The following is a 60,948-nucleotide window of genomic DNA, read 5'->3' as shown; positions in this document are numbered from 1 at the left end:
TAAACTCCAGAGTGTACAAGCCCAGCCGCTCCATTCTCTCAGCATATGACAGTCCCGCCATCCCGGGAATTAACCTTGTAAACCTACGCTGCACTCCCTCAATAGCAAGAATGTCCTTCCTCAAATTAGGGGACCAAAACTGCACACAATACTCCAGGTGTGATCTCACTAGGGCCCTGTACAACTGCAGAAGGACCTCTTTGGTCCTATACTCGACTCCTCTCGTCATGAAGGCCAACATGCCATTCGCTTTCTTCACTGCCTGCTGTACCTGCATGGTTACTTTCATAGACTGATGAACTAGGACCCCCAGATCCCGTTGTACTTCCCCTTTTCCCAACTTGACGCCATTGAGATAGTAATCTGCCTTCCTGTTTTTGCTACCAAAGTGGATAACCTCACATTTAAAGTCGCTAGGACACTGGAGAAGGATTAGCATCGATGCACGCACGCACCTCACCTCTCCGGATGACCACGGTGCGTAGCTGATGATTAACATTTTTACTGCTTGCTTTCCGCGCATGTTGCAACAGATAAGCTCACCTTTTGGAAGACTTTGAATCTTTCCGTTCTCTGACCTCTTGCATCCTGTGAACGCTGCAATTGGTCGGAGGACCCGAGTTCAAAGTGCCCTTGATGAGTTTGGGCGTGAATGCCCAGAGTCCAATTGATGGGAACTGCTCACCATCTCCGCCCGCTTTCACCTGCGAAGCCACTGCTTGCTTGATGCTCTTCCAGCGCTGACCGGCCGACAGCAGAGTGCGGCCAGCGGCCTCTCTACACGTGCAACGCCGGCATGGGGACCTCCGCAGACAGACGGGCGTTCAGCAGGTTCGAGCTCCTGCTCGCCAGCCTGTTCCTCATTCAGCTGGCGGTGTGCGCCGGCCTTATTGCCATCGCATGGCTTGCGATCCACCAGCCCCAATGTAATGGTGAGTCCTCACTAAACCCAGGCGATCTGAGGGTTGGAAGCGCAAGGAAAAGCCGCTGCTAGAATCTTGGGAAAATCACGAGGACATTTTGAGGCGTTGAATCATCCTGAGGGCCGTCACGTTGGCGCAGCGGTAGAGTCGCTGCCTTACAGCGAATGCAGCGCCGGAGACCCGGGTTCGATCCCGACTACGGGCGCTGTCTGTACGGAGTTTGCACGTTCTCCCCGTGACCTGCATGGGTTTTCTCCGAGATCTTCGGTTTCCTCCCACACTCCAAAGACGTGCAGGTTTGTAGGTTAATTGGCTTGGTGTCAATGTAAAAATTGTCCCTAGTGGGTGTAGGATGGTGTTAATGTGCGGGGATCGCTGGTCGGCGCGGACCCGGTGGGCCGACGTGCCTGTTTCCGCGCTGTATCTCTAAACCACCACAACCAGAGAGCTGTTGTGAAATACTATCTACCTCATTGGTGACCCTCGGACTATCCTTGAACGGGCATTGCTGGCTTTACCTTGCACTAAATGTTATTCCCTTATCATGTATCTATACACTGTAAACGCCTCGATTGCAAACATGGTTTGTCTTTCAGCAACAAAAGCTTTTCACTGTACATCGGTACACGTGACAATAGACTAAACTGAAACTGAGGTGCGTGGATAGGAAGGTTCCATGGACGTTACCTGTGTTCGCGAGGATGTTGTCAGGACTCAATAGACAATAGACAATAGACAATAGTTGCAGGAGGAGGCCATTCGGCCCTTCGAGCCAGCACTGCCATTCATTGTGATCATGGCTGATCATCCCCAATCAATAACCCGTGCCTGCCTACTCCCAATATTCCTCCTCTCCCATCTGGTTCTTCTTCATTTTCCCGTTGACTGCTCCCCTGAGTTCTCCTTCTCATCTTCCCCGCTGTTGAGATGGGGAATCCGACTGCCCAGGCAATAATAAGCCTAGACCCAAATGAATTGAATGAGTGGGTTATATATTCATCAGACTTGGTTGCTAGTTAGCCATCACAATGTACTGTATAAAGTCTACTTGGGTCCCTGCCTAAAGGAACGCAAGTGCTGAAGTCAATCATCTTTGGGACGACAGATGGCACAATGGGCTAAGTGTTCGGCTGGCGACTGGAAGGTAGCCGGTTCGAATCCCGCTTGGAGTGCATACTGTCGTTGTGTCCTTGGGCAAGACACTTCACCCACCTTTGCCTGTGTGTGAATGTGTGTGAATGTGTGTGAGTGATTGGTGGTGGTCGGAGGGGCCGTAGGCGCAGAATGGCAGCCATGCTTCCGTCAGTCTGCCCCAGGGCAGCTGTGGCTACAGAAGTAGCTTACCACCAACGAGTGTGACTGAGGAGTGAATGAATAATGCGATGTAAAGCGCCTTGAGTATTAGAAAGGCGCTATATAAATCCCATCCATTATTATTATTATTATCTTTAATGGTTTCAGTGTCTTATTTCCGTAGGTTCATACGTCATAGGAGCAGAGGGTGGCCATTCGGCCCATCATCTACTCCGCCCATCAATCACGGCTGATCTATCTCTACTTCTTCCTAAAGGGCCTGTCCCACTGTACGAGCTAATTCAAGAGTTCTCCCGAGTCTCCTCTGATTCGAACTCGGAGATTTACGGTAATGGCCGCTCGCAGGTACTCGGGGCTCTCGTGGACATTTTTCAACATGTTGAAAAATCTTCACGAGTCTTCACCAGCTTACCCCGTTTCCCGAGTACCTGGCGTTAGCGTTACGAGCCGCTAAGAGACGTCCCCGAGCTCCGACGTACCCGCTACGTACATTCTACGTGCTTACCACGAGTTTGATTTTTTTTTTAAACTCGGGAGAGCTCTTGAATTAGCTGGTACAGTGGGACAGCCCCATTCTCCTGCCTTCTACCCATAACCCCTGACACCCGTACTAATCAAGAATCTGTCAATCTCCGCCTTAAAAATACCTAATGACTTGGCCTCCACAGCCGTCTGTGGCAATGAATCCCGCAGATTTACCACCCTCTGACTAAAAAGATTCCTCCTAATTTCTTTTCTAAAGGTACAACTTTTAATTCTAAGGCGATGGCCTCTGGTCCTAGACTCTCCCACTAGTGGAAACATCCTCCCCGCATCCAATCTATCCAGGCCTTTCACAATTCGGAAAGTTTCAATGAGATGCCCCCTCATGCTTCTAAACTCCAGCGACTACAGACCCAGTGCCGTCAAACGCTCATCGTATGTTAACCCAGACATTCCCACTGTCATTCTCGTACACAATAGACAACAAACAATAAGTGCAGGAGTAGGCCATTCAGCCCTTCGAGCCAGCACCGCCATTCAATGTGATCATGGCTGATCATCCCCAATCAGTATCCCGTTCCTGCCTTCTCCCCATATCCCCTGACTCCGCTATCTTTAAGAGCCCTATCTAGCTCTCTCTTGAAAGTATCCAGAGAACCGGCCTCCACCGCCCTCTGAGGCAGAGAATTCCACAGACTCACAACTCTCTGTGTGAAAAAGTGTTTCCTCGTCTCCGTTCTAAATGGCTCACCCCTTATTCTTAAACTGTGGCCCCTGGTTCTGGACTCCCCCCAACATCGGCAACCTCCTCTGGACCCACTCCAGCGCCGGCACATCCCTCCTCAGATACGGGGCTCAAGGCCGCCCACGATTCTTTATTTTGTGTTATCCTTCTGTTTTGCAGAAAGCCACAACACAACCACGCAGCCCGCCCAGACCTTAAGAGGAGCCTTTACCATAACTCAAGGAGCCTACTATACAGCTCAGCTGCAAAACAAATCATCGCTGCAGTTTAAGGTTCTTGCCTTCGATGTGACCAACTTGGTATGTGTGATATAGCTCTCAGCGTAACACTTTCATTTGTATAGTCGGGTATTGTGGGGGCAGTGGGTGGAGAAGGGAACTTCATCACTCGTTGATCGACTTATTGGTGACCACCGACACAAGGTTAGAGTTTCCAAATGCCGGGTACAAACGTCACATACTAGAGGCCAGAGCTTTGAACTGAGTTTGGTGAAAGATTAAAGGAGATTTAGTTTTTTTTCAGTTTTTAGTTTTGGAGATAGAGCACGGAAACTGGCCCTTCGTCCCCTCCGAGGCCGTGCCGCCCAGCGATCCCCGCACACTAATACTACACGTACTAGGGACAATTTACAATTCTACCCGCAGCGGTAGGGGGGGGGGGGGGGCACAGTGGCCTGGCGGTAGAGTTCCCGCCTTACAGCGCTTGCAGCGCCGAGGACCAGGTTTCGATCCCGACTACGGCTCCTGTCTGTACGGAGTTTGTACGTTCTCCCTGTGACCTGCGTGGGTTCTCTCCGAGATCTTCGCCTTCCTCCCACACTCCAAAGACGTACAGGTTGGCAGTGTGTGTGTGTGTGTGTGTGTGTGTGTGTGTGTGTGTGTGTGTGTGTGTGTGTGTGTGTGTGTGTGTGTGTGTGTGTGTGTGTGTGTGTGCGTGTGTGCGTGCGTGCGTGTGTGTGTCCCCCCCCCCCCCCCAGTGTGTGTAGGATAATAATAATGGATGGGATTTATATAGCGCCTTTCTAATACTCAAGGCGCTTTACATCGCATTATTCATTCACTCCTCAGTCACACTCGGTGGTGGTAAGCTACTTCTGTAGCCACAGCTGCCCTGGGGCAGACTGACGGAAGCGTGGCTGCCAATCTGCGCCTACGGCCCCTCCGACCACCACCAATCACTCACACACATTCACACACATTCACACACAGGCAAAGGTGGGTGAAGTGTCTTGCCCAAGGACACAACGACAGTATGCGCTCCAAGCGGGATTCGAGCCGGCTACCTTCCGGTTACCAGCCGAACACTTAGCCTATTGTGCCATCTGGCGTCCCAAATCGTGTTAGTGTCAGTGTGCGCAGATCACTGGTCGGGCCGGGCCGAAGAGCCTGTATCCGCGATGCATCTCTAAAACTGAGACTAAAACTAGCCCGCCAACTAACCGACAGACCTGCACGCCTTTGGGAGTGCGGGAGGAAACCGGAGATCCCGGAGAAAACCCACGCGGGTCACGGGGAGAACGGACAGACTCCGTGCAGGCAAGCAGCCGTGGTCGGGATGGAACCGCGGTCTCTGGCGCTGTGAGGCAGCAACTCTACCGCTGCGCCACCCAGATGTACTAGGCACGTTTTCTATGCAGAGGGGGTGGGTAAACGGAAAGTGTACCCTGGGTGGGGAGAATGGTAGTGAGAGTGGTACTTAAGAGACTTTTAGTTAGGCACATGGACATGCGGCGATTGGATGGATGTGGATCACGTTCAGGCAGAATAGACGTATTTAATATGACATCATGTTCAGCGCAGACATTATTTAGGTTTAGGTTCAGGTTTAGATTTACATTTACTGTTGCCATGTGCACCAAGGTACGAAAACAAGCTTTGCTCTGCACGCTATGAAAACAGACCAGAATAGTTGAAGGGACTCGACCCGATATTGTCTATTGAAACGTCACCCATTTTCACACAGAGAGTTGTGAGTCTGTGGAATTCTCTGCCTCAGAGGCAGTTTCTCTAGATACTGGATCCTCTGGATACTTTCAAGAGAGAGCTCTTGAAGATAGCGGAGTCAGGGGATATGGGGAGAAGGCAGGAACGGGGTACTGATTGGGGATGGTACACAAAATTGCTGGGGAAACTCAGCGGGTGCAGCAGCATCTATGGAGCGAAGGAAATAGGCGACGTTTCGGGCCGAAACCCTTCTTCAGACTCTGATTGGGGATGATCAGCCATGATCAGTGAATGGTGGTGCTGGCTCGAAGGGTTGAATGGCCTACTCCTGCACCTATTGTCTATTGGTTATTGTCTATTTGTTCTTTCCAGTGATGCTGCCTGTCCCCACTGAGTCACCCCGGCATTTTGTGTCTATCTCCAGAATAGTCTCGTTTAGCTTAGAGATACTGCGCAGAAACAGGCCCTTCGGCCCGCCAGGTCCATGCTGACCCACGATCCCCATACACTCGCACTGTCCTACACACCAGGGACAATTTACAATCATTACTGAAGCCAATCAACCAACAAACCAAGTTGGATCACCCACGATTGGATGGCGCAGTAGACTCGATGGCCCTTAATGGCCCACTGTTGCTCCTATGATTTATTTAAAATCATAATTACAACACAGGCCAACTCAAGTACAATAGATAGAGCAAAGGGGAAGATAAAGGGGGAAGCTGCAGAATGCAGAACATATTTGTCAGCATCCTAGTGCAACAGTTCCACAAACATAGAAACATAGAAACATAGAAATTAGGTGCAGGAGTAGGCCATTCGGCCCTTCGAGCCTGCACCGCCATTCAATATGATCATGGCTGATCATCCAACTCAGTATCCCGTACCTGCCTTCTTTCCATACCCTCTGATCCCCTTAGCCACAAGGGCCACATCTAACTCCCTCTTAAATATAGCCAATGAACTGGCCTCGACTACCCTCTGTGGCAGAGAGTTCCAGAGATTCACCACTCTCTGTGTGAAAAAAGTTCTTCTCATCTCGATTTTAAAGGATTTCCCCCTTATCCTTAAACTGTGACCCCTTGTCCTGGACTTCCCCAACATCGGGAGCAATCTTCCTGCATCTAGCCTGTCCAACCCCTTAAGAATTTTGAAACAAAGTCCAATGTCCACAATGGGGACTAGGTGAATCGGACAGTACCCTAGCTTATAGAGGGACCGTTCAGAAGCCTGATAACAGAGGGGAATAAGTCTTTCCTAATGGGCCTGTCCCACTTACGCGAGTTTTTCGGTGACTGCCGGCACCTGTCCTAGGCTGTTGCAGGTCGCCGAAAATGTTCAACATGTTGAAAATCCAGCGGCGACCAGAAAGACGCTACGACTCTTTGGGCCACTGAGGAGACGACTCACGACCATACAGGCCACACCCTGACGACATGAAGCCTGTAAGTTCGTGAGTAGTCGCCCAAAGAGTCGCACCTTGTTCCGGTCGCTGCTGGATTTTCAACCGGTTGAAATTTTTCGGCGATCTGTAACAACCTATGACGGGTGCCAGCAAGTCGCCGAAAAGGTCGCGTAAGTGGGACAGGCCCGTGAGTCTGATGATGCTCATATCTGTACACGTTTCTGTACCACCTGCCTGAGGGGAGCAGAGAGAAAACTGAATGATCGGGGTTGGAACAAGTCTTTGATTATAGACACAAAATGCTGGAGTAACTCAGCGGGACGAGCTGTACCTCTGGAGAGAAGGAATGGGTGATATTCCGGTTCGAGACCTTTTTCTGACTGGAGACTCAGTCTGAAGAAGGGTGTCGACCCAAAATGTCACCCATTCCTTCTATCCAGAGATGCTGACTGTCCCGCTGAGTTACATTTTGTGTCTATCTAAACTAGCATCTGCTGTCCCTCCCTGCCTAAGCCTTTGATTATGTTGACTATGATAACAACTCTTGGATTATGTTGATTATTATGGGACTATGTATAAATGGGTGTGTTTAGTTTATCTTAGAGGTACAGCAAGGAAACAGGCCCTATGGCCCACCGAGTTCGCACTGGCCAGCGATTCGTGTATACGACCACTATCGGACACACTAGGGACAATTTACAATCTTTACCGAAGCCAATTAACCTACAGATCAAGTGCTCTGGATTTCTCCCATACTCCAAAGACGATGTACAGGTTTGCAGGTTAATTGGCTTTAGTTCAGATTAGTTTGGAGATACAGCGTGGAAGCAGGCCCTTCGGCCCACTGACTCCGCACCGACCAGCGATCCCCGCACATTAACACAATCCTACACACACCAGCGACAATTTACATTTATACCAAGCCAATTAACCTACAAACCTGTACGTCTTTGGAGTGTGGGAGGAAACCAAAGAACTTGGAGAAAACCCACGCAGGTCACAGGGAGAATGTACAAACTCCGCACAGACAGCGCCCGTGGTCGGGATCGAACCCGGAACTCCGGCGCTGCATTCGCTGTAATGCCCCTGTCCCACTTCGGAAACCTGAACGGAAACCTCTGGAGACTTTGCGCCCCACCCAAGGTTTCCGTGCGATTCCCGGAGGTTGCAGGTGGTTGCCAGAGGTTGCAGGTAGTGGAAGCAGGTAGGGAGACTGACAAAAACCTCCGGGAACCTCCGGGAACCACACAGAAACCTTGGGTGGGGTGCAAAGTCTCCAAAGGTTTCCGTTCAGGTTTTCTAAGTGGGACAGGGGCATTAGTCAGCAACGCCACCGTGACTGCCCTTTAGTCTAAAAAAAACTGTACATGGTCCGTGGCGTGTAGGATAATGCTAGTGTACGGGGTGATCGCTGGTCGGCATGGACTCGGTGGGCCGAAGGGCCTGTTTCCACACTGTATCGCCAAAGTCTAAAGACTCAAATGAGTTGGAGCATTAATCTTTGGACATTTTGTACGCGAGGTTTGGGCCACCTTGTACCTGCCATTATTATTTATCAATTGATAAGGACTAATTGTCATAATCAATCAATAATTCCATTGCAGTTGACTCTTGGAGTCATAGAAGCAGATGTGGTGAACTTTGACTTTATTCATCAATAATTCATATTGCCTATCTAGCTGGCGGAGTTGGCAGCTCGCTGGCACAGCTGGCAAAACTGCTGCCCCACTGCACCAGAGACCAGGGTTCAATCCTAATCTTGGGTGTTGCCTCTGGGTGGATCTTGCACCTTCTCCCTGTGACTGAGGGAGTTTTCTCCAGTTTCCTCCCACATCCCAAAGACGTGCGGGTTTGTAGGTTAATTGGCCCTCTGGTGTAGTGGGAGTGGATGTGAAATTGGAATAACATGGAACTAGCGTGAGTGGCTTTAGTTTCGTTTAGTTTGGAGATACAGTGCAGTAACAGGTCCACCGAGTCCTCGCTGACCAGCGATCCCCGCACATTAACACTAATCTACCCGCACCAAGGAGAATTTACAGTTATATACCATGTAAATTAACCTACAAACCTGTACGTCTTTGGAGTGTGGGAGGAAACCGGGGATCGCGGTAAAAACACAGGCAGATCACGGGGAGAACGTACAAACTCTGTGCAGACAGCACCCGTAGCCGGGATCGAACCCGGGCCTCTGGCGTTGTAAGGCAGCAACTATACTGCCACGGTGCCACCCTATGATAAATGCGCTCGATGGGCCAAAGGGCCTGTTTCCATGCTGTACATTTCAATGAATGAATCAATTACTGCGTGGGTTTTCTCCGGATGACCCAGTTTCCTCCCACACTCCGAAGACGTGCAGGTTTTGTAGGTTAATTTGCGTTGGTAAAATTGTAAATTGTCCCCAGTGTGTGTAGGATAGTGTTAAGGGCCTGTCCCACTTAGGCGGGTTATTTTAGGCGACTGCCAGCGACTAGGACAATGGAATTCACCAAAGTCAGCACCTGGCGACAACCTACGTTAACCTGGCGACAACCTACGACAGCCCAAATTGTCGCCACTGCCGCCGAAAAATTTTCAACATGTTGATCATTTTTCGGCATTCGCCTGTAGTCGCCTGATAAATCACCTAAGCAGGACAGGCCCATTAGTGTGTGTAGGGATCGCTAGTCGGCGTGAACATGGTGGGCAAAGGGCCTGTTTCAACAGGCAGTGAAGAAAGCGAATGGTATGTTAGCATTCATAGCAAAATGATTTGAGTATAAGAGCAGGGAGGTTCTACTGCAGTTGTACAGGGTCTTGGTGAGACCACACCTGGAGTATTGCGTACAGTTTTGGTCTCCTAATCTGAGGAAAGACATTCTTGCCATAGAGGGAGTACAGAGAAGGTTCACCAGACTGATTCCTGGGATGGCAGGACTTTCATATGAAGAAAGACTGGATAGACTCGGCTTGTACTCGCTAGAATTTAGAAGATTGAGGGGGGATCTTATACAAACTTACAAAATTCTTAAGGGGTTGGACAGGCTAGATGCAGGAAGATTATTCCCGATGTTGGGGAAGTCCAGAACAAGGGGTCACAGTTTAAGGATAAGAGGGAAGTCTTTTAGGACCGAGATGAGAAAATCATTTTTTACACAGAGAGTGGTGAATCTGTGGAATTCTCTGCCACAGAAGGTAGTTGAGGCCAGTTCATTGGCTATATTTAAGAGGGAGTTAGATGTGGCCCTTGTGGCTAAAGGGATCAGGGGGTATGGAGAGAAGGCAGGGATGGGATACTGAGTTGGATGATCAGCCATGATCATATTGAATGGCGGTGCAGGCTCGAAGGGCCGAATGGCCTACTCCTGCATCTATTTTCTATGTTTCTATGTTTCCATGCTGTATCTCTAAAGTCTAAAGTAATACAGGGACTAAATGCCAGTGAATTGGGTTAATAAAACGATGCTTCAATTCCATAGATACAGAAAATATATGTGTGGGGACAGTACGAAGATCAGTACAAAGGGTGTGAGGTTCTGGAGTTCCGGTGAGTATCTCGTTGCGAATCCAACGAAATAAGCATATCTTCCTATTGAAGCCAAGGTCCAGCACCTCACCTTATCCCTTATCCCCTCTCACCCTTTACTGCCTCAACATTGAGCGCAAAATCGATATCAGAACCGTTGCTCTCATTGTTAGAGTTTCAGTGTCACGATAGTACCTGCCTCAACTACCTTCTCCTGCAGCTCGTTCCATACACCCACCACTCTATGTGAAAAAAATTCCCCTCCTCACCTTAAGCCTATGTTCTCTGGTTCTTGATTCCCCTACTCTGGATAAAAGACTCTGTGCATTTACACTTTCTATTCCCCTCATGATATTCTTAGGCCCCCTTCAGTCGTGGCTGACTATGGGTGTCTCCAGGGTGCTATTCCCTATGTGAAGGATGCCTGTGCGTGACTTAATGTGGGGAGACTGGTGCACAGACAGCCACCCCACGGGCCTTGACAGATCTGGGTCAGGATCCAGTGGCATGGAGTCCAAGACGACCGGAGACCCTTTTCTGCTGCAGCCTTCATCCGCCTTCCCAGCCGTTGTGACGTTAGCTCCACTAAAGTCAGCCATCGTCCTCCGCCTGTTCCACCGTTGAGGTCTTGGTTGGATTGCTCTTTGTCAGAGACCTCCTCCCCCTCGACCTTACTGCCATAGGTGGCCCTACCAGGAGCTTAGGTCCAGACGGCATCGCTCTCAGGATCTCAGGTCCACACAAGCTTCTCCACCACAATCCATGGAGAAATATCCATGATATTATACACCTCTACAAGATCACCCCTCATCCTCCATCTATTCCAAATCAATTCAATCAATGGTCCCCTAATTTGAGGAAGGACATTCTTGCTATTGAGGGAGTGCAGCGTAGGTTTACAAGGTTAATTCCTGGGATGGCGGGATTGTCATATGCTGAGAGAATGGAGCGGCTGGGCTTGTACACTCTGGTTTAGAAGGATGAGAGGATCCTATTGAATCATATGATTATTAAGTGTTTGGACACGCTAGAGGCAGGAAACATGGTCCCGATGTTGGGGGAGTCCAGAACCAGGGGCCACAGTTTAAGAATAAGGGGTAAGCCATTTAGAACAGAGATGAGGAAACACCTTTTCTCACAGAGAGTGGTGAGTCTGTGGAATTCTCTGCTTCAGAGGGCAGTGGAGGCCAGTTCTAAATGGGGTACCGCAAGGCTCAGTGCTGGGACCCCAGCTATTTACAATATATATTAATAGAATAGAATAGAATAGAATAGTTTCTTTATTGTCATTGTAACATGAACCATGTACAACGAAATTGTAAAATGTCAGCCAGTCAGTGAACCATTCAAACATTTCTAAAAGCTAACGATACATACAAGGTAAAATATTTAAAAAAAGATAAACAACTAAAATAATGATATTAGTTTAGAATATTAGTTTAGATATTAGTTTAGATATTAGAAAAAGATAAACAACTAAATTAATGATCTGGATGAGGGAATTGAAGGCAATATCTCCAAGTTTGCGGATGACACTAAGCTGGGGGGCAGTGTTAGCTGTGAGGAGGATGCTAGGAGACTGCAAGGTGACTTGGATAGGCTGGGTGAGTGGGCAAATGTTTGGCAGATGCAGTATAATGTGGATAAATGTGAGGTTATCCATTTTGGTGGCAAAAACAGGAAAGCAGACTATTATCTAAATGGTGGCCGACTAGGAAAAGGGGAGATGCAGCGAGACCTGGGTGTCATGGTACACCAGTCATTGAAAGTGGGCATGCAGGTGCAGCAGGCAGTGAAGAAAGCGAATGGTATGTTAGCTTTCATAGCAAAAGGATTTGAGTATAGGAGCAGGGAGGTTCTACTGCAGTTGTACAGGGTCTTGGTGAGACCACACCTGGAGTATTGCGTACAGTTTTGGTCTCCAAATCTGAGGAAGGACATTATTGCCATAGAGGGAGTGCAGAGAAGGTTCACCAGACTGATTCCTGGGATGTCAGGACTATCTTATGAAGAAAGACTGGATAGACTTGGTTATACTCTCTAGAATTTAGGAGATTGAGAGGGGATCTTATAGAAACTTATAAAATTCTTAAGGGGTTGGACAGGCTAGATGCAGGAAGATTGCTCCCGATATTGGGGAAGTCCAGGACAAGGGGTCACAGCTTAAGGATAAGGGGGAAATCCTTTAAAACCGAGATGAGAAGAACTTTTTTCACACAGAGAGTGGTGAATCTCTGGAACTCTCTGCCACAGAGGGTAGTCGAGGCCAGTTCATTGGCTATATTTAAGAGGGAGTTAGATGTGGCCCTTGTGGATAAGGGGATCAGAGGGTATGGAGAGAAGGCAGGTACGGGATACTGAGTTGGATGATCAGCCATGATCATATTGAATGGCGGTGCAGGCTCGAAGGGCCGAATGGCCTACTCCTGCACCTAATTTCTATGTTTCTATGTTAAATGGATTACTTTCAAGAGAGAGCTGAGATAGGGCTCTTAAAGATAGCGGAGTCAGGGGATATGGGGAGAAGGCAGAAACGAGGTACTGATTGGGGATGATCAGCCCTAATCACATTGAATGGTGGTGCTGGCTCGAAGGGCCGAATGGCCTACTCCTGCACCTATTGTCTATTGTCTAATCAGGTGTTAGAAGTTATGGGGAGAAGGCAGGTGAATGGGGTTCGGAAACAGGCCATTGTTAACTGGTCGAAGTGAAAACAAGTTACAGACAATGAGACTCAACAAGACGGCTTTGAAGCTAGTACACTTGGGCGGGGGAGGGACAGTGTGAGAGGGGATGCAAGGGTTACTTGGAGTTAGAGAAATCAAAATGCTGGCTTGAAGGGCCGAATGGCCTACCCCAGCACCTATTTTCTATGTTTTTATGACCCCTCGTTAATGGCAGGAACGGCAGCGTCATCGCGTTGTTCGAGCTGCGTTTCATCACCGCCGTGGCGAGCGCCGCTGTACGCGACGAGATGGTGACAGCCATCGAACAGAACGAGGGGTCGTTTCTGGGGAACTTTCGAATCGACCTGATCAGTCTCCAGATCTCAGGTGAGGGGACGGACTGAGGAGTAAAAAGGGGAAGTGGGTAGAGAGGAACGGAAGATGCTGGAGGTAGACACAAAAAAGCTGGAGTAACTCAGCAGGGACAGGCAGCTTCTCCGGAGAGAAGGAATGGGTGATGTTTCGGGTCGAGACCCTTCTTCAGACTGAGAATCAGGGGAGAGGAGAACGAGAGATAAAGATGGTGATTTTAGTTTAGTCTTGTTTAGATTAACAGTACGGAAACAGGCCCTTCGGCCCACCGGGTCCGCGCCGACCAGCGACCCCCACACATTAACACTATCCTACACACACTAGGGACAATTTTTACATTTACACCAAGCCAATTGACCAACAAACCCGAACGTCTTTGGAGTGTGGGAGGAAACCGAAGATCTCGGAGAAAACCCGCGCAGGTCACGGGGAGAACGTACAAACTCCGCACAGGCAGCACCCGTAGTCGGGATCCAACCCGGGTCTCCGGCGCTGTGAGGCAGCAACTCTACCGCTGCGCCACCGTGACTGCCCTGATGTCGAGCGATATAGAACAAATGAATGAATGATATGCGAAAACATAACGATGACAAGGGAAACAGGACATTGTTAGCCGTGTTCTAGGTGAAAACGGGTTACAGACAATGAGACGCAACAAGGCGACCTTGAACCCGGTACAATGGCTTGGGTGGGAGACGGGGTCAGTGAGAGAGGGGATCCAAGGGTTACTTGATGTTAGAGAAATCAATATTCATACCACTGGGTTGAAAGCTGCCCAAGCCAAATACGAGGATAGGTTGGAGGATCAGCACCTCATATTTCAATGTTTTTAAGGCACAGATTAGACAATAGACAATAGACAATAGGTGCAGGAGTAGGCCATTTGGCCCTTCGAGCCAGCACCGCCATTCAATGTGATCATGGCTGATCATCCCCAATCATAGATTGACATATTCTTGATTAGTAATGGTGTCAGGGGTTATGCGGAGAAGGCAGGAGAATGGGGTGGAGAGGGAAAGATAGATCAGCCATGATAGAATAGACTTGATGGGACGAATGGCTAAATTCTGCTGCTATCACTTGGATGTAAGGATGGAGGAAGTGATTTGTAGCCGACGTTAGCGCGGCGTTGGGCAGTCACGGTGGCGCAGCGGTGGAGTTGCTGGCTTCCAGCGCTCGCAGGCGCCGGAGACGGGCGTTCGATCCCGACCACGGGTGCCTGTCTGGTACCTTCTCCCCGTGACCTGCATGGGTTTTCTGGTCGGTGCAGACTTGGTGGGTCGAAGGGCCTGTTTCCACGCTGTATCTCTAAACTAAACTGTAGCCCATGGGCAAGTGGTGGCCATGGAACTGTATCCAACACTTGACCAAGTCCAGGAGAAGAAGGGGAGAAAGCCTGAAGTGGTTGGGACAGGGAGTCCAGGCAGGACTTGACTTCAACTGCGACTGAGCCTCTCTCTCTGTTTTCTCTCCTTTCTGCCAAAGAACAATGTCTCAACGGAACCAGGTTGTGCGGCGATAAGAGGACCTGTGTGGATATGAACTTATTCTGCAATGGAGAAACTGATTGCCCTGATGCCCTGGATGAGAGCGAGCAGTATTGTGGTAAGAAGGGTCTCAACCCGAGACGCCACCCATTCCTTCTCTCCAGAGATACAATAGACAATAGACAATAGATGCAGCACCTTCGAGCCAGCACTGCCATTCAATGTGATCATGGCTGATCATCCCCAATCAGTACCCCGTTCCTGCCTTCTCCCCATATCCCCTGACTCCGCTATGTTTAAGAGCCCTATCTAGCTCTCTCTTGAAAGTATCCAGAGAACCTGCCTCCACTGCTCTCTGAGGCAGAGAATTCCACAGACTCACAACTCTCTGTGAGAAAATGTGTTTCCTCGTCTCCATTCTAAATGGCTCACCCCTTATTCTTAAACTGTGTGTGGCCCCTGGTTCTGGACTCCCCCGACACCGGGAACATGTTTCCTGCCGCTAGCGTGTCCAAACCCTTAATAATCTTATATGTGTCAATAAGAATCCCTCTCATCCTTCTAAACTCCAGAGTGTACAAGCCCAGCCGCTCCATTCCCTCAGCATATGACAGTTCCGCCATCCCGGGAATTAACCTTGTAAACCTACGCTGCATTCCCTCAAGAGCAAGAATGTCCTTCCTCAAATTAGGGGACCAAAAAGAAGGGTTTCGGCCCGAAATGTTGACTATTTCCATCGCTCCATAGATGCTGCTGCACCCGCTGAGTTTCTCCAGCACTTTTGTCTACTGAACACAATACTCCAGGAGTGGTCTCATTAGGGCCCTGTACAACTGCAGAAGGACCTCTTTGCTCCTATACTCAATTCCTCTTGTTATGAAGACAAGTCAGTTTCCTCGTGGACCACAAGAGAAAGAGAGCATCTGGAAAACCCCAAACTACCTCTGAACATAGAATGTATGAGTACAGAAGTTGGAATGTAATGTTAAAATTGTACAAGGCATTGGTGAGGCGTATTCTGGAGTATGGTGTACAATTTTGGTCGCCAAATTATAGGAAAGATGTCAACAAAATAGAGAGAGTACAGAGGAGATTTACTAGAATGTTGCTTGGGTTTCAGCACCTAAGTTACAGAAAATGGTTGAACAAGTTAGGTCTTTATTCTTTGGAGCGCAGAAGGTTAAAGGGGGACTTGATAGAGGTCTTTAAAATGATGAGTGGGATAGTCAGAGTTGACGTGGATAAGCTTTTTCCATTGAGAGTAGGGAAGATTCAAACAAGAGGACATGATTTGAGAATTAAGGGACAGAAGTTTAGGAGTAACATGAGGGGGAATTTCTTTACTCAGAGAGTGGTAGCTGTGTGGAATGAGCTTCCAGTGGAAGTGGTGGAGGCAGGTTCGATTTTATCATTTAAAAATAAATTGGATAGGTATATGGACGGGAAAGGAATAGAGGGTTATGGTCTGAGTGCAGATAGATGGGACTAGGGGAGAATAAGTGTTCGGCACGGACTAGAAGGGCCGAGATGGCCTGTTTCCGTGCTGTAATTGTTATATGGTTAAATGGTTATATGGTTATAACCAGTGGCGGACTGGGTCTTAAAATATTGGTTGCCAGGAGACAAAGGGGGCCCACTTCATCAGGGGCCCACTTGCCATCGGGCAAGCTGACACCCTGGCTAGTCCTCCACTGGTTATAACTACAGTACAACACAGAAACAGACCTTTCAGCATTTCATTGTCCTATCTGGGACACATGACAATCAAACTCTCTTGCAATAGTCGTAACGTAATTAACGCTCCATATATTCCCACAGCTACTCCCTGCGATGGGCAATTTCTGCTGACAGGCAACTTTGGTTCATTCCATTCGCTTAATTTCCCCAGGCCCTACGACCAGAACACCTTCTGCAAATGGATCATAAGGTGAGTGTTGACCTTTTGTAGTTCAGTTTAGTTTGGAGATACAGCGCGGAAACAGGCCCTTCGGCCCGTCGAGTCCACGCCGACCAGCGCGCTGGAGGCCTGTTCTCTGGATATACGTTCAAGAGAGAGCTAGATAGGGCTCTTAAAGATAGCAGAGTCAGGGGATATGGGGAGAAGGCAGGAACGGGGTACTGATTGTGGATGATCAGCCATGATCACTTTGAATGGCGGTGCTGGCTCGAAGGGCCGAATGGTCTACTCCTGCACTAGCAATGTTACAAAATTTTGAGATTTTAAAAATCAAGTCTGTAATTTATCCCATCAGATAAAGCATAAAAATAAGTTTAATTTGACACCTAATTCACTTTCATATCTCAAGTATTTAAAAAGTTATGGCCATTTTCATACTGGGAAATGAGCATCTTGTTCCCTATTGATTTTCTATGGACATAACAAAAAAGCTGTGATCGTGAACAGTCAAAAGCCCATAACTTTCTTAAAAATTAAGAGAACTGAATGAAATTTTCAGTTATCATAGATTGAAGCATTCTGAAACAAATATAAAATAATCTTACTTGGATGACCTGAAATTAAAGCATATAATTAGTTAGTTACCTAATTGTAGCTAATTTCAGACTTCAATTACTAGATCTAAACATCTATCCATTTCTTAATAAATGATTAACATTTTTAAATAGCCTAAATGTCCAAATAATATTCACAAATAATTCACAATAAAACATGATTTTTAAATCTCATTTACATTAATTTATAGGCCAAATGGAAGGAATTTAGTGTTCAATTGCTGCAAATTAAAGTCCATTTTAAATCAGCTTTCCAGTGGGTCCCTGTGGAACGCGCTGGTTTAGAACGTTCACATTGCGGTAGATTTGTGCCCCAAATGCCGAGAAAAATACTGCGGGATATAATGGGGCCAAATTGAGCTACTCGCAATATTAAACTTTGTATAAAGGGTTCTTTAAAAGCCCTTTTTAATGTAAAAATATACAACCTAACTTCTGTGGTTTGCTTTATGGGACCCTGCGGTTGCTGGCTGTCGAGGGTTTAAAGATTGATTTTTAAACTACTATAACTATTATTCAAGGCCTTTAAAACTAATAATAGCTTTTGCGACGGGGTCTTCCAGCGATTTTTCGTTAATAATTAACTAGGCTGAACATTTTCGATTGGAACAGCTTAGAGAAAATCGCGTTTTAAACCCGCCCCCTCTAAACGGCGCCAAAATCGCGCACACCCACAACGGCAGATTTTCAACGACGCTTCAGGTAGGCTTTGCAACATACCTACCTGCACCTATTGTCTGAGGTCTATCGTTTAACAATATCCTGCACACACTAGGGACAATTAGACAATAGACAATAGTAGTAGGCAATTCGGCCCTTCGAGCCACCACCGCCATTCAATGTGATATTTGGATATTTTTAAGGAATCGGGTTAGGAGGGAGAGATAGATCATCCATGATTGAATGGCGGAGTAGACTCGATGGGCCAAATTGCCTAATTCTTCTCCTATCACTTATGGCCTTTTGCCCATGAATCCTTGGTTGATACCCAAGAACACTCAAATGGATTGGATGTAGATGACTCACTGGTATGTGTGAGAAGGAACTGCAGATGCTGGATTATACCGAAGATAGACACAAAGTGCTGGAGTCACTCAGCGGGTCAGGCAGCATCTCAGGAGAAAATGGATGGGTGACGTTTCGGGATGGAACACCTTCTTCAGTCTGGCATCCTGTTCGGCACAGACATTGTCGGTTGAAAGGCCTGTTCCTGTGTAGGAAGGAACTGCAGATGCTGGTTTAAACTGAAGATAGACACCAAAAGCTGGATTATCTCAAAGGGACAGGTATGTAGGTTAATTGGCTTGGTAAATGGAAGTAGTTGTAGTTTTAGTTTTAGAGATACAGCGCGGAAACAGGCCCTTTCGGCCCACCGGGTCCACGCTGACCAGCAATCCCCGCACACTAACACTACCCTGTACACACTAGGGGCAAATTTTCCATTTACCAAGCCAATTAACCTACATACCTGTACGTCTTTGGAGTGTGGGAGGAAACCGAAGATCTCGGAGGAAACCCACTCAGGTCACGGGGAGAACGTACAAACTGCGTACGGACAGCACCCGTAGTCAGGATCGAACCCGGGTCTCCGGCGCTGCACTCGCTGTAAGGCAGAAACTCTGCCACTGTGCCACAGTGACACAGTTTAGTTTAGTTTAGTTTATTGTCACATGTACCGAGGTACAGTGAAAATCATTTGTTGCTTGCTAACCAGTCAGCGGAAAGACAACGCATGACTATGATTCTAGGAATGGGGATGGGGCAAAGATTAAAGGACTTTCAAGTTATTGTTCAGATGGGAAACGTATACAGCTGATAAAATATTATTTGTGTGTGTGTGTGTGTGTGCGTGTACACTTGTGCTTACTTGTAGAGTTGAACCAGGCCTTTACATAAAGGTGAATTTCGCTGACTTCCAAACAACTAAAGGGAACGATACCCTTAACTTCTACCAAGGCACCGGCTCCCAGAAAGAATTAGTCGGTGAGAAACAAACTACTTTTTTAAAGATTGTAAACTTATTTTTCTCCGATGCTGTTGTGTTCAAGTTACGAAAGTTGGAAAGAGTGCAGAGGAGATTAACGAGGATGACTATAGATGATAGACAATAGACAATAGATGCAGGAGTAGGCCATTCAGCCCTACGAGCCAGCACCGCCATTCACTGTGATCATGGCTGATCATCCACAATCAGTACCCCGTTCCTGCCTTCTCCCCATATCCCCTGACTCCGCTATCTTTAAGAGCCCTATCTAGCTCTCTCTTGAAAGTATCCACCGCCCTCTGAGGCAGAGAATTCCACAGACTCACAACTCTCTGTGTGAAGAAGTGTTTCCTCGTCTCCATTCTAAATGGCTTACCCCTTATTCTTAAACTGTTAACCCTGGTTCTGGACTCCCCCAACATTGGGAACATGTTTCCTGCCTCTAGCGTGTCCAAACCCTTAATAATCTTATATGTTTCAATAAGATTTCCTCTTATCCTTCTAAATTCCAGAGTATACAAGCCCAGCTGCTCCATTCTCTCAGCATATGACAGTCCCGCCATCCCGGGAATTAACCTTGTAAACCTACGCTGCACTCCCTCAATAGCAAGAATGTCTTTCCTCAAATTAGGGGACCAAAACTGCACACAATACTCCAGGTGTGGTCTCACTAAGGCTCTGTACAACTGCAGAAAGACCTCTTTGCTCCTATATTCGATTCCTCTTGTTATAAAGGCCAACATGCCATTCGTTTTCTAAACTCCAGGTGTACAAACTCCAGCTACTCTCAGCATATGACAGTCCCGCCATCCCGGGAATTAACCTTGTAAACCTACCTCAACTACCTTCTCCAACAGCTCCTTCCATACACTCGCCACCCTCTGTATAAAAATAGGTTACCCCTCAGATTCCTAGTAAATCTTTCACCCCCCTCACCTTAAACCTATGTCCTCTGGTTCTCGATTCCCCGACGCTGGGCAAAATACTCTGCGCATTTACCCGATCGATTCCTCTCATGAGCTTATACACGCAGACTGGATAGCACGCAACAAAAAAGCTTTTCATTGTATCTTGGTACACGTGACAATGAACTAAAGTCAACCATGCTGACATTAGATCTGTGTAAGGGAATAACATGAATCACGTTTAGTGCGAGGTAAAGCCAGCAAGGCCTGATCAATGATAGTCCAAGCTCCCCAATGAGATAGATATTAGCTCAGAACTGTTCTCTAGTTGGTGAGAGGATGGTTCAGTTGCCTGATAACAGCCGGGAGGAAACTGGAGGTGTGCTTTTTCACACTTCTGTTCCTCATGCCTGATGGGAGAGGGGAGAAGAGGGAGTGGCCAGGGTGCGACTGCTCCTTGATGATGCTGCTGGCCTTGCCGAGGCAGCGTGAGGTGTAGATGGAGTCAAGGGAAGGGAGGTCACATTCGTTGCTGATGCTCGTTTGTCCACAGCCATTGTTTCTCTATTCCTTGCGACATAGCTTCTGTTGCTTTGTGTCACCGCATCTTTCATCATTTAATTTTCCTTCCAAACTTTCAGAGTCTTCCTTCTAATCTTTAGACTTTGGACTTTATAGAGATATTTGGAGGGTTTTGATGCTGGTGTTATTGGGTCATTTCATGGTCAGATCAGGGGGGAGTCCCCCCCCCCCCCCCCGCCACGGGTACCATGTAATCCCGTGCTACCTGCTCCATGGTCGGATATTCAGCGACTAAACCCTTCCCCACCTGGTTTGCCAGGCGAGGAGGGGGCTGTGGACCCCCAACAGGACCAAAAACAAGTCCTGTCAAAGGGCGGATGAGCTCCTAGCGAGCCGATGGCCATCCACACTTCAGTAGAAGTTGCGATCACTGTCGTACACGGCATTGTAAGGAACGATGATGAAACACACACACACACACCAAAATCCTGTACTTCCAGCGGCAGAAGTCCGCAGGAACTGGCGGGCGGAGATGTGTGGTGCGTCCGTCACCGTTTCCGTTGGAAACCAGCGCCACTGTGTCGCTAATTTATTTTTATTTCTGGAGTGGTATGTGTGTTTTTTTTTTGTTTTTTTTTTTGTTTTTTTTAATGGATTATGTGCCTTCTGTGTGTCTTTTTAATTTTTAATCTTTAATTTTTAACTTGACTTGACTTGACTCTCTGAATAGCCGCACAAGAGTTCCTATGTGTGTAAGCACAAATGGCAAATAAAGCTTTTGACCTTTGACCTAATGTTATTGCGTAACATCCTAACTCCAATATGGTTTATTCAGCTTCTCTCTCAGGGTCCAATCCCGGATCCGTGTGGATATTTTCCAACCAGGCCACGGCGGAGTTCCGTTCGGATAACTTTCCGTCTCCTGATCGTGGTTTCGACGCCAGCTTTACGGCTCTTACGCCCGGCCCAGTCAGCAGTAAGTATCACGATCGCTGAGCGTAGAGCGCGGCAACAGCACAGGATCAGGCCCTTCGGCCCGCAATGCCCATGCCGAACACGATGCCAAGCCGGGTGAAAGGGCAAAGGGCATGGAAGGGAGGTGGTGATGCCCCCTGGATGAAAGCGAGCAGTATTGTGGCGCAGTCATCAACCCTTTCATGTCATTCAGCGTTTGTCGGCACTGGGCCTGTACTCGCTGGAGTCCAAAAGAATGAGGGGAGGACCTCATTGAAACTTACAGAATAGTGAAAGGCTTGGATACAGTGGATGTGGAGAGGATGTTTCCACTAGTGGGAGAGTCTAGGACCAGAGGTCATAGCCTCAGAATTGAAGGACATTCCTTCAGGAAGGAGACGGGGAGGAATTCCTTTAGTCAGAGGATGGTGAATCTGTGGAATTAATTGCCACAGAAGGCTGTGGGGGCCTAGTGAATGGATGTTTTTAAGGCAGAGAGAGATAGATCCTTGATTAGTACAGGTGTAGGGGTTATGAGGAGAAGAGATTAGATTGGGGTTGAGAAGGAGAGATAGATCAACCATGATTGAATGGAGGAGTAGACTTGATGGGCCGAATGACCTAATTCTGCTCCTATCACTTATGTCCTTATGATGCAATGTTTGTGGGGGGAGATGTTGAAAAAAAATTCAGACGGGTACATGGATAGGATAATAATAATAATAATAATAATAATGGATGGGATTTATATAGCGCCTTTCTAATACTCAAGGCGCTTTACATCGCATTATTCATTCACTCCTCAGTCACACTCGGTGGTGGTAAGCTACTTCTGTAGCCACAGCTGCCCTGGGGCAGACTGACGGAAGCGTGGCTGCCAATCTGCGCCTACGGCCCCTCCGACAACCACCAATCACTCACACACATTCACACACATTCACACACAGGCAAAGGTGGGTGAAGTGTCTTGGCCAAGGACACAAGGATAAGATGGATATGGGCCAAATTCAAGCAAGTGGAACTAGTGTAGCTGGGGCATGTTAGTCGGCGTGGGCAAGATGGGCCGAGGGGCCTGTTTCCACGCTGTGTGACTCGATGACTCCAGGAGTCTAGTGAATTACTCCAGTGCATTCATCTGGACACGTATATTCACGATCTGACACAAATTGCTGGAGTAACTCGTCGGGTCAGGCAGCATCTCTGTAGAACATGAGCAGGTGACGTTTCGGATCGGGACCCTTCTTCAGACTGCCTGACCCGCTGAGTCACTCCAGCGGAAACAAGGAACTGTAGATGCTGGTTTACACGAAGACAGAGAGGTGGCCCTTCAACAGATTGTAGGATGGGGAGGGGAGGGGGGAAAGAAAACTGTAAGAGGGGGCAGGACAAGTCATGGCAGGTAATTAGGCCCATCCAGGTGAGGGGGGGGTTGCAAACGCATGGGTCTCCTCCAAGTGCTCCAGTTTCTTCCCCCATTCCCAAACGATGGGCGGATACATAGTTTAATTGGCCACTGTAAATTCCCCTTAGTGTGTAGGGAGTGGATGAGAAAGTGGGACACCGTAGAGCCAGGTGGCGGCACGGTGGCGCAGCGGTAGCGTTTCTGCCTCGCAGCGCCAGAGATCCGTGTTCGATCCCGACCACGAGTGCTGTCTGTACGGAGTTTGTACGTTCTCTCCCCGTGGCCCGCGTGGGTTTTCTCCGGGATCACCGGTTTCCTCCCACACTCCAAAGACGGCCAGGTTTCTAGGCTATTTGGCTTGGTATAAATGTAAATTGTCCCCGGTGTGGGTGAGATAGTGTCATGCCCCTGTCCCATTTAGGAAACCTGAACGGAAACCTCTGGAGACTTTGCAGCCCACCCAAGGTTTCCGTGCAGTTCCCGGAGGTTGCAGGTGGTTGCCGGAGGTTGCAGGTAGTGGAAGCAGGTAGGGAGACTGACAAAAACCTCCGGGAACCGCACGGAAACCTTGGGTGGGGCACAAAGTCTCCAGAGGTTTCCGTTCAGGTTTCCTAAGTGGGACAGGAGCATTAGTGTGCGGGGATGGCTGGTCGGAGCTGACACGTTGGGCCTGTTTCCGCGCTGTATCTCTAAACTAAACTTGAGGGATACGGGCCAGACGCAGGCAGGTGGGACTAGCGTAGATGGGACATGTTGGTCAATGTGGGCAAGCGATGGGCTGAACGGCCTGTTTCCATGCTGTATGACTCCATTAGGAAGGAACTGTGTGTTATGACTCTTTTAGTAGGAAGGGTGCTGGTTTGCATTGAAGATAGACACAAAATGCTGGGGTAGCTCACCGGGTCAAGCAGCATCTCAGGAGAGAAGGTCTGGGTGACATTTCAGATTGAGACTCTCCTTCAGACTGAGTCGGGGGGGGGGGGGGGGGGGGGGGGGAAGAAACGAGAGATATAGACGGGGATGTAGGGAGATATAGAACAAATGAATGAAAGATATGCAGAAAAGTAACGATTCTAAAGGAATCTTGTCAGCTGTTCGCTAAGTGGGAACGAGAAGCTGTTGGGGGAGTCCAGAACCTGGGGCCACAGTTTAAGAATAAGAGGTAAGCCATTTAGAACAGAGATGAGGAAACATTTTTTCTCACAGAGTTGTGAGTCTGTGGAATTCTCTGCCTCAGAGGGCGGTGGAGGCCGGTTCTCTGGATACTTTCAAGGGAGAGCTAGATAGGGCTCTTAAAGATTGCAGAGTCAGGGGATATGGGGAGAAGGCAGGAACGGGGTACTGATTGGGGATGATCAGCCATGGTCACATTGATTGGCGGTGCTGGCTCGAAGGGCCGAATGGCCTACTCCTCCTGCACCTATTGTCTATTGAGACTTGAGTGGGGGAGGGGTGGAGAGAGAGGGAATGCAGGGGTTACTTGACGTTAGAGAAACCCATATTCATACTAAATCCATGTTCAAAGAGCCACGGTGCATTTGAAACTCTGGTGTGATCTTTCTCCGCAGATAAGGCGAAAATAAATTGCAACTTCCAAGATGGATTTTGCCACTGGAGACAAGATCCTATGAATGTGGCTGACTGGCAGAGGATGAATGGTCCGTCCTATCCTCCATTCACTGGACCAAACGATGACCACACATATGGAAATCAATCAGGTTTGATGAGTAAACTAGTCCGGGCAATCACATTGTACATACCACATTGTTACAGCAGTCAGCCCATGGTCCTTGCTTCATGCTCCATCTATATATTACTAAAACTCTCATCTTGTTTGTTTCTCTGCGTGTATGTGTGCCTGTCTGCCTATGTGATCCCAGAGCTACACCAAAAGTGTACATGATAGCGCTTACTCACAATTGTCCTGTGGTGTATCAAGTTTCATTCAGATTGATGTTATATTTTACAAGTTATTCACATTTTTAACATTACAAAACCCCACTCTGAGAACAATTTCTTCCATCTGCAGTTACAGCTATGACATCACAATGGGATTGTAGCTCTTACCGCCACAATGTTGCAATCCCAGGACACTGAGTCCTGGCAGCCCTAGCAAGTGCAATTGCATTTTTTTAAAAGTTTAAAATGAGGGAGTGTGAATAAGGGGAAATGAGCCGCCCCTGCATAATTGGGGGCTTTGGGTGAGTGGTGGAATATTGCGTTGGGGGACCAGGCATCCCATGTGACAGGGACCCGTCGGGTCCCACTGGGTCTAGTATCTTTCTATTCCTTGTGTCGGAAGGAACTGCAGATGCTGGTTTAAACCGAAGATAGACATAAAATGGGGATATAGGCAGCACGGTGGTGCAGTGGTAGAGTTGAAGCGCCAGAGACCTGGGTTCCATCTCGACTGAAAGTGCTGTCTGTACGGAGTTTGTACGTTCTCCCCATGACCGCGTGGGTTTTCACGTGGTACTCCAGTTTCCTCCCACACTCCAAAGACGTGCAGGTTTCATAGGTTAATTGGTTAGGGTTTGTATACTTGGTAAAAGTGTGAATTGTCCCTAGTGTGTGTAGCCTTGTGTTAATGTGCGGGGATCGCTGGTCGGTGCGGACTCGGTGGGCCGAAGGGCCTGTTTCCGCGTTGTGTCTCCAAACTAAACTGCAGTCTGAAGAAGGGTCTCACCCTTCCATAGCAAGAAGAGGGCGCCTGTCTTACTTGGCGATTTTTTTCGGCGACTGCCGGCGTCATATCGGTGTCGCCGAAAAGATTTTGAACATTTCAATATCCAGCAGCGACAAAAAAAATGTTGCAACACTTGAAAAAACACCGCGCGCCATACATCATCACGTCACCGCCGCGGCAAGCCGCAAATTTTTCGGTGACCTGACACGTCAGTCAATGATGCCGGCAGTCGCCGAAAAAATCGCCAAGTGGGACAGGCCCTTAAGACCCCTGGTTCTTCTCCACAGCCAACAATGGACCATTGTGGGCTCCACCTTTCCCTGGTCATCGGTGCCGGCTCTGATTTGTTCTGTACCTTCTCATACCTCCAGTTTCCCTCTCCCCTGACTCTCAGCCTGAAGAAGGGTCTCGACCCACAACGTCACCCATTCCATTTTCTGTCAGAGATGCTGCCTGACCCGCTGAGTTGCTCCAGCGTTTTGTGTCTATCCTTGATGACAACTCTTTGGTTTCAGGGTATTACATTGTGACGCCCATGAAGATGTCCAATATGATCATTAAGGTCCGTCTCGTCAGCCTTGAATTGTCCGCTGCATCCAAGCCTTCCTGTATCAGCTTCTGGTGGGTAAAGTGCCTCATACATACACCTTTATCGGGGGATGCAGAGAAGGTCTGAACTCTTTAATCTTCAGATGGTGACAGAGTGAAGATCTTGAGAAAGCAATGGGGAATTGAAGACCAATATGGATTGTATTTTTAAGAGCCCTATCTAGCTCTCGCTTGAAAGTATCCATAGAACAGGCCTCCACCACCCTCTGAGGCAGAGTATTCCACAGACTCACAACTCTCTGTGTGAAAAAGTGTTTCCTCGTCTCTGTTCTGCCTGGCTTACCCCTTATTCTTAAACTGTGGCCCCTGGTTCTGGACTCCCCCAACATCAGGAACATGTTTCCTGCCTCTAGCGCGTCTAATCCCTTAATAATCTTATATGTTTCAATAAGATACCCTCTCATCCTTCTAAATTCCAGAGTACACAAGCCCAGCCGCTCCATTCTCTCAGCATATCACAGTCCCGCCATCCCGGGAATTAACGGTGAACCTATGCTGCACTCCCTCAATGAATGTGTCTAGGTCGAACCAACTCCTGTCCAAAGTTGATTGAGTCAATGATATTTCTTTGGATGGCGTGCTGATTGGAGGGTGGCTATAATCACTTCCCTCTGGAAGGCGACTCCGGACTGTCAAAGCCGCCACAGCCAGACATAAAAACAGATTTTATTTTCCACGAGTATTAGCTCTACTCAATAACCAAAAGTCTGTAGCCTCCTTTTGCTTTGGTATTTTATTTAATTCACATGTTTAATCAATAATGTTTTATTATTAATGTTTAATGTTTTATGTTTAATTCCTGACTGTCACTGTATGTCATGTTGTCACTTGCGGGCGGAGCACCAAGGCAAATTCCTTGTATGTGAATACTTGGCCAATAAACGTAAAATTATTCATATCTATTTGCTCAGCACACCGTTTCCTGATGCCTTCTCATTTGCCTCTCCCCCCCCCCCCCCCCCCCCCCCCCGCAGGTACCACATGCACGGAATTAGCTTTTCCCACTTGAATGTTTCCATCGTCAGCGACCAAATGCGGGAGATAATGTTCGCGAAGGAAGGCGATTACGGCGATCAGTGGATCTACGGACAGTTCACGGTGAATGAAACATCAGCAGTCAGGGTCAGTCTCTGCCGGGGGTGTAACGCGAGGTTCTCTGCCCTGTTCCCCTTCACCTGAGTTTGACGCTCAATAACCTCCCGTTGGCGAACAGTCTTTGATATCGGCTGCCTTCTTGTGGCAGAGCCTCCTGTACATCCCTTCGATGGTAGGATAGTCAATACCTTTAGTTTAGTTTAGTTTAGAGATACAGCCCGGAAACAGGCCCTTCGGCCCACCGGGTCCGGGTCGACCAGCGATCCCCGCACATTAACACTGTCCTACACTCACTAGGGACAATTTTTACATTTACCAAGCCAATTAACCTACAAACCTGCACGACTTTGGCGTGTGGGAGGAAACCGAAGATCTCGGAGAAAACCCACGCGGGTCACGGGGAGAACGTGCAAACTCCGTACAGACAGCACCCATAGTCGGGATCGAACCTCGGTCTCCAGCGCTGCATTCGCTGTAAGGCAGCAACTCTACCGCTGCGCCACCGCGACCACCTATGATGGACCAGGCAATGTCCACTACCCTCTGCAACCTTCTTCTTTCCTGACCAATCAAGTTAGTGAAAGAGGCCGTGATGCGACCACTCTGCCACACACCTGTAGATGTTTGATTGAGTATTTAATGACAAGCTAAATCTCCCCAAAACTTCTGAGGAAGTTCATGTTGTATTGCAGGCAGCATGAGAGCCATTTCTACATTTCTCCGGCCACTCCCTCCTCTCCCCTCTCCCATCGGGCAAGAGGAACAGAAGTGTGAAAACGCACACCTCCAGATTCAGGGACAGTTTCTTGCCAACTGTTATCAGGCAACTGAACCATCCTATCATCAGCTGGAGTGTAGTCCAGACCTCCAATTTCTTGATTGGTACGGATGTCAGGGGTTATGGGGAGAAGGCAGAAGAATGGGGTTAGGAGGGAGAGATAGATCAGCCATTATTGAATGGCGGAGTAGACTTGATGGGCTGAATTCTGCTCCTATTCCTTATGACCTTATGACCACCCATCGACCTCACTGGAAAGCTTCTTCTTCTTGTGTATGGCGTACCCAGCCTAAAGTTGCAAGACAACTTGTTCTGTTTGATCTTCTGTTTGTGCACGCCAGGTTGATTGCATTCGTCGAAACAGGGTGGACCAGGTGAAGGTTGCAATCTACCACCCCATTGGAAAGCTTTGAATTACATTCAATTGGACTATAATATTACATCTTTGCTCTAAATGTTGCATCCTTTATCTATCTTTGGCTTGTGGACGGCTCAATTGGAATCATAATGGCAGTTTCTATCCCTTCTCAAAGTCCAACTTCGATAGCCATCACTTCTCGGGTATGTGATGGAGCTGAGGTATATGCACTCACCGCACTCCCATGATGGCAAAAACTAATCCTCCAGACGTTGCGTCTTCATTAATTTGTTTTTATTGAAGTAATACAGAACAAAGAAATAACTCATAACTTTCCGTTCTCCATAGCTGTTCCAATCGTGGCATATAAATCATATTAGTGTCTTCTCATAAGAGTGTGGCGTCTCGTGTGATCGTGAGATCATGTGATCGTGGGATTGCGAGATCGTGTGATCGTGAGATCTTATGATTGCAAGATCGTGAGATCATGTGATCGTGAGATTGTGTGATCGTGAGATCGTGTGATCGTGAGATCGTGTGAACGTGAGATCGTGTGATTGTGAGATCGTGAGATTGCGAGATTGCAAGATTGTGTGATCGTGGGATTGCGAGATCGTGTGATCGTGAGATTGTGAGATCGTGAGATCGTGTGATCGTGAGATTGCGAGATTGCAAGATCGTGTGATCATGAGATCGTGTGATCGTGAGATCGTGAGATTGCGAGATCGTGTGATCGTGAGATTGTGTGATCGTGGTAAAAACTGTTAGCCTTCACCTCCCTCGAGACAAACTAAAACTCAAATCTATGAGTCTGCGCTTGTCTCCTCCACAACAGATCAAATCCCACCTACAAATGTACAGGCAGCTAAAAACTAAAAAAATATTAGACATGGCTGAAGCTTAATGGCTCCTACAGTAATCATGTATTATAGTTTACTGGATAGCACATAAACAAAACCTTTTCACTGTAGTACAGTACACGTGACAAGAATAATAGACTAAACTGAACAACAAAGTCAAAGTCAATTTTATTGGTCACGTGCACCCGAAGGTGCAGTGATATGAATTTACCAGCAGCGATACACTTGAAAAAGAACACACAATACACAATAGAATTTAACACAAACATCCAGGCAACAAAGTTCAGTCAGTCCTCCTCCTTTGTTCACCTGTGGTCAGGGCCAAGAACCCTCCGTAGTCGCTGCTACGGACGGCCGGATGTACAGACTGCTCCACCAGTCTCCATCAGACTGTACTATAGCCCCATCACATTCCTGAGAAGTAATGGCTATCGGAGTTGGACTTTGAGAAGGTATAGAAACTGCCAATGTGAATACAACTGCAATGTGTCGATGACCAGGTCGTGTGATATGATCCTGCAAGTAAGAATGTCATCCTTCCGTTTTGGGACAAATGACAATAAAACACTCGAGACTCTCGTGATACAGCGTGGAAACAGGCCCCTTGGTTCACAGAGACCGCGCCGACCCGCGCACTATCACTATCCTACACGCTGGGGACAATTTACATTTTACATAAACCCCTCCAAACCTGCACCTCTTCCGAGAGTGGGAGGTAACCGGATCACCCGGAGAAAACCCACGCGGTCACGGGGAGAACGATCGATCTCCGTACAGACAGCATCCGCAGTCAGGATCGAACCCAGCGCTGTAAGGCAGCGGCAACTCTGCCGCTCCGCCACCGTGCCTCCCCGACTCTTGACGATGTGTTTTTGGGCTGTTGACCACAGGATTAATATTCTGGCCACTGCCCGTGTGAAGGACGGTGGGGGGGGTGGGGGGGGGTGAGCCGGCCGTGTCGTGGGTTTGTTAATGAGTCTTTCTCTCTGCATGTCCGTCTCCCAGGTTGCCTTCGAAGCTGAGCGAGGTTACGGGACGATGAACGAGGTCGCGCTGGACGATATTTCTCTGACAAACGGCGCTTGCGATGACAACGGATACGTCGAGCCGACAGCCAAGCCGGAGCCCACACCGCCCCCTGCTGGAGCCAGTGAGTACCCGCATTGTACCAGATGGCGGCACGGCGGCAGAGTTGCTGCCTCACAGCGCCAGGCGCCCGGGTTCGATCCTGACTACCGGTGCTGTCTGTACGGAGTTTGCACGTTCTCCCCGTGACCTGCGTGGGTTTTATCCGGGTGCTCCGGTTTCCTCCCACACTCCAAAGACGTCCAGGTTTGTAGGTTAATTGGCTTCTGTAAATGTAAATTGTCCCTAGTGGGTGTAGGATAGTGTGAGTGAAGGGGGATCGCTGGTCAGCGTGGACTCAGTGGGCCGAAGGGCCTGTTTCTGCGCTGTATCTCTAAACTAAACTAAACTGAACTGAACTGAGCTGAGCTGAACTGAGCTGAGCTACGGAGACGAGAAAACATCTCAGTCTGATAAAAAGTAAATGAAATATATTGCCGTAAATCAAGAAGCCATTCGGCCCATCGTATACCAAGAAATGAGGCAGCAGACCTTCCTCCAACCATGTTAGGTTCTCATGTAGAAAGATGGAACTGCAGATGCTGGTTTATACCAAAGATAGACACAAAGTGTTGGAGTAACGTTGCAGGTCAGGAAGCATCTCAACAGAAAAAAGGTTGGGTAATGATTCAGGTTGGGACCCCTCCCCGCCCCGACAATCTAACTCTGATGAAGGGTCCCGACCTGAAATGTCACCTATCCCCGGAGAAAGATCACGCGGCCACAGGGAGAACGTACAAACTCCGTACAGACAGCACCCGTAGTCAGGATCGAACCCGGGTCTCTGGCGCTGTGAGGCAGCAACTCTGCCGCTGCGTAACCGTGCCGCCCTAGTTCGGACTGAGAGTTAAGGGCCTGTCCCACGGTACGAGTTCATTCCAAGAGCTCTCCCGAGTTTAAAAAAAAATCAAACATGTGGTAAGCACGTAGAATGTACGTAGCGGGTACGTCAGAGCTCGGGGACGTCTCTTAGCGGCTCGTAACGCTAACGGCAGGTACTCAGGAAAAGCGGTAGACTCGTGAAGATTTTTCAACACGTTGAAAAATGTCCACGAGGGCCCCCCCCGAGTACCTACGAGCGGCCATTACCGTAAATCTCCGAGTTCGAATCAGGGGAAACTCGGGAGAACTCTTGAATTAGCTCGTACAGTGGGACAGGCCCATAAGGGAAGAGGGAAACTAGAGGTAGGAAAAGGTGCAGAACAAATCAGAGCTGACACCGATGACCAAGGAAAGGTGGAGCCCACAATGGTCCATTGTTGGCTGTGGAAGAGGTGATAACGAAGGGATACGAATAGTAAAACTAGCACGGCGACCAGGGAGGGGGAGGAACAGAGAGAGGAAGGGAGTGCAAGGGTTAATTGAAATTAGAGAAATTAATATTCATATATGCAGCACCCATGGTCAGGATCGAACCCAGGACTCTGGCGCTGTCAGGCAGCAACTCTGGGCATCACTGTTGCGGTCAGGGTCGTTTATATCTCTGTGTGTCGTGGTGCGAGCTGCCTTCAATAAACTGATCCCTCGTCCTACAGCTGACTGTGGAGGCCCGCTGGAACTGAGCGAACCAAACACCACCTTCAGTTCCATCAATTATCCCAGGAACTATGTGAACAACGCATTCTGTAAGACAGCCTTTTCTCCCCGATCTGTCGTGTTTTGGTATTTGCTCAGTGTTACAGGGATAGGAGGACACGTTCACATGTCACAAGTTACAGGGGTAGAATTAATCCCCGGGATGGCGGGGCTGTCATATGCTGAGAGAATGGAGCGGCTTGGCTTGTACACTCTGGAGTTTAGAAGGTAGACAAAATTGCTGGAGAAACTCAGCGGGTGCGGCAGCATCTATGGAGCGAAGGAAATAGGCAACGTTTCGGGCCGAAACCCTTCTTCAGACGTTTAGAAGGATGGAGTTCAGAAGGATAAGAGGGGATCTTATTGGAACAGATAGGATTATTAAGGGTTTGGACACGCTAGAGGCAGGAAACATGTTCCCAATGTTGGGGGGAGTCCAGAACCAGTGGTCACAGATTAAGAATAAGGGGTCGGCCATTTAGAACGGAAGTGAGGAAAAACCTTTTCACACAGAGGGTTGTGAATCTGTGGCATTCTCTGCCTCAGAAGGCAGTGGAGGTCAATTCTCTGGACGCTTACAAGGGAGGGTTAGATAGAGCTCTTAAAGATAGTTGAGTCAGGGGATATGCGGAGAAGGCAGGAACGGGGTACTGATTGGGGATGATCAGTCACGATCACAGTGAATGGCGGTGCTGGCTCGAGGGGCCGAATGGCCAACTCCTGCACCTGTTGTCTATTGTCTGGAAGGAGACAAGTTTAAAGGAGATGTGCGGGGCAAGTGTTTTACACAGAGGGTGGCGGGTGCCTGGAACACGTTGCCAGGGGTGGTGGTGGAGGTAGATACGAGAGGGGCATTTAGATAGGAACATGGATTATGCAGAGAATGGAGGGATATGGATCACATGCAAGAAGAGGAAATTAGTCTATCTTGGCATCACACTAATAACATTTAGTGCAAGGTAAAGCCAGCAAAGTCCAATCAAGGATAGTCGGTGGGTCACCAATGAGGTAGATAGTAGTTCAGGACTGCTCTCTGGTTGTGGTAGGATAGTTCAGTTGCCTGATAACAGCTGGGATGTCCGCGCATCATGTTCTGCAGAGACATTGTGTATAAGGTCGCCAACTTTCTCACTCCCAAATAATGGACAAAAGGTCAAAATACGGGACAAATTCCCAACGGCAATTCGTTGACCGACTCGGCCGTGGCTGGGTGAATGATGAGTTGGCCCGGGTGCTGAACTGCACACAGAGCCCAGCCGGCGGGCCAGCTGAGGAGTTTTGGCCCGGGCCGCGCGACGTCACGCGCAAAGTCCGGCGCCCCGTCCAACTCATGAACCGATGATCAGGAGAAGGAGGGGGGTGGTGGTGTCGGCGGTAAGCGAAGGTCCGAAGGTCGGACAGCTAGCCCCGCTGCCGACCGACGGGGCCACGGGCGAGGCGCTGCTGCTGCACTCCATGGGCTGCACTACGTCGGGACAGGTGAGGCGGGTCCGACCCGACAGACCCCTCGACCCGAGTAGTAGCGGTCAAATACTGGACAAGGGCGGTCCCGTATGGGGCAAAACAATTTAGCCCAATATACGGGATGTCCCGGCTAATACGGGACAGTTGCTAACCCTAATTGTGGGCCGAACGGCCTGATCATGTGCTGTACTGTTCTATGTTCTGTCATCATTTCAGGTACCTGGTATCTCATCGCAGAGAAGGGGGATAATATTCAGCTCCACTTTGAAGACTTCAATGTGGAAGATATTTACGATGTGGTGGAAGTCCGGGATGGAAGTGGAAATGACTCTCTCCTGATGGGTAAGAGGAATCCGACCCGGGAACCCTGGGAATCCAACTTTTACACCCAGAGAGTTGTGAATCTGTGGAATTCTCTGCCACAATAGACAATAATAATAATAATAATACATTTTATTTAATGGGCGCCTTTCAGACATCTCAAGGACACCTTACATAGATAAATAGGAATAAAAACATATAATCAGAATAAAATAAGTAATAAAGACATCACAGAGACACAAATTAAAAACAAAATTCAATCCAAATAAACAGAAAATCAAAAACACAGTGTGAAGAGAGAGCAGCGGCAGCCAAAGCGCGCCAGCGTCCACTCTCTCTTCACGGCAGCCATCTTGGACACAGACTTACAAAATTACATTAGACAAAAAAAATCATCCCCCCACAGTGGATAGCACTGTGGGGGAAGGCACAATGTCCAGTCCCCACCCCAAGTTCACCCCAAAGTCAGGCCTATTGAGGCCACCGCAATTGCCTCTACGGAGGCCCGATGTCCCTGGCCGTTCTCACCGGGTGGTCTTGCCCCGGCGTCGGGAGAGTCCTCTCGGCGGCTGGGCCACCTGGAACGGCTGCTTCCTGGTTGGAGCCCGCGGCTGCCGAAGCCGACAAGGCCGCGCCGGTTTAGAGCTCCCAGGCTCCCGATGATAAAGTCGGCGCGCCTCTCCGCACTGCCGCCTCTCCGCTCCGCCGCCTCTCCGCTCCGCAGACCCGCAGCCCGGAGATGTTGCTCACGGGGGTCCAGCTCACCAGAGCTCCAGCGCGTCGCTCCAGCGCGGCGACCCAGGCAAGGCATCGCCCGCTCCACTCCGCTCCGCGATAGCGCTCCAGCGCTGTGCCGCCACCGAGGCCGAGGTGCTGGGCGGTCCCCGCCAGGAAACGGAGCTCCAAGCCCGCTGGTAGGCCATGAGGACGGGTCGACGGGGCAGCCCGGAGAAAAAGCTGCCTCACCGACCAGGTAGGGACCTAGAAATAAAGTTTACACCTACCCCCCACATTAAAAAGTCCATATCCCCTACAAACAAAAAACAGGACTCACTAAAAACTATAAAAAAAACGAATTAAAACGGACGGCTGCTGGCTAGCAGCCGTTCACCAAGATGGCTCCTCCTCCTCGTGACAGTAGACAATAGGTGCAGGAGTCGGCCCTTCGAGCCAGCACCGCCATTCAATATGATCATGGCTGATCATCCACAATCAGTACCTCGTTCCTGCCTTCTCCCCATATCCTTTTTAAGAGCTCTATCTAACTCTCTCGTGAAAGCATCCAGAGAACTGGCCTCCACTGCCCTCTGAGGCAGCGAATTCCACAGATTCAAAATTCTTTGGATTAAAATGTTTTTCCTCATCTCTATTCTAAATGGCCTACCCCTTATTCTTAAACTGTGACCAGTGGTGGACTGGGCAGGGTGTCAGCTTGCCCGATGGCAAGTGGGCCCCTGATGAAGTGGGCCCCCTTTGTCTCCTGGCAACCAATATTTTTAGACCCAGTCCGCCACTGACTGTGGCCCCTGGTTCTCCCCCAACATGGGGAACATGTTTCCTGCCTCTAGCGTGTCCAAGCCCTTAATAATGTTTCAATAACATGCCCTCTCATTCTTCTAAACGCCAGAGTATACAAGCCCAGTCGCTCCATTCTCTCAGCATATGACAGTGTTCTCCAGAGTTGCTGCCTCAACCACTGAGTTGCTCCAACACTTTGTGTCTTTTTTTGTAAACCAGCATCTGCGGTTCCTTGTTTCTACCTGAAACATGAATTTGTTTTCACTCTCTGCCAGTTCAGTCAGTTGTGTACCGAGGTACAGTGAAAAGCTTTTCGTTGCGTGGTAACCAGTCAGCTGAAAGACAATACATGATTACAAACGAGCCATTTACAGTGTGTAGATACATGATAAGGGAGTTAACGTAAGAAACGCTGCCGAAGGAGTAGAGATTTAAGAGTGCGGAGCGATTGTAATATGTGACTGTAGATCTGCTTCTGTGGCTAGCGCGCAAATAATCGCCTGGGCTGGGCGCCATCTTGGAAGCTTTTACTTGGATGCCACGACTGATAATTTCCAGCATTTGATGTGTTTATTCCAAATTTCATTTAGATGCACGATTTTATAAATCCCGTATCAGTGTATCGGTTTCCTCTGTAAACATGTCATAAGGAATAGGAGTAGAATTAGGCCATTCGGCCCATCAAGTCTACTCCGCCATTCAATAATGGCTAATCTATCTCTTCCTCATAACACCATTCTCCTGCCTTATAGACAATAGACAATAGACATAAGGTGCAGGAGTAGGCCATTTGGCCCTTCGAGCCAGCACCGCCATTCAATGTGATCATGGCAGATCATCCCCAATCAGTACCCCGTTCCTGCCTTCTCCCCGTATCTCCTGACACCCGTACTAATCAAGAGTCTATCTATACTCTGACGAAGGGTTTCGGCCCGAAACGTTGCCTATTTCCTTCGCTCCATAGATGCTGCTGCACCCGCTGAGTTTCCCCAGCATTTTTGTGTACCAAGAATCTATCTATCTCTACCTTAAAAATATCCACTGACTTGGCCTCCAAAGCCGTCTGTGGCAAATAATTCCACAGATTCACCACCGTCTGACTAAAGAAATTCCTCCTCATCTCATTCCTAAAAGAACGTCCTTTAATTCTGAGGCTATGACCTCTAATCCTAGACTCTCCCACTAGTGGAAACATCCTCTCCACATCCACTCTGCCCAAGCCTTTCATTAAAACGTTATGGCGGGCGAATAAGCAAGCCACGCGTGGTGGAAAAAAAAGAGATCTTTATGAACACAGGAAAGAGCTCAGCATGCATGCGGATGGGGGAAGGTTAACCCGGGGTTCTTTATATATACCAGGGCACACCCCGAAACCCCGTGACAACTCCCTAACTCCTGCCCCCGACTGCCGAGGGTTCGCACAGTATGTGGCCTAACCACCAGGTGACCATGAGGTCCCCCTCATTCTTCTAAACTCCAGCGAGTACAGGCCCAGTGCCGACAAACGCTCATCCTGTGTTAACCCACTCATTCCTGGGATCATTCTCCTAAACCTTCTCTGGACCCCCTCCAGAGCCTGCACATCCTTCCTCAGAATTGCTCACAGTATTCCAAATGCGGCCTTACCAGTGTCTTATAAGCCTCAACATTAGATCCCTGTTTTTGTACTCTAGCCAGTGATTCCCAACCTGGGGCCATATGGCAAATTTCGGGGGGGGGGCCACAGAAAAATTTGGGGATTTAGCGGGCCACAGGTTCAATGAAGGGGGCCACAGAGCTCCCACCCTGTTGCCTCCTAAATTTCAGTTCTAATAAATTTAAATCTATGTAGTTGAAATATTTTTGATGTTTGCGGAATAGAATAAAAGAGAATTTATGTGCAATTAATAGACACTGATATTTTTATGGAAGGTATTATAATTTTTTTTTTTTTTTTTCCACTAATGTCTAGGGAGGGCACAGAAAAATGAAAAGATCACAAGAGGGCCATGAGCTAAAAAAGCTGGGAACCACTGCTCTAGCCCTCTTGAGATAAATGCTAGCGTTGTGTTTGCCTTCTTCACTACTGATTGGACTTGCAGATTAACCTGTTGGCCAGCAGATGGCTCTTCAACATAAGATTCAGAAGACAGACACAAAATGCTGGTGTAAATCACAGCGGGTCGGGCAGCATCTCTGGTGAAAAGGAATAGGTGATGTTTCGGGTCGAGACCCTTCTTCAGACCGAGAGTCAGGGGGAAAGGGGAATGAGAGAAACAAGAAACGAGGGTATTTTTCACAGTGGTGATTCCCAGATTCTTGGTTAGTACGGCTGTCGGGGGGCTATGGGGAGAAGGCAGGAGAATGGGGTTGGGAGGGAGAGATAGGTCAGCCACCATTGAAAGGCGGAGTAGATTTGAAGGGCCGAATAGCCTGATGCTGTTCCTATGACTATTATTTATTTCTTTATTTATATAGCACATTTTTAGTCAACTTGCATTGACCCCAAAGTGCTTCACATAATTACATCCACACACACAGGCAAAGGTGGGTGAAGTGTCTTGCCCAAGGACACACACAGGCAAAGGTGGGTGAAGTGTCTTGCCCAAGGACACAACGACAGTATGCACTCCAAGCGGGATTCGAACCAGCTACCTTCCGGTTGCCAGCCGAACACTTAGCCCATTGTGCCATCTGTCGACTATGAACATGATCCAATGAGAAGGCACTGTTGGTAAAAGCTAAAATTGATATTTTTTGCCCATTCATCACAGATGTATTAACGGGCAGAGGGCCATTTGGGGACTTCTACTCCAGCAGGAATGGGATGACAGTCCTTTTCATCTCAGACAAGATGGGAACCAGGAGCGGATTCCAGGCGAATTTCACCACAGGATATCACTTGGGCCAACCAGGTAAACGATTCCTACCCCGTACGCCCGCGTCACTAGGAACGACTGGTGCGGCACGGTGGCGCAGCGGTAGAGTTGCTGCCTCACAGCGGCAGAGACCCGGGTTCGATCCTGACTACGGGTGCCGTCTGTACGGAGTTTTTAACTTTCTCCCTGCGACCTGCGTGGGTTTTCTCTGGCAGCTCCGGTTTTTCCCACCCTCCAAAGACGTACAGGTTTGTAGGCTAATTGGCTTTGATAAAATTGGGCCATTTGGCCCATCAAGTGTACTACGCCATTCAAACATGGCTGATCTACCTCTCCCTCCTAACCGCCTTCTCCTGCCTTCTCCCCATAACCCCTGACACCCGTACTAATCAAGAATCTATCTATCTCTGCCTTTAAAATATTTATTGACTTGGCCTCCACAGCCTTCTGTGGCAACGAATTCCACAGATTCACCACCCTCTGACTAAAGAAATTCCTCCTCAATTTTCTAAAAGGAATGTTTTTTTTAATTCTGAGGCTGTGACCTCTAGTCCTAGACTCTCTCACTAGTGGAAACATCCCACTCTATCCAAGCCATTCACTATTTGGTACGCTTCAATAAGGTCCCCCTCATCCTTCTAAACTCCAGCGAGTAGAGGCCTGTCAAACGCTCATCATATGTTAACCCCCTGACTCCTGGGATCATTCTTGTAAACCTCTTCTGGACCCTCTCCAGGGCCACCAAATCGTTCCTCAGATATGGGGCCCAAAATTGCTCACAGTACTACAAATGCGGCCTGACCAGTTCCTTATAGAGCCTCAGCATTACATCCCTGTTTTTGTATTCTAGCCCTGTTGAAATAAATTCTAGTATTGCAGCTGCTTTCTTCACTACTGGTTCGACTTGCAGATTAGCTCTTTGGGAATCCTGCACCAGCACTCCCAAGTCCCTTTGCACATTAGATAGGGCTCTTAGAGATAGCGGTGTCAGGGGATATGGTGAGAAGGCAGGAACGGGGTACGGAATGTGGATGATCAGCCATGATCACAGTGAATGGCAGTGCTGGCTCAAGGCCGAATGGCCTACTCCTGCACTTAAGGGGTTGGACAGGCTAGATGCAGGAAGGTTGTTCCCGATGTAGGGGAAGTCCAGGACAAGGGGTCACAGTTTAAGGATAAAGGGGAAATCCTTTAGGACCGAGATGAGAAAAACATTTTTCACACATAAGGTAGTTGAGGCCAGTTCATTGGCTATATTTAAGAGGGAGTTAGATGTGGCCCTTGTGGCTAAAGAGATCAGGGGGTATGGAGAGAATGCAGGTACAGGATTCTGAGTTGGATGATCAGCCATGATCATATTGAATGGCGGTGCAGGCTCGAATGGTTGACGTTTTTCGTTTCCCTCTTCCCTTGACTCTCAGTCTGAAGAAGGGTCTTGACCCGAAACGTCACCCATCCTTTTTCTCCAGAGATGCCGCCTGGCCCGCTGTGTTACTCCAGCACTTTTTGTCTGTCTTTGGTATAAACCCGCATCTGCAGTTCTTTGCATCTACAGTTTTCCACAGATGCTGCCTGACCCACTGAGTTTTCTGTCTATCTCCTGGATAAATCTGTCTATCTCTGCGCATTCACCCTATCAATTCACGGCGGTCACGGTGGCGCAGCGGTAGAGTTGCTGCCTTACAGCGAATGCAGCGCCGGAGACCCGGGTTCGATCCCGACTACAGGTGCTGTCTGTACGGAGTTTGTACGTTCTCCCCGTGACCTGCGTGGGTTTTCTCTGAGGTCTTCGGTTTCCTCCCACACTCCAAAGACGTACGGGTTTGTAGGTTAATTGGCTTGTTATAAATGTAAAAATTGTCCCTGGTGGGTGTGGGATAGTGTTAATGTGCGGGGATCGCTGGTCGGCGCGGACCCAGTGGGCTGAAGGGCCTGTTTCCGCGCTGTATCTCTAAACTAAACTAAACTAAATATCCCCTCATGATCTTGTACACTCTTCATCCGCCTAACGTTCCCTCATGTGATATCTCTTCTTTGTCTCTGTAGCTCCATGTTCGCCTGCTGAATACCAGTGTGGAAATGGTCAATGTGTCTCCATGACAAAGCTCTGCGATGGTCAGCTCGACTGTGAAGATGGCTCTGATGAGGAGGACAACTGCGGTAAGATGCTCCAGTCTCCGCCACCCTCACACACCCCCCGAGTCCCACATCATAAAAGCAGGAAGTCACACTAACGAAGCTGATGGAGCCACTGCCTCACAGCGCCAGGGACCCGCCTTCGAACCTGACATCGGGTGCTGCCCGTGTGGAGTTTGCACGTTCTCCCTGTGACTGCGTGGCTTTTGTCCGTGTGCTCCGGTTTCCACGCTGTATACCTAAAGTTGAAAGTAAAGTCTTATGTTTGGAGGGATATGGGCCAAAAGTGGGCAAACTGAGTTAAATCTGGTTTCCTCCCACACTCCAAAGATGTGCAGGTTTGTAGGTTAATTGGCTTTGGTAATTTAGAGGTTGTAAATCCTAGCGTGTGGGATAGTGCTAGTGTACAGGGTGATCGGTGGTGACCAAATAGGTTTCTAGCTCACACCCCATGCGGTATGAACATTGACTTCTCTAACTTCAAGTAACCCTTGTTTTCCCTCTCTCTCCATCCCTCCACCTTCCCAGTTCTCCCACCAGTCTAACTGTTGCCGACTATATTTTATCTCTGTTTGCTTTGTTGTCACCTTCTCCCAGCTAACAATGATCTTTTAGAGATACAGCTCTGAAACAGGCCCTTCGGCCCACCGGGTCCGGGCAGACCAGCGATCCCCGCACATTAACACTATCCTACACCCACTAGGGACAATTTTTTACATTTACCAAGCCAATTAACCTACAAACCTGTACGTCTTTGGAGTGTGGGAGCAAACCGAAGATCTCGGAGAAAACCCACGCAGGTCACGGGGAGAACGTACAAACTCCGTGCAGACAACACCCGTAGTCGGGATCGAACCCGGGTCTCCGACGCTGCATTCGCTGTAAGGCAGCAACTCTACCGCTGCACCACCGTGACTACCCATTCTATTCTACCGATCTATTCTACATTTTCCTTGATCTCCATCCCCCTTTGTCCTGTTTTCACACCTTACACTTCCTTATCTATGTGCCTCACTCTCCCTTGACATCAGTCTGAAGAAGGGTCTCGACCCGAAACGTCACCCCTTCCTTCTCTCCAGAAATGCTGCCTGTCCTGTTGAGTTACTCCAGCATTTTGTGTCTATCTTAGGTTTGTGTGTTAACTGGCCCTCTGTGAAGTGTGTAGGGAGTGGCTGAGGCAAGTGTGACCAGTGTAGATGGGACGTGTTGGTCAGTGTGGGCAAGCTGGGCCCAAGTTATGTTTCCACGTTGTGTATGACTCCACGACTCGAAATGTTAGAGGTGAATAGAAAAAAGAGCTACGCTCATTCCTTCGATGCAGAGATGCTGCCTGCACTTTGTGTATATCTTTGGTGTAGACCAGCAGCTGCAGTTCCTTCCTACACAAAAAGCTACGCTTCCTTATGTTCGAACATCTCATGCGTATTTTTAAAACAATTACCTAACTCTTCAGTTTCACAAGTCTTTTAGTTACACAACTTTCAATTTCGCAACTTTCAAATTCCCCTTGCTTGTATTCAGATATCACCCACACTTGTGACCAGGGTTTGTGAGTTCCACATCATGGTTATTCACTGATTGGAAATCCCTTGACCCCAATCACTGCTACCCTGGTCTCAACTTCTCCGTGGATCATCACCTTGTCGTGGTGGAGAAGCTTGTGTGGTCCTGAGATCCTGAGAGCGATGCCGTCTGGAGCTGTGCTCCTGGTAGGGCCACCCACGGCGGTAAGGTCGAGGGGGAGGAGGTCTCTGACAAAGAGCAATCCAACCAAGACCTCAACGGTGGAACAGGCGGAGGACGATGGCTGACCTTAGTGGCCAACCTGGGAATTAACCTTGTAAACCTACGCTGCACTCCCTCAATAGTAACAAACCATTAAAAACCATTAAAAACCGTAAAACGAAGGACTATAAAAAACACACTAAAAATTAAAGACATTAAAAGCACTAAGAACAGGAGCATTGTCTCAGCCAGTGTCGAAAGCCAAAGAATAAAAATGTGTTTTTAGGGAGGATTTGAAGATGGACAGTGAGGGGGCCTGTCTGATGTGCAACGGCAAGGTGTTCCAGAGTGCCGGAGCAGCAACAGAAAAGGCTCTATCCCCTCTGAGCTTCCGCTTAGACCGTGGTACCTCATGGAGCAGCTGATCAGCTGACCTGAGGCACCGGGCAGGAGCATATAGGTGGAGCAGCTCAGAGAGGTAAGGCGGGGCGAGCCCATTCAACGATTTAAAAACAAATAAAAGAATTTTGAAATGAACTCGAAAGTGCACTGGGAGCCAGTGAAGGGAGGCCAAAATTGGCGTAATGTGCTCCCTCTTTCGAGTTCCAGTCAAAAGGCGAGCGGCAGCATTTTGAACAAGCTGGAATGTCCTTCCTAAAATTAGGTTGCCACTCAGGTTCCTATCAAGAGCCCCCCCCCCCCCCCCCCCTTCCTAATAGATGACGTTATTGACAGGTCCAATTTCTCGTTGCCTACTGCAGTGCGACTGTTCAATGGAACACAAAGCAGTGACGGTGTTGTGCAGTTCAAGGTGAACAACGAATGGTGCTCCATGTGCACAGGTCATTGGTCAGGTGCACTGTCAGAACGCGTCTGCCACCTGTTAGGTTACAGGTAAGTCATGTCTCCCCTTCATTAACACCTGTGTTTTGTTGGTAGATAAAAATGCTGGAGGAACTCAGCGGGTGAGGCAGCATCTATGGAGCGAAGGAATAGGTGACGTTTCGGGTCGAGACCCTTCTTCAGACTGATGTGGAGGGGGGGGGGGGGCGGGAAGAAGAAAGGAAGAGGCGGAGACAGTGGGCGGTGGGGGAGCTGGGAAGGGGAGGGGAAGGAGGGAGAAAGCATGGACTACCTGAAATTGGAGAAGTCAATGTTCATACCGCTGGGGTGTAAACTGCCCAAGCGAAATATGAGGTGCTGCTCCTCCAATGTGCGGTGGGCCTCACTCTGGCCGTGGAGGAGGCCCAGGACAGAAAGGCCGGATTCGGAATGGGAGGGGGAGTTGAAGTGCTGAGCCACTGGGAGATCAGGTTGGTTATTGCGAACCGAGCGGAGGTGTTGGGCAAAGCGATCGCCAAGCCTGCGCTTGGTCTCACCGATGTAGAGAACGACTTTAGACGTCTTCCTAAACGAAAACAAAAGCCTCCTCGAAACAACTCCTTTACACCTAGCGGCACGATAGCGCAGCGGTAGAGATGCTGCCTTTGCAGCGCCAGAGACCCGGGTTTGATCCTGACTCCGGGTGCTGTCTGTACGGAGTTTGTACGTTCTCCCCGTGACCTGCATGGGTTTACCCCAGATGCTCAGGTTTCCTCCCACACTCCAAAGATGTACAGGGTTAATTGGCTTTGGTAAAAATTGTAAATTGGTTCTGGTGTGTGTCGGATAGTGTTAGTGTGCGGGGATCGCTGGTCGGCGCGGACTCAGTGGGCAAAATGGCCTGTTTCCACGCTGTATCTCTAAACTAAATTAAACTAAATGACCTTCAAATAAAACTTGAAGGTTATGCAGTGAGCAAGATCTTGTCCTATGAGAGGACTTTAAGGTCATAAGGGACATCTTACAATCTTAATAGAGATAATACATAGTGCAAATGGGAAGATGCAGAGTGCAGACTATAGTTCTCAGCATTCATTGGGTATATTTAAGAGGGAGTTAGATGTGGCCCTTGTGGCTAAAGGGATCAGGGGGTATGGAGAGAAGGCAGGTACAGGATACTGAGTTGGATGATCAGCCATGATCATATTGAATGGCGGTGCAGGCTCGAAGGGCCGAATGGCCTACTCCTGCACCTATTTTCTATGTTTCTATGTTTCTATGTAACATAGGTTCACGAGGTTAATTCCCGGGATGGCGGGATTGTCATATGATGAAACATAGAAACATAAAACCCCTCCCCCTCCCCCTCCTCTCACCCCCCCCCTCCCCCCCTCCCCTCCCCTCTCCCCCTCTCCCCTCCCCTCTCCCCCTCCCCCTCCACCACCCTAGTTGTCCTCTCAGTTCCACTGTTTGCATCCTTGGATCCCCCTCATTAGCCCACCTTCCCCAGCCCACAATGGCCCATTATGGACCCCACCCTTCCTTGGTCATCTGTTGCCTACCTTGATTTGTTCTGGCCTTTTCTCACCTCCCCTCCCCCGCCACTACTTTCAGTCTGAAGAAAGGTTCCGACCCATAACATCACCGATTATCTTTCCCCAAAGATGCTGCCTGACCCGCTGAGTTACTCCAGTATTTTATGTGTCCAACAACACTTAATAGACATTTGCAAAGATGCCTGAATAGACATAGAAACATAGACAATAGTTGCAGGAGTTGGCCATTCGGCCCTTCGAGCCAGCACCGCCATTCAACATGATCATGGCTGATCATCCTAAATCAGTACCCCGTTCCTGCCTTCTCCCCATATCCCTTGATTCCATTAGCCCTAAGAGCTAAATCTAACTCTCTCCTGAAAACATCCAGTGAATTGGCCTCCACTGCCTTCTGTGGCAGAGAATTCCACAGATTCACAACTCTCTGGGTGAAAAGGTTTTTCCTCATCTCAGTCCTAAATGGCCTACACCTTATTATTAAGGAAATGTTGAAAGGGATATGGGCCAGGGATAAGCAAATAGTTCTGATGGGGCATCTTGGTTGGCATGGATGATTTGGGCCAAAGGGCCTGTTTCAGTGCTGTTTGAATCTATGACTCTTAAAGAAATATGAAGTGTACATTTTTTCTTCAACTCGGTAGGAACAACAACAAAACGACAACATCTCCAGCTCTGGGCTACGAGCCCTTTGTACAAATGAATATAAGCACAAGTGGTGCGGTGGAACTTATACCAAGGTATTGAAAAACATTTTTAATATATCATATTTATTGTACACCTCTAATTGTCTGTGAAAAGTGATGGTGAACCATCGCACCGTGTGGGGCAAATTTGGGGACCTCATTGAAACGTTCCGAATATTGAAAGGCCTGGATAGAGCGGATGTGGAGAGGATGTTTCCACTGGTGGGAGAGTCCAGGACTAGAGGTCACAGCCTTAGAATTGAAGGACGTTCCTTTAAGAAGGAGATGAGGAGGGATTTCTTTGGTCAGAAGATCATGAATCTGTGTGATTCTTTGCCACAGAAGGCTGTGGAGACCCAGTCAATGGATGTTTTTAAGGCAGAGATAGATAGATTCTTGATTAGTACGGGTGTCGGGGGTTATGGGGAGAAGGCAGGGGAATGGGGTTAGGAGGGAGAGATAGATCAGCCATCTTCTTGTGTATGGCGTGCACAGTCTAAAGTCGTAGGACAATTTGTTCTATTTGATTGTGCACGCCAGATTGATTGTATTCATTGAAACAGGGCGGACCACGTGAAGGTTGTAATCTCCCAACCTAGATCAGCCATGATTGAATGACAGAGTAGACTTGATGGGCCGAATGGCCAAAATTCTGATCCTGGAACCTATTCAACATATGAACAATGCTCAACCAATCAAGGGCGGCACAGTGGTGCAGCTGGTAGTGCTGCTGCTTCACAGCGCCAGAGTTCCCGGTTCAATCCTGACCTCGGGTGCTGTGTGTGTGGAGTTTGCACGTTCTCCCTGTAACTGTGTGTGCTTCCTTCAGTTTAGACTTTACAGGTACAGGGCAGAAACAGGCCCTTCGGCCCACCGAGTCCAAGCCAACCCTGTATCCTACACTCTCGGGACAATTTACAATTTTCGCAGAAGCCAATTAACCTACAAACCTGCACGTCTTTGGAGTGTGGGGGGAAGCCGAAGCACCTGGAGAAAACCCATGCAGGTCACGGGGAAAACTACGTACAGACAGCACCTGTAGTCAGGATCGAACCCTGGTCTCTGGTGCTGTAAGGCAGCAACTCCACCAATGCGCCACCATGCCACCCCAAATCCCAAAGACGTGCGTGTTTGTAGGTTAATTAGGCCCAGTGTAACTTACCCCTAGTGTGTAGGGACTCGATGATAAAGTGGATCATGTGTGAAAGGGGTCACAGTTTAAGGATAAAGGGGGAAATCTTTTAGGACCGAGATGAGAAAAACATTTTTCACACAGAGAGTGGTGAATCTCTGGAATTCTCTGCCACAGAAGGTAGTTGAGGCCACAGTTCATTGGCTATATTTAAGAGGGAGTTAGATGTGGCCCTTGTGGCTAAAGGGATCAGGGGGTATGGAGAGAAGGCAGGTACAGGATACTGAGTTGGATGATCAGCCATGATCATATTGAATGGCGGTGCAGGCTCGAAGGGCCGAATGGCCTACACCTGCACCTATTTTCTATGTTTCTATGAAAGGGAAGGCATGGACTCGGTGGGCCGAAGGGCCCGTTTCCATGCATGATGCTGAGTGAAAAGCTGATATATGCCTTAAACATTCTTCCTTTTTGGTTGAACACAAACTCAAAACCGATGGTAGGGCTGGGTGAGCGGGCGTACGGAATGGTAGTTGCATATATCTTCACTTATATTTTCACTTCTTTTTCACTTTTTCCAGTTTTTTTTCCCTTGCTTTTTTTCCCTCTTTTCTTCTTTCTTTCCATTTTTCCCTTTTTTTTTCTTTCCTATCTAGTTAATAGTTTATAAAATGTTAAAACTGAAGCTGTTCGAAAATTGTATCTGATATGTCGATCATTTTTTTTGTACAATTGCTTCTAACAAAAAAAAAAAAAAATCGTTCTTCCTTTTTATCCTTTCAATGGATGTGGGCGTCGCAGGCAAGGCCAACTTTGATCACCCCTAATTTTCTTGGCATTAACCTTACGGTGGTCATTGAGAATAAACAGCATTTCTGTCATTTGACCCAGCATTGGTCCTTCTGTCTAAGTATGGCAATTCCTTGCTTGTAGGAAGCACATGGGACTTATTGGCATAATCCAGTTAATTCATAGTCACCAATATTGATCGCGGCTTTTTATCCAAGTTAATTAATTGATTGGACTTAAATTCCCCTAAGCCTGCAAGGGATGCATTAAGTGATTAAGTCTCTTTGTCTTCCAGTGGGAACTGCTCTGCCGGTGCTGTTGTTCATCAGAAGTGCAACAGGAAATGTAAGTAAAATTGTCCAATAGACAGTTTAGTTTGGTTGAGAGATACAGCGCGTAAACAGGCCATTCTGCCCGCTGAGCCCGCGCCGACCAACGATCCCCGCACACTAAAGGGCCTGTCCCACTTGCCGATTATTTTCGGCGATTGCCGGCGTCATATCAGTGTCGTCAAAAGATTTCGAACATTTCAAAATCCAAACTTTCGAATAATGTCGCGACACTTGAAAAAAACACCGGGCGTCAATACGTCGTCACGCCGCGTCACGCCGCGTCACGCCTCAAATTTTTTGGTGACCTGATACGCCAGTCAATGATGCCAGCAGGAAAAAAATCGCCAAGTGGGACAGCCCCTTAACAATATCCTACACACACAAGGGACAATTTAACATTTTTACCGAAGCCAATTAGCCTACAACCCTGCACGTCTTTGGAGTGCGGGAGGAATCCAGAGCTTCCAGAGAAAACCCACGCAGGTCACGGGGAGAACGTATAAACTCCGTATAGACAGCACCCGTAGTCTGGATGGAAGCCGGGTCTCTAGCGCTGTGAGGCAGCAACTCTACCGCTGCGCCACCGTGCCACATTTAGAGTGTGGCTCAATTCTCATATTGTGCTGGTTTTGGGTGGTCTTGGGTTGTAGAGAAATTGAGATTTTTTGTGAGAGTCTCTGCCTCAACCACCCACTCAGAAAGTGTGTTCCAGATACCAAATACTCTCTAGGTCATAATCCTAGTCATATAATGTGGAAACAGGCCCTTCGGCCCGAGTTTCCCACAATGACCATGGTGTCCCACCTATACTAGTCGCACCTGCCTGTGTTTGGCCAATATCTCTCTAAACCTGTCCGATCCATGTACCTGTAGAAAATGTGTTCCTCAGCCCAACTCATCATTCTGCCCCGCACCTTAAACCTCTGCTGCCGATTATGCAGGTTTAATCGGCTTTGGTAAAAATTGTCAAACTTGCCCCAGCGTGTAGGGCAGTGTTAATGCGCGGGTGATCGCTGGTCAGCGCGGACTCGGTGGGCCGAAAGGCCTGTTTCCGTGCTGTCTCTAGACTACAATAAACTAGAATGATCGGTAAGTAACGATCTGCATCTTTCATATCAGTTCATTTCTCTGACACCATGATTCCATTTCTCCTCTCAGCCTGCGGGAAGGTTTTGTTGCGACCGAAAGATGCGGCGAGAATCGTCGGCGGTCACGATGCGGTGGACGGCACTTGGCCGTGGATTGTGTCCCTCCACTACATCGGCCATCACATCTGTGGATCCACGCTGATCAGCAAGCAGTGGCTCGTATCTGCGGCCCACTGCGTATACGGGTAACCACGTACAGCACGGAAACGGGCCCTTCGGCCCATCGAGTCCACGCCGACCTTTATCCTATATCTGTACACTGTGGGCAGCTTGATTGTATTCATGTGCAGATTTAGTTTAGTTTTGGAGATGCAGCGCAGAAACGGGCCGGTCCGCCGAGTCCGCACTGACCAGCGCTCCCCGTACACTGGCACCATCCTTCATAGCAAAAGGATTTGAGTATAGGAGCAGGGAGGTTCTAATGCAGTTGTACAGAGTCTTGGTGAGACCACACCTGGAGTATTGCGTACAGTTTTGGTCTCCAAATCTGAGGAAAGACATTCTTGCCATAGAGGGAGTACAGAGAAGGTTCACCAGACTGATTCCTGGGATGTCAGGACTTTCATATGGAGAAAGACTGGATAGACTCGGCTTGTACTCACTAGAATTTAGAAGATTGAGGGGGGATCTTATAGAAACTTACAAAATTCTTAAGGGGTTGGACAGGCTAGATGCAGGAAGATTGTTCCCGATGTTGGGGAAGTCCAGAACAAGGGGTCACAGTTTAAGGATAAGGGGGAAGTCTTTTAGGACCGAGATGAGAAAAACATTTTTCACACAGAGAGTGGCGAATCTGTGGAACTCTCTGCCACAGAAGGTAGTTGAGGCCAGTTCATTGGCTATATTTAAGAGGGAGTTAGACATGGCCCTTGTGGCTAAAGGGATCAGGGGGTATGGAGAGAAGGCAGGTACAGGATACTGAGTTGGATGATCAGCCATGATCATATTGAATGGTGGTGCAGACTTGAAGGGCCGAATGGCCTACTCCTGCACCTATTTTCTATGTTTCTATGTTACCGGGGACAATTTCTACAGAAGCTAATTAACCAACGTACCTCCACGTCTCTGGAATGTGGGAGTAAACCGAAGCATCCGGTGAAAATCCGCGCGGTCACGGGGAGAACGTGCAAACTCTGCACGGACAGCACCCATAGTCGAAGTGCGTACAGAGTTACAGTGAAACATTTTAGAATTTTGTGCTATCTGGCCATATCATACAATACAAAAGTGACCCAGGTAGTGCAGAGAACGAAATGCATAATTTAGGGCGGTCACGGAGGCGCAGCGGTAGAGTTGCTGCCTTACAGCGAGGGCAGCACCGGAGACCCGGGTTCGATCCCCACTACGGGTGCTGTCTGCACGGAGTTTGTACGTTCTCCCCGTGACCTGCGTGGGTTTTCTCCAGGTGCTCCGGTTTCCTCTCCCACTCACTCCAAAGAATATTGTCCCTAGTGGGTGTTGGATAGTGTTAATGTGCGGGGATCGCTGGCCGGCGCGGACCCGGTGGGCCGAAGGCCCTGTTTCTGCGCTGTATCTCTAAACTAAACTACACTAAATATAGTGTTGCAGAAACAGAGACAGTGCAGACATGGACACACTTCATAGGAGATAGGAGCTGAATTAAGCCATAGAGCCTGCTCAGCCATTCAATCATGGCTGACCTATTTTTCCCTCTCAACCCCCATTCTGCTTTCTCCCTGTAACCCCTCACACCCTTAGTAATCAAATCAATGATTAATAACTTTGTAGTTGACACCAAGTCTACTCCGCCATTCTATCATGGCTGATCTATCTTTCCCCTACAAACCCCATTCTCCTGCTTTCTCCCCGTAACCCTTGACAATAGACAATGGGGTGCAGGAGTAAATAGGTGCCGGGTACTGCAAGGTAAAGCCAGCAAAGTTCGATCAAAGGTACACAAAATTGCTGGGGAAACTCAGCGGGTGCAGCAGCATCTATGGAGCGAAGGAAATAGGCGACGTTTCGGGCCGAAACCCTTCTTCAGACGGAAAAAGTTCGATCAAAGATAGTCCGAGGGTCACGAATGAGGTAGATAGTAGTTCAGGACTGCTCTCTAGTGTCTACCTCATAGGTGATCCTCGGACTATAAGGTCATAAGTGATAGGAGTTGTATTAGGCCATTCGGCCCATCAAGTCTACACCGCCATTCAATCATGGCTGATCTATCTCTCCCTCCTAACCCCATTCTCCTGCCTTCTCTTTGATCGGACTTTACCTTGCGCTAAACGTTGTTCCCTAATGGGGCTGTCCCACTGTACGAGGTAATTCAAGAGTTCTCCCGAGTTTCCCCTGATTCGAACTCGGAGAATTACGGTAATGGCCGCTCGCAGGTACTCGGGGCTCTCGTGGACATTTTTCAACAGGTTGAAAAATCTTCACGAGTCTTACCGAGCTCACCCGAGTACCTGCCGTTAGCGTTACGAGCCGCTAAGAGACGTCCCGAGCTCCGACGTACCCGCTACGTACATTCTACGTGCTTACCACGAGTTTTTTGTTTTTTTTTAACTCGGGAGAGCCCTTGAATGAACTCGTACAATGGGACTGGGCCATTATCGTGTTGGAAGAGGTAAGGTGGCTGGAGATTTCTGATTGTTTTCCAGGAGGAACCAGGTGCTGTCACGCTGGGAGGCGGTGCTGGGTCTACACGCACAACGTAACCTCACCTCTCCCCAGACCCAAGTCCTTGCGATCGATCGCATCCTGATAAACCCACGGTACAACCGGAGAACCAAGGATGGGGACATTGCCTTGTTGCGTTTGGAGTCAGCAGTGCAGTACACAGGTAATGTTCATCAGATCACGAGACATAGGAGCAGAATTAGGCCATTCAGCCCATCGAGTCTGCTGTGCCGATCTGTCATGGCTGATCTGTTTTTTCCCTCTGATTGAAACATATAAGATTATTAAGGGTTCGGACACGCTAGAGGCAGGAAACGTGTTCCCGATGTTGGCGGAGTCCAGAACCAGGGGCCACAGTTTAAAAATAAGGGGTAAGCCATTTAGAATGATGAGGAAAAGCTTTTTCACCCAGAGAGTTGTGTGTCTGTGGAATCTCTGCCTCGGGAGGCAGTGGAGGCCAATTCTCTGGATACTTTCAGGATAGGGCTCTTAAAGATAGCGGAGTCAGGGGATATGTGGAGAAGGCAGGAATTGGGTACTGATTGGGGATGATCAGCCATGATCACATTGAATGGCGGTGCTGGCTCGAAGGGCCAAATGGCCTACTCCTGCACCTATTGTCTATTGTCTATTGTCCACCTTAAAAATACCTAATGGCATCCTCCACAGCCGTCTGTGGCAATGAAGTCCACAGATTCACCACCATTGCATTCAAACCACTCCTCCCCATGTTGTTGGCACAGTGTCGCAGCAGTGGAGTTACTGGAGCAGTAGCGCCAGAGACCCTGATTCGGTCCTGACCTCGGGTGCTGTCTGTGTGGAGTTTGCACGTTCTCCCTGTGACCACGTGGGTTTGCTCCGGTTTCCTCCCCCGTCCCAAAGACATGCAAGGTTCGTAGGTTAATTGGCCCTCTGGAAATTCAGCTCCACCAAGCAGCGGGATAACTAGCGTGTGAACAGGTTGGCATGGACTCGGTGGGCAGAAGGGCCTGTTTCCATGCTGTATCTCTAAACTAAACTAAACTAAACAATACTTGATTACTCACGGGCTGGAAGGGTGTCGGGTTACGGGGAGACGGCAGGAGAATGGGGTTAGGAGGGAGTGGTAGATCATCCATGATTGAATGGCGGAGTAGACTTGATGGGCCGAATGGTCTAATTCTGCTTTTTATTTAGTTTAGTTTGGAGATACAGGCCCTTCAGCCCACCGAGTCCACACTATAGTCCACACCGAGTCCACACCGACCAGCGATCCCCACACATTAACACAAGCCTACACACACTAGGGACAATTTACACTTGTACCAAGTATACAAACCCAAGCTAATTAATCTACAAACCTGTACGTCTTTGTGGGAGTGTGGGAGGAAACCGAAGATCTCGGAGAAAACCCACGCGGTCACGGGGAGAACGTACAAACTCCGTACAGACAGCGCCCGTAGTCGGGATCGAACCCGGGTCTCTTGTAAGGCAGCAACTCTACCTCTGCGCCACCGTGCTCTTATAACTATGAATTTATGAACTTCTGAGCAATATGGAAACATAGAAAATAAATGCAGGAGTTGACCTCTCAGCCCCGCGGACCAGAACCACCATTTAATATGATCACGGCTGATCATCCAAATTCAGTACCCCGTTCCTGCTTTCTCCCCATATCCCTTGATTCCGTTAGCCCTAAGAGCTGAATCTAACTCTCTCTTGAAAACTTACAATGGCCTTATTCTGCTCCTCGAAATAATGAACTTATTATGGACATATGAACCACTGTTCACCCCAGTAACAGAAGCAGCATGGTCAATGGTTGCTAATACGGGCGGCGCTGACGTTAACATCGCGGAGTCCTGGTGATCCCTTTGCCGAGGGCCGCCAGTGTTGGAGCTCCACCCAGCTCGGCCTGTGGACTTTGTAAGCCACGGTCTCCGGTAGGAACCGGCTGATTCGGAACTCCAAGCCGCTGAGAGTGTTCTTCCGTTCCGACGTCGGTGCTCCGATCATCCCGGCGAGGGGGCCTGAACATTGGGCCGTCCGTAGCAGAGACTGCGGAGGGGTCAAAGGCCCCGACCACAGGTGAACAACATAGAGGAAGATGACTGAACTTTGCTGCCTTCCCTCACAGTGGGAAACGTTAATTCCGCTGTGTGGGGATGTTCATGTTAAAGTCTATTGTGGGTCGTGTTCTTTTTATTTTATTTATGTGGTAACTCAAATGTCACTAATTCACCAATTGGTGTATGTGACAATAAATGTAACTTGAACTTGAACTTGAAAATGTTCCCAATGTGGGACGAGTCCAGAACCAGGGGCCACAGTCTTAGAAAAAAGGGGAGGCCATTTAAGACTGAGGTGAGAAAAAACATTTTCACCCAGAGGAGTTGTGAATTTGTGGAATTCCCTGCCACAGAGGGCAGTGGAGGCCAAGTCACTGGATGGATTTAAGAGAGAGTTAGATAGAGCTCTAGGGGCTAGTGGAGTCAAGGGATATGGGGAGAAGGCAGGCACGGGTTATTGATTGGGGACGATCAGCCATGATCACAATGAATGGCGGTGCTGGCTCGAAGGGCCGAATGGCCTCCTCCTGCACCTAGTTTCTATGTTAACTTAATATTACTTCTTCATTACAGATTACATCCAGCCCGCCTGCCTGCCAGACAGCAAGCAACATTTCTCAGCGGGAACGAGATGCTCCATCGCAGGCTGGGGAGCAGTGAGCGAAGGGGGTAAGTTGGTGGACAGACACAAAATGCCTGGGGCTGTGACCTCTGGTCCTAGACTCTCCCACCAGTGGAAACATCCTTCGCATCCACTCTCTCTATGCCTTTCATTATTCTGCAAGTTTCTGTAGATTTCGGTAAATTTACAAATTTTGCCAAAGCCAATTAATTGACAAACTTGTACGTCTTTAGAGTGTGGGAAGAAACCGGAGCTCCCGGTGAAAACCCACTCTGGTCACGGGGAGAACTTGAAGACAAGCGCCCGTAGTCAGCATCGATTGGGGATGATCAGCCATGATCACATTGAATGGCGGTGCTGGCTCGAAGGGCCGAATGGCCTACTCCTGCACCTATTGTCTGTCTATTGCCATCAAAGGGTTAACCGTATCCACATTTGGGTGTGCTAATCCTCCAGGAATAGATTCTACGTGAATTATTTAATGCCTGTCTCGTCGCCACCATCTAAGACATCGCTGCAAGTATTTACTATCTGGAAGGAATGGCATATCAAAGCAAGCAGCAGAGCAAATCAAGATGAGAAAATGTTCAACTGAAAGGGACATTAGGAAGTAATGGGCACGGCAGATGTGTATCAAATACAGTTTAGTGTAAACTAATAAGAAGTGATCGGTATTACAATGAAGAAAAGATCAAGAAATAAATTGAAAAGACAAGGGAAGTAAGCACTCGAAGTCATTAAGTGGGCTAGATTACCTCATTCATCCCTATTATTCTGTAAAGCATCCTGGCTATGGTTTTATATATTTATATCACAAGTCAACATCAATATAAACACAAATATCCCATCCAGAAGTCTTTTCAGCATCTGCAGTTCCTTGTAGCCCAAGAGTAGGCTTTCTAGAAAGACTGGATAGACTCGGCTTGTACTCGCTAGAATTTAGAAGATTGAGGGGGGATCTTGTAGAAACGTACAAAATTCTTAAGGGGTTGGACAGGCTAGATGCAGGAAGATTATTCCCGATGTTGGGGAAGTCCAGAACAAGGGGTCACAGCTTAAGGGTAAGGGGGAAATCTTTTAGGACCGAGATGAGAAAAACATTTTTCACACAGAGAGTGGTGAATCTGTGGAATTCTCTGCCACAGAAGGTAGTTGAGGCCACAGTTCATTGGCTATATTTAAGAGGGAGTTAGATGTGGCCCTTGTGGCTAAAGGGATCAGGGGGTATGGAGAGAAGGCAGGTACAGGATACTGAGTTGGTTGATCAACCATGATCATATTGAATGGCGGTGCAGGCTCGAAGGGCCGAATGGCCTACTCCTGCACCTATTGTCTATGTTTTTATGGTGCTTCTGTACGAGTTTGTCAGAATAATTTGAGCTGTTCCTCATGAGGTCATAAGGGATAGGTGTAGAATTAGGCCATTCGGCCCATCAAGTCTACTCCGCCATTCAATCATGGCTGATCTATCTCTCCCTCCTAACTCCATTCTCCTGCCTTCTCCCCCTAACCCCCGACACCCGCACTAATCAAGAATCTATCTATCTCTGCCTTTAAAATATCCACTGACTTGGCCTCCACAGCCGTCTGTGGCAATGAGTTCCACAGATTCACCTCCCTCTGACTAAAGAGATTTCTCCTCATCTCCTTCCTAAAAGAACATCCTTTAGTGGTGCAGAGATGACAACCAGTTTATTTGAACAGAATTTATTACGAAATTGTTTTATGGTCAAACAGGTCTACTACACACATGGGATTGTCCACCACGGCGGTCAATCGATCAACTGCCGCGTGAAAGCGAAACCGCGCGAAAACCACAGCCCCTCCCGAGTCACGTGACCGCGGCTTCCGAACGACGGGTTCGATATCTGCGCGCGCCAGCAGGCTCCGCTACAGTCCTTTAATTCTGAGGCTGTGACCTTTAGTCCTAGACTCTCCCACGAGTGGAAACATCCTCTCCTCATCCACTCTATCCAAGCCTTTCACTATTCTGTATGTTTCAATGAGGTCCCCCCCCCCCCATTCTTCTAAACTCCAGCGAGTACAGGCCCAGTGCCGACAAACGCTCATCATAGGTCAACCCACTCATTCCTGCGATCATTCTTCCAAACTACAGGTATACTACACCTACATGTTGTTCCTAGCCAAATGCATTCCTTGATTACATAGAAACATAGAAAATAGGTGGAGGAATGGCCCCTCGAGCCTGCACCGCCATTCAGTATGATCATGGCTGATCATCCAGTTTCCAGGTGTCTTTCCCTTCTCCATCATTGCTGTTATTATTTGATTGATCCCGGGCTCTCTCCATGCAGGTTCACCTCCGAGTGTTCTTCAGGAGGCTGAGGTTCCTCTCATTGCTGCTCAGAAGTGCCAGGCGCTGCTGCCACAGTACAACATCACACAGAACATGGTGTGTGCCGGTTATGAGAAAGGAGGAACAGATACCTGCCAGGTAAACCCGCTCCCCTGGCTCCCCAACCAACATGGCCCTTACAATAGGTGACACACAATAAGCTCTTACAATAGGCGATGGGACACTCTCCTTGTTCAGTGGCTGGAGTTGGCGCTTCTTCTCCGCACTGGCTGTGGGCCCCGGACGTCTCCGGCCACCCCCCCCCAGGCGGGAATGGGATACTCCGGGGGGGGCGGGGGGGTGGGGGAGTGGGGGGGGGAGCGGTCCAGAGGCGGATCAGCAGCGCTTGCCGCGCCGGGTACCCGGGTTCGATCCTGGCTGCGGATGAGGCACGGGTCTGTGTGGGAGTTTTCCCCTATCTCGCACTCGCACCTCTCTCTCTCTCTCGCTGTTACACCCCGCTCTCCCGCTACCTGTTACTTTGGGGGGGGGGGGGGAATGAGAGTTTTACATATATTATGAATAAAGAATTTATGCACAGTTCCTTCAGCCAGCACTTTGCTTTTTCTTTATGGTGAATGACCTTTGACAGATCCCATAATTCCTTGCGTTTTTCGGAATACCGAACTCGCTTACTGAGTGGACATGGACCACATGCAGGAAGTTTAGTTGAGTTTAGAAATACAACAGTCACTTAGGCCCACCCAGTCCTAGCCGACCAGCGATCACTCGTACACCTGTTCTATCCTACACACACTAGGGGCAATTTACAGAACCCAATGAACCGACAAACCTGCACGTCTTTGGAGTGTGGGAGGAAACCGGAGCACCCGGAGAAAACCCACGCGGTCACAGGAAGAATGTACAAACTCTGTCCAGGCAGCACCCGCAGTCAGGATCGAACCTGGGTCTAAGGTAGCAATGCTACTGCTGGGCCACCATGCTGCCCTAATGATTTAGGTTGGAACTAATCAGGTTGAAACTAATAACTAAATCCTAGTGTGGAACGATATACCCAGACGCCACAAAAATACAAATGTTTAAGAAAGAACTGCAGATGCTGGAAAAATCGAAAATGCTGGAGAAACTCAGCGGGTGAGGCTGCACCTATGGAGCGAAGGAATCGGTGACGTTTCGGGTCGAGACGTCACCGATTCCTTCGCTCCATAGATGCTGCCTCACCCGCTGAGTTTCTCCAGCATTTTTGTCTACCCACAAGAATACAAATGTTTTCATTTATTCTGGCAACATCCCACCATTTACAAAACAGGTCCACCATTGCCATATGGGTCTACAAAGTAGCCAGTGCTTGCCAATATACGTAACAACAGCGATTTATATATCTAATTTGCTGTATGCAAAGCTTTCGACGCTCAGACCGAGAGTGACATACGTTCATAAGTAACAGGAGCAGAATTAGGCCATTTGGCCCATGAACGCTACTATAGACAATAGACAATAGGTGCGGGAGTAGACCAATCGGCCCTTCGAGCCAGCACCGCCATTCACTGTGATCATGGCTGATCATCCCCAATCAGTACCCCGTTCCTGCCTTCTCCGCATACCCCTTGACTCCGCTATCTTTAAGAGCTCTATCTAGCTCTCTCTTGAAAGCATCCAGAAAATCGGCCTCCACTGCCTTCTGAGGCAGAGAATTCCACAGACTCACAACTCTCTAGGTGAAAACGTTTTTCCTCATCTCTGTTCTAAATGGCTTACCCCTTATTCTTAAACTGTGACCCCAGGTTCTGGACTCCCCCAAAATCGGGAACATGTTTCCTGCCTCTAGCGTGTCCAATCCCTTAATAATCTTACATGTTTCAATAAGGCCACTCGTCTGCCATTCAATCATTGCTGTTCTATCATTCCCTCTCAACCCCTCTCTCCTGTCCTCCCACCATAACCCCTGACCCTTTTTACAAATCAAGAATATGTCAATCTCTGCCAACAACGGCCTCCACAGCCATCTGTGGCAATGAATTCCACAGATTTACCACCCTATAAAATTCCTCCTCATCTCCTTTCTAAAGGTCCATCTTGTATTCTGAGGCTATGGCCTCTGGTCCTAGACTTTCCCACTAGTGGAAACATTCTCTCTACATCCACTATATCCAGGCCTTTCACTATTCGGTACCTTTCAATGAGGTACCCACTCATCCTTCTAAACTCCAGCGAGTACAGGCCCAGTGCCGTCATACGTATGTTAACCCAATCATCCCCAGGATCATCCTCGTAAACCTCCTCTGGACCATCTCCAACGCCAACACCTCATTCCTCAGGTTCCTCTGGGCGGCACGGTGGCGCAGCGCTAGAGTTGCTGCCTCACAGCGCCAGACACCCGGGTTTGACCCTGACCACGGGTGCTGTCTGTACGGAGTTTGCACGTTCTTCCCTGTGACCTGCGTGGGTTTTCTCCAAGATCTTCTGTTTCCTCCCACACTCCAAAGACGTACAAGCTTATAGATTAATTGGCTTGGCATAAATGAAAATTGTCCCTGGTGTGTGCGGGATAGTGTTAGCGTGCGGGGATCGCTGGTCGGCGCGGACTCGGTGGGCCGAAGGGCCTGTTTCCGCGCTGTATCTCCAAACTAAAAATACGGGGCCCAATTTTGGCGAGGCATTTGGTAAAGGCAAGTCTCTTTATTTTATTTAGGGTGATTCGGGAGGACCACTCGTCTGCAAGCAAGGTGATCAATGGTTCCTGGCTGGAGTGACCTCTTTCGGCCACGGTTGTGCGCAACCACACAGTCCGGGGGTCTACGCCCGCGTCACCGCATTCGTCGACTGGATACAGGAGGTCCTCAGCTAAGGCCCATCTTTGAAGATGGCCGCCAGGACTCAGCGCTGACCTGATTCGCTTCCACCGGTTACTTCTGTGCTCTTTTACCCCAATACCTGAAGCTCTCAAAACATTGTCAAAACAGCAGCAAAGGGAGTTTTACATAACTTTAGTTTAGTTTAGTGATACCCTGCAGAAAAATCATCCTCGAGTCACACTGTGCAGAATGCCCCATCTAAGAAGGGTCTCGACCCGAAACGTCACCCATTCCTTCTCTCCAGAGATGCTGCCTCACCCGCTGAATTACTCCAGCATTTTGTCTCTCCTTTTTATCTTTTTTTCTTATTTTTAGTGTGTTTTAAAAGTATGTTTTAATGTTCTCTGGTGTGTTTTATGTGGGGGGAGGGGGAAACATTTTTGCGATTGTTTTCCGGATCGTATCTCCGGTCGCTCTGCGGCCTAACGTCGTGGAGCTGGCGGCCTTGCTCGGGACTGACTCTGAGCCCCTCCGCGGGGATGTGGACTTATCATCGGAGCCGATCCCTTGCCTGGGATTGACGCTCCTGCGTATTTTACCATCGAGGAGCTCGCAGTCTCGGGTTGAGACCGGCGTCGGGAAGCTCCAAAAGCCGCCCGACGTTCGACAAGCCCCGACTCGCGGTCAGATCGCCCGGCACGGGGGAGCTGAGATTCCCCCTCGATGGAGGAGCTAGATCCCCCCAACAAGGAGGCCTGCCGCCGACTACGGGAGTAAGATCGTCTCGTCAACGGAAGGTTCGAGGCCCCCGACTGCTGGAGGACAAGGAAGGGAAGTGATTGAACATTTTTCCGCCTTTCATCACAGTGAGGAATGTGGAGGAGTCACTGTGGTGGATGTTTATGTTAAAATGTATTTTGTGTGTCCTGTTGCTTTTCATTTGTATGACTGTATGGCAAATGAGATTCCTCGTATGTTGCAAAACATACTTGGCTCATAAAATATGATTATAAATATTGGTGACCTTTAAATATTCCCCAGTTGATATGCACTATCCATGTCCATAATTTCAAAACCTTTTATTGTTCAAAGACCTTGAGGGGCAGCATGGTGTCACAGCGATAGAGTTACTCAGGACAGAGGGTGGTGCATGGTGCCTGTAGAGTTGCTGCCTCACAGCGCCAGAGTCCCGGGTTCGATCCTCACTACGGGTGGTGTCTGTATGGAGTTTGTACGTTCTCCACGTAACCTGCGTGGGTTTTCCCCGGGTGCTCCGGTTTCCTCCCACACTCCAAAGACGTGCATGTTTGTCATAAATTATACCTGGTGTGTGTAGGATAGTCGGGCCCTATCAGATGGGGGGGGGGGGGCATTTGACATGGGCCTCATACCTGTCTGCATCAAAGGGATCTTGATTTGGGGGGGGGGTTTTAAAATTGAGGGACCTCTGCTTGATATTGGTTTGGGGGCCTCTAAAATGGAAATTGGCCTGGGCCTCAGTTCATCGATGGGAGGGCCTGAGGATAGTGCTAGTGTACGGGGATCGCTGGTCGGCGTGGACTCGGTGGGCCGAAGGGCCTGACTCCGCGTTGTATCTCTAAACTAAACTAAACCTTAACTGGGTCACTCTCAGCTTTCACAAGGGACCCTAGTGCATTCAAGATTTCCTTACAGATATCACCTCACAGATCTTGTGTCCCCTTCTCACCAAGGTACACTTTTCCGTGCTGTTACGTACCAAATAAAAGTCCTCCTAAAATTCAAAGTCAGATCAGGTCAGATACAAGAGAATTGGATCTAGCTCTTGGGGCGAACGGAATCAAGGGATATCGGGAGAA

General features: G+C 48.7%; 1 protein-coding gene across 1 annotated transcript; it reads left to right on the top strand.

Annotated features, from left to right (window-relative positions):
- Window positions 1-362: 362 nt before the first annotated feature.
- Window positions 363-59,447, top strand: tmprss15 (transmembrane serine protease 15; the record flags this gene model as incomplete). The annotated part of the gene is made up of 24 exons (XM_033032377.1): window positions 363-477; window positions 3,625-3,764; window positions 10,269-10,336; window positions 13,217-13,368; window positions 14,839-14,958; window positions 16,659-16,767; window positions 19,225-19,334; window positions 21,598-21,738; window positions 24,687-24,836; window positions 26,320-26,425; window positions 27,388-27,535; window positions 30,510-30,654; window positions 32,165-32,254; window positions 33,885-34,010; window positions 38,261-38,401; window positions 40,412-40,525; window positions 42,988-43,120; window positions 45,246-45,341; window positions 47,504-47,553; window positions 48,699-48,873; window positions 51,310-51,491; window positions 53,950-54,045; window positions 56,314-56,453; window positions 59,008-59,447. Coding segments are annotated over 24 exons (3,003 nt in total), but the record flags the coding sequence as incomplete, so codon positions are not given.
- Window positions 59,448-60,948: the final 1,501 nt, after the last annotated feature.

The sequence above is a fragment of the Amblyraja radiata genome, chromosome 14 (genome assembly GCF_010909765.2).
Source record: "Amblyraja radiata isolate CabotCenter1 chromosome 14, sAmbRad1.1.pri, whole genome shotgun sequence".
NCBI lineage: Eukaryota > Metazoa > Chordata > Chondrichthyes > Rajiformes > Rajidae > Amblyraja > Amblyraja radiata.
Note: the sequence above shows the minus strand (reverse complement) of the source record. Positions and strands in the feature narration are given on the sequence as shown.